This window comes from Triticum aestivum, chromosome 6D (genome assembly GCF_018294505.1).
Source record: "Triticum aestivum cultivar Chinese Spring chromosome 6D, IWGSC CS RefSeq v2.1, whole genome shotgun sequence".
Taxonomy (NCBI): domain Eukaryota; kingdom Viridiplantae; phylum Streptophyta; class Magnoliopsida; order Poales; family Poaceae; genus Triticum; species Triticum aestivum.
Window position 1 is genome coordinate 94,990,704 of NC_057811.1, and position 71,791 is coordinate 95,062,494.

At 45.6% G+C, this 71,791-nt stretch overlaps 3 protein-coding genes across 5 annotated transcripts; all 3 read left to right on the forward strand.

The window, feature by feature from the left end:
- Positions 1-15,384: 15,384 nt before the first annotated feature.
- LOC123143803 (GATA transcription factor 17) lies at positions 15,385-18,831 on the forward strand. Of its 2 annotated transcripts, none has more exons than XM_044562797.1 (7): positions 15,385-15,923; positions 16,022-16,108; positions 16,200-16,309; positions 16,400-16,513; positions 17,277-17,382; positions 17,755-17,820; positions 18,383-18,831. In XM_044562797.1, exons 1-7 carry the CDS (start codon positions 15,489-15,491, stop codon positions 18,491-18,493), a joined length of 1,029 nt encoding a protein of 342 aa, XP_044418732.1. In that variant the 5' UTR covers positions 15,385-15,488; the 3' UTR covers positions 18,494-18,831. The 2 variants fall into 2 exon arrangements, with proteins under 2 accessions (XP_044418732.1, XP_044418733.1); XM_044562798.1 differs by having other exon boundaries at positions 18,386-18,831.
- A 16,555-nt stretch (positions 18,832-35,386) lies between these two features.
- LOC123143805 (protein At-4/1) lies at positions 35,387-38,397 on the forward strand. The gene is made up of 8 exons (XM_044562802.1): positions 35,387-35,578; positions 36,281-36,386; positions 36,545-36,600; positions 36,994-37,071; positions 37,142-37,215; positions 37,338-37,471; positions 37,561-37,656; positions 37,804-38,397. The coding sequence occupies exons 1-8, from the start codon at positions 35,492-35,494 to the stop codon at positions 37,953-37,955; spliced, it is 783 nt and encodes a 260-aa protein (XP_044418737.1). The 5' UTR covers positions 35,387-35,491; the 3' UTR covers positions 37,956-38,397.
- A 186-nt stretch (positions 38,398-38,583) lies between these two features.
- Positions 38,584-44,830, forward strand: LOC123143804 (serrate RNA effector molecule). Of its 2 annotated transcripts, XM_044562800.1 has the most exons (13): positions 38,584-39,638; positions 39,731-39,780; positions 40,686-40,740; positions 40,926-41,000; positions 41,107-41,181; positions 41,268-41,315; positions 41,544-41,612; positions 41,706-41,941; positions 42,020-42,518; positions 42,613-42,661; positions 43,277-43,392; positions 43,497-43,664; positions 44,026-44,830. In XM_044562800.1, the coding sequence occupies exons 1-13, from the start codon at positions 38,953-38,955 to the stop codon at positions 44,084-44,086; spliced, it is 2,187 nt and encodes a 728-aa protein (XP_044418735.1). In that variant the 5' UTR covers positions 38,584-38,952; the 3' UTR covers positions 44,087-44,830. The 2 variants fall into 2 exon arrangements, with proteins under 2 accessions (XP_044418735.1, XP_044418734.1); XM_044562799.1 differs by having other exon boundaries at positions 38,601-39,638; positions 41,706-42,518; positions 44,026-44,827.
- The last annotated feature ends 26,961 nt before the right edge of the window (positions 44,831-71,791 follow it).

A 71,791-nucleotide genomic window follows, 5' to 3' on the forward strand; every position in this document is an offset into this window, starting at 1 on the left:
GACAGCATCAGACAACATATACAACAAGAATTTAAAAGGTTTAAGGGTTACCTCTGACTCGGAGCTATCGCTTAACTGCATTAGCTCCGAAGCAGTGGGTCTGCTGCCCTTCTTGCGAGGGGCGGCTTTCTTGGCGGCCTTTTTCGCCTTCCTGGCCTTCTTGGCCGCCTCATGGTCATACTTGACCCGCCAGAATTTATCATCAGCCTGAGAAATACAGTAATGAATTCCTAAAATGGTTCAGAGCAAGGTGACATACCAAAGAAGTTGAAAGGTTAAAGTCAGTGGCTTACCGCTGGGGCTGGATTGGTCTTGCAGAACGGGGCTAGCCCGGTTCTTCCACAGTCTGCCAGGCTCTCGTTTAACAGAGCCTTGGTCTCTTCTTCAGCAACGTCTTCTGGAAGATCATTGCGACTGTGCCTCTGCGGGTCATCCTTTCGCCCGGTGTATTCACACATTAAGCCGGGGCGGCGGCTCAATGGGATCACCCGCCATGAGATCCAGACCCGGACCAGATCAATTCCGTTCAGACCATTGCCTAGCAGGGCCTTGATCTTGTTGATCGTTGGAAGCAGAGGTTGGCGTTCCGCGGCAGTAAGTTTGTCGGATAACGTTTGAGTCGGCTCCAGGCGTGTTGGGCGAAAGCCGGGCAGTGGATTCTCGTCAGCCGGGGATGTATCTTGGCAGTAGAACCAAGTCATATTCCAGTCCTTAGGGTGGCTCGGCGGCTCTGCGTAAGGGAACAGACAGTCCCTACGTCGCTGGATGGAGATGCCGCCTAACTCTAGAATTGTCCCGTTGGCACACTCATTTTGACGGTTCAAATAAAACAGCTCTCTGAAGAGCAGCAGACTCGGCTCTTCTCCAAGATATACTTCACAAAAAACTTGGAAGTTGCAGATGTTGGATATGGAATTGGGTCCTATATCCTGAGGCCGAAGGTCAAAGAAGTTGAGCACGTCCCGGAAGAATTTTGAGCCGGGCGGTGCGAAGCCCCGGCTCATATGGTCTGCAAAGATCACTACCTCCCCGTCCCTCGGCTGAGGTCTTTCTTCGGACGGGTCAGGGGCACGGTAAGACATCACTTCCTTCTTGGGCAGATATCCGGACTTAACAAAGTTGGCCAGGGTCTCTTCGGTGACGTTGGATTTCATCCAGTTGCAAGTGATGGGAGCCTTGGGAGGCATGGTGACGGTTGGTGGTCTATGAGGAAGAGAAAAGTGTCCGGGTTAATTATAAGCCGGGGATTATCATTCAAAATACAGTGACGGCTTATGAAGGGGACTAATGATATATATTGATATGGTGGGTTATCTAAGCTGTCGGGGCTTTCAGGTTAAGTTGGTCATCTACGGCTTACAGCAGTTAAGTCGGAGGATTTTACAGAGCATGGTTCTCTTTAAACCGGACATGTAAGCCGCCGAGATTCAATGGTTGCGTTTTTACTAAGTGTGGTAAACAGGTTTCACATACTACCGTAACTTTTTTTTGGATCAAAATAGTCGGAGCAGAGAAAATTTTCTAGACCTAAAAAACAGAGGCAGGAGAAGTTCTTGAGGTTGAACACAGTTCTTATGCAGTAAAAAGAGGATTTCTTGCAGATGAAATGAGTTCCGAATGTCTACCGCGGTGGTTTTACGCAAGGATAAAGATCAACCGACTACAGTGGTGACGAGGACTGCCGAGTTTCTGGGCAAAGGTGACGAACACGAAGAACGGGAGGAACCCTACCACAGATCTGTTCTAGCAAGGCAGAGAAGACTCACCGGAGTTGAGGAAGAGCGAAGGTCGCCGCCGTTATCTGGTCCGGGTCAGGGTGATGCAGCGGCCGGGTCGATGAAGATCAGGGGCGCGACGGCGGCGGCGGCGGCAGAAGCTCGGGCAGAGGAACGACAGCGCGAGGAAGAAGAAGGAGAGTGTGAGAAGAGAGTGCCGGGCCGGCCTATTTATAAGGCAGGGTCATGAATGGGCGCGAGATTCAAGGAGACCACGGCGTGGTTATCTCCCCCTCACGGCGCCTCGATTTTCGCAAAGACAGTAAAAGCGAAGATCCGTTGCGGATCTGGCGGAGTAAAAAACGGACTTAATGGAGGATGACGTCACGGAGGATTATCCGGAGTCCAGAGGATGACGTCACTCCGGGTTATGACCTCCACATGAATGGTGAGCCGGAGATTTTCTCTGTCGGCGGAGTTGAAGATTGACATGAGCCGGCTCAAGTCAATCTGGGGCCTAATGTTGAGGATATAGACCTTAGAGTCACCCGCCAGGAGGGGCCGGGTTACTCGTAGGGTCGTTGCCAGAAGCCCGGAGCCAAGTTTCAAGATAATGGGCCAGAGATGGGCTGAGACCCGGATATGGCTTAAAGCCCGTAGTTACAATCATTGTTATAGTAGACTTGTAGTGTAAGGCAAGTATTGATTAGAGTCCGAGCCGGACGCTCTTATGAGCCGGCCGGGACTATAAGGGCTGCTGGGCGTCAGCCTCCCTATATAAAGGGAGGACCCGGCAGCGGTTCAAGGGCGACAACAATCTCATCGAGAGCCGGGCATAGCTGTTTAGCTCCCTGGCGATTGTAACCCTAATCAATAACACCTCGAACTGGACGTAGGCTTTTACCTTCACTGTAAGGGGCCGAACCAGTATAAACCCTCGTGTTTCTTGTCCCGCATAACCCCTTCAAGCTTCCTAGTTGCGATGGCTCCACGACTAAGTCCTAGCTCAAGGACATCTGCCGTGACAATTCCACGACAATCATGATGAAGTAAGCTTCCTTTCTTCAGGATCTTCATCGTACTTACAAATAGGTAACGGGGCAGATCGGCAATGACAGAATGCTATAAGGGTAATAATCTGGGATTAACCCATGAATGAGCATATGAGTACCTCTCGAGTTGAACAAATAAAACACATCGAGAGTAAAGTTCGAAGGTACAATAAGAAGTTTCAAGCAGCCAAGCAATCGCTCAATGCCTAGACAGAAGGTGAAAGGGTTTCAAAGCAACGGAATAATTATTGTGTCCGATGCCAGAATTGATGATCCCATCAGAAGGTGGCTCATGAATTACATATGAGTCCACGCGGGAGGAATAACTTAGGGAACATGGGTGTACAGGAGAGTCAGGTTTCGATCATGTGGAACTGTGGGTTATGGGCCCACCATGTGGGTTAAAAGTAGGAAGGGCGGTCACGTCCTGCACGATCATGTATGTAAGGCATGTCAGAGGGTAGCCTGTCAGTTATGTTGGCAACAACGTTGGTACCAAGGGCGAGGGACGAAGAGAACCCTTTTCCTGCTCGTTGAATGAGGCGGACCATTAGGCAAAGTTCTCGTCCAACGGTGGATACCGGAATGTCATCAACAATAGTAACAAGTTCTTACTGACAGAGTTGTACACCGAGGTGCTTACAAAAGCAGTGACTTATTACTGCTTAGATCATACAAACCTCAAGAAGGTTAATCAAAACAATGGAAAGGAAAATATGATTATCAGGTCAAACAGAACAATGGAAAGGAAAATGTGTTTAAACACGTATTATAGGGTATATCCTTCCCAAGGGCAAGCAGAGCATGATATCCATGACGGGATATAACATAGAAAACCATTTAGGTAAGGGGAGAGGAAGTTCATGACATTACCCAAACAACGGTGTTAGAATAATTCATAAAGAAAATTTTAGCATTGTGCTCCAAATGTTCTTATTTGAAGATTGAAGTACCACAGACATGCTTCGAGATAGCATTGACATGGTCTTCAAGCAAAGGTCAGACTTTGGATACAGGAAGGATCCATCAGGGATAACTTATAGAATAAGTCTTACAATTTCCTCTTGGAAGAATGGCTAAACTTGCTAAAAAAGGAAGAACTATAACAATGGGTCATCCAGCCAGGTGTGCTAGGCATGACATCACCTTACTAGGCCATATAAAGACCAACGTTTATAACTCTTGGAATTATGTTCCAACCATCATATCTGACCGAGATTCAGATCTGATTGGTGTCAAGATACCTCAGACTCAGGATGCCTGAGAAGAAAAAGGTGAGACACAATTGACGAGATGACATTGTAGAATCTCGGGAAATGAACTATGGAAGCAAGTTCCGAAACAAGAGTCCGTCATTAAAACCAAGAAGAGGATGAGGAGGTGTTTGATGGACTCAGTGACAATTCATTGAGATTTCCAAAAAGATGGATGCCCACAATTATGTGAACAAGGAGATAACATTTGTCATATCAAACGATATAATGATGTATGCTCGAGGAGAACATCCACGAGCAAACACTGGTTGGAAGGTGCACCCGAAATATGGGCTTTAGGTAGCATGATCAATGTTACTATGGTGATTTGATAACCAATACACAAAGAATGAAACTATCGACCATTCACTATAAAGCAAATGGGGCTGCTAGAAGTTTCGAATTCACACATCATAGTTCAATTGTCGGTATTCCGGGTAGAAACAACACGGGGACCAAGAAATGAACAGAGATGGCGAGAAGTATTACTATTTCAACAAATGATGGGTGGAGCAATTCTCACAACATCCTTGACATCAAAGATGGTAATACTCCAAGAGCAACAGAAGCTGGATAGCACGGAACTCAAGGTACAACACAAAACATGAACAAGTTTGTCTCAGAGGGAAGGCAATAATGTTGTTGATGATAACACAAATCATCGAGGGGAAAGGAAGATATTTGTCATAATGAGTTCGATTGATATCCTGGAAGAGCTCAGAACATTCAATGAAGATATAATCGATCAGCGACGACATCAAGCCAAACGAATGGTGAAGCGAAAGGTTGTCGGAACCGCAGATAAGATTGCAAGCTCAGAATCAAAATTGCCTTTTGAGACAACAAACATAATGTTGAAGGCTCGATTTAAGTTTAGTGTATTGATGTAATGGTGTTCCGGGGATGAAGGACATAGATAGCATGGTCAAGCTTCAGCATGACGATGATGGTTTAGACAATCGACTGAGAATGACATGATCAAGTACAAAATTGTAAGCAACAAAGATTACTAAGAGTTGTTAGATCGTAGTGAGGTCTTGATTCACTTATCGGTGTCCTCGAGTGATTTACCACTCAGAACCCCGGGAAAAATTGGAATCAGTAAGAATTAATAGTTGATGAACTCATAAGAAGTTATGTAGTTCCGTGATATTCTCGAGATACCGGGGGTAATACTCGAAGGCATATCAGAATAGAGGTTGAAGTGGCATATTTATCCGCAGAAGGCAAGTACTTAAACTTGTCCTAGAATAAGATAAAAATGATCAATCATGGTCGGAACCACGGTTGCAAAGGCCCAACTTAGATACAAGATGAACTTATAACAAGGGGACCATTATTAATACAAGAAACTTCCATGATAGATTCCACATCGGATCCATGGGCATGAACACATGGTTCAAGGTCGACTCCCACTTCTCCAAAGCACAACCTTATGTTGGAAATATGCCCTAGAGGCAATAATAAAATTGTTATTATTATATTTCCTTGTTCATGATAATTGTCTATTGTTCATGCTATAATTGTATTAACTGGAAACCGTAATACATGTGTGAATACATAGACCACAACATGTCCCTAGTAAGCCTCTAGTTGACTAGCTCGTTGATCAATAGATGGTTATGGTTTCCTGACCATGGACATTGGATGTCATTGATAACGGGATCACATCATTAGGAGAATGATGTGATGGACAAGACCCAATCCTAAGCATAGCACAAGATCGTGTAGTTCGTTTGCTAGAGCTTTTCTAATGTCAAGTATCGTTTCCTTAGACCATGAGATTGTGCAACTCCCGGATACCGTAGGAATGCTTTGGGTGTACCAAAGGTCACAACGTAACTGGGTGGCTATAAAGGTGCACTATGGGTATCTCCGAAAGTGTCTGTTGGGTTCGCATGAATCGAGACTGGGATTTGTCACTCCGTATGACGGAGAGGTATCTCTGGGCCCACTCGGTAATGCATCATCATAATGAGCTCAATGTGACCAAGTGTTTGGTCACGGGATCATGCATTACGGTACGAGTAAAGAGACTTGCCAGTAACGAGATTGAACGAGGTATTGGGATACCGACGATCGAATCTCGGGCAAGTAACATACCGATTGATAAAGGGAATTGTATACGGGATTGATTGAATCCTCGACATCGTGGTTCATCCGATGAGATCATCTAGGAGCATGTGGGAGCCAACATGGGTATCCAGATCCCGCTGTTGGTTATTGGCCGGAGAGTCGTCTCGGTCATGTCTACGTGTCTCCCGAACCCGTAGGGTCTACACACTTAAGGTTCGGTGACGCTAGGGTTGTAGAGATATTAGTATGCGGTAACCCGAAAGTTGTTCGGAGTCCCGGATGAGATCCCGGACGTCACGAGGAGTTCCGGAATGGTCCGGAGGTAAAGATTTATATATGGGAAGTCTTATTTTGGTCGCCGGAAAAGTTTCGCGCATTATCGGTATTGTACCGGGAGTGCCAAAAGGGGTCCGGGGGTCCACCTGCCCCGGGGGGGCCACATGGGCTGTAGGGGTGTGTGACTTGGCCTATATGGGCCAAGGGAACCAGCCCCAAGAGGCCCATGCGCCAAGAGATAAGGGAAAGGGAGAGTCCTAAAAGGGGAAGGCACCTCCTAGGTGCCTTGGGGAGGATGGACTCCTCCCTAGCCGCACCCTTCCTTGGAGGAAGGGCCAAGGCTGCGCCCCCCCCCTCTCCCTTGCCCCTATATATATGTGTGGGGGGGAGGGCAGCCATACCCTAAGCCCTGGCGCCTCCCTCTCCCTCCCGTGACACATCTCCCTCCTCCCGCAGCGCTTGGCGAAGCCCTGTTGGTATCCCGCTACTTCCACCACCACGCCGTCGTGTTGCTGGATCTCCATCAACCTCTCCTCCCCCCTTGCTGGATCAAGAAGGAGGAGACGTCGCTGCTCCGTACGTGTGTTGAACGCGGAGGTGCCGTCCGTTCGGCGCTAGGATCATCGGTGATTTGGATCACGACGAGTACGACTCCATCAACCCCGTTCTCTTGAACGCTTCCGCTCGCAATCTACAAGGGTATGTAGATGCACTCCTCTCTCTCGTTGCTAGATGACTCCATAGATTGATCTTGGTGATGCGTAGAAAATTTTGAATTATTGCTACGTTCCCCAACAGCTTACATTCACTTCTCGTTTTGATAAAGGCACTAGTGTTGAAAGTTTTACGTGGTGAAATACCAGATGAGTATGGCCCGTGAAATCTTTCGGGCTCACATAGATTAGGTAAGGCATTGGTTCAACCCATCGAGGCATCTTAGGAACATATACCACAAATTTTTAGGAGTAACTAACACAAGCTCGAAAGTAGAGCATGGTTGCCAAAGCAGAGGATACAATTTACCAAAGGCATTATGTATCAGGGAAAGAACTCACAAGATTTGAATGTGAATGATACCATCGGATAACAACCCAGCAATGGGTTTGGCGGTCCGTAACGGAGCTGACGTGAGTATCGGTACTCAATCAAAGGAAGAAAGAATGCAAAGGCATCAGATTATGGAAATATCTGAATACTTCGATGTTTTAAATTCAAGAAATTATGAATTCCAGATTGCTGTATCAGAATCAGATGCCCTGATCAATTACGAGTAAGTTGAATAGACTTAGAGGCACAATCAGTCAATGTTTGATTGGCGGAAAACTAGCTCATGTCTGGAATGACGTCTGAGCCAGAAAGACAATTCCTAAGGATCAGCTGATGATTGTGAGCAATCACACACATATTGAATGGAGGAACTCAAGATTATAATGACAAAGGATGTCAAAGAATATGGCTAGGCATATGGAATTAACCACAATGCAACAGACAAGAAGAATCCCAAAAGCACCAAGCTCATGTAGAGGATACTTGGAACATCGAATGGCATTTCGAGTATTTTGTGAAACGCATGAACAACTGGGGATGAATGAATCCTCGATAAGTGTGAGGAATTATTCGCAGGTGTATGCACACTGAAAAGAGTTAGCAGTAGGCACAAGGATTCTCAGGATATTGAAAAGTATTCCAGGGTATCTAGTAATAGCAAGAGCAATGTGGAATGAATGTATGGAAGACAAGTGTATGTAGCTATCCATAGGGATTTATCGGTGGTAGGGAATTACAAACACTTGTCACGAAGTCTTGACAGAACATCGGAAAGTATCTTCAGAATCTTCTGGTGCAGCAGACGATCATCGGTAATAAGTTGCTATCCGGGTGAAAGTGATCACGAGATCCTAATGTTAGATTTAGCAAAATTCATTTAACCCGAATAAAAGAGAGACCAGAGTCCCAGAGTATAGACGAGGAATAAAAAGATCCTAATACCACCCAATGGCGACGTGGGCCCGTAAGCCACACAGCCAAGTTAGTAAAACGGTTTTCGGTTTCTAGACTCAACTTCCGCCAAGGAGTTGGAAAGGGAGCTACCTACAGGCAGTCGGCTCTGATACCAACTTGCGACGCCCTCAATTCAATCGTACACTAATCATACATGCAAATGTGTACGATCAAGATCAAGGACTCACGGGAAGATATCACAACACAACTCTAGACACAAATTAACATAATACAAGCTTTATATTACAAGCCAGGGGCCTCGAGGGCTCGAATACATAAGCTCGAATACACAAGAGTCAGCGGAAGCAACATTATCTGAGTACAGACATGAGTTAAACAAGTTTGCCTTAAGAAGGCTAGCACAAAAGCAACATCGATTGAAAAGGCAAGGCCTCCTGCCTGGGAGCCTCCTAACTACTCCTGGTCGTCGGCGGTCTCCATGTAGTAGCAGACATCGGCGGTGACATCTGGCTCCTGGGCTCCGACATCTGGTTGCATCAACCGGAAAGAAGAAGAAAGGGGGAAAAGGGGGAGCAAAGCAACCGTGAGTACTCATCCAAAGTACTCGCAAGCAAGGATCTACACTACATATGCATCGGTATAAATGAAAAGGGTTGTATTTGTGGACTGGACTACAGAATGCTAGAAGAGAAGGGGAAAGCCTAGCCTATCGAAGACTAGCATCTTCTGGAAACCACCATCTTGCAGCAACAAGAGGGAGTAGAATAGCATAAAGTAAAGTAGTAGAAGTGTTATCAACCTCGGCCAGAGATCCTTTCTCGACTCCCTGCGAGAAAGCAATCCCAGAGCCATACTATCCATTTCTCATATCCATGTCTCATCTCAAGTATCCAGTTCTAGTTGTATCGATCGGGATACAACTCCAAGTGTCAGTTATCGTAGGACAGGCTATCAATAGATGTTTCCTTCCCTGCAGGGGTGCACCAACTTACCCACCACGCTCGATTAACTCCGGCCGGACACACTTTCATGGGCCATGCCCGGCCTCGGCCAAACAATACGTCGCAACCCGACCTAGGCTTAATAGAGAGGTCAAGCACGCCGGACTAAACCTATGCCCCCAGGGGTCATGGGCCATCGCCCCGGGAACTCCTGCACGTTGCGAGAGCGACCGGTGAGCAGACCTAGCTACCTCCTTCAAAAAGGCAGGTGCTTACACGGTCCAACCCGGCGCGCGCCGCTCAGTCGCTGACGTCTATTAAGCTTCGGCTGATGTATACGACGCAGAACGCCCATACTATGCCCACGTGATGGTTAGTGCTATCAGGCCAAAGGTCCCCTCAGATCAAATATCCAAATCGTAGTGGATTAGGAACGCGCGGTAACAAGCAGAGACTCACGAAAGATGTGACCCCGTCGCCCCATCTCGAGGACTTGCGGCAAGGGCTAGGAATCCCCGGCCACGCCTCGTAATTATCTCGCGGGCACCCTCCAGGTCAACCCGTCTCCACATCACTCGCGGGTACCCCTCAGGGTCGACCCGCCTTTCCAAGTAACAGTTGTAAAGTCCAAGTATCCTTGTGTCCAAACATCAAGGGGAAAACCCGAGGAATCACCCCCGGTGAATTCCACTCGATGTAATCATCGAGGTGAACGTAAGAGGATCCACCCTCGAGGTTCACACTTGAGGGGTTGCACGACAGAGTCGTATCGGAAGTGGTTAAGGAGGAAATCACCCTCGATGACCATGACTGAATAGCTACACTACAGGGTTAACATCAGAAGTGTTGATGAGGTCTCACCCTCGGCACTCGATAGTAACCCAGTAGTGTCGAGCAACTAAGGGGAAAGTGATGTGCGGTGCCGGGGCCTGGTCTTCGATCCTGTTGATCGAGTCTTCGATGATGAAGCAGGGGCAACTAGGACAAGGTGGGGGTCACTGATGTATCACTAACCAACCTATACTAAGCAGTTAAGGTACAATGAGCAGGTTACAAAAGCAGGCTATGCATCAGAATAGGAGCAAACAATAACAATAGCAAAATCTAATGCAAGCATGAGAGAATGGAATGGGCGATATCGAGATGATCAAAGGGGGGGCTTGCCTGGAAGCTCCGCTGAAAGGGAAGAAGGTTCGTCGTCGACGTAGTCGATCACAGGGGCATCAACTGCGGTCTCGGGGTCTACCGAAGAGAAGAGGGGGGAGAAACAGTAAATACAAGCAAACAGATGCATGACAAGACAATAAGCGGTGCTAGGGGTGTTCTAACGCAGTGCTATACGATACCGACAAAGGGGGGAAACATCCGGGAAAGTTTTCCCGAAGTTTAGCATTTTTGGACAGATGAAACGGAGGGGGACGGTTGCAGGTTCGCTATGCTAGGGACGTGTGACAGACGAACGGAGGGCGTATCCGGATTCGTCTCGTCGTTCTGAGCAACTTTCATGTACAAAGTATTTTCATCCGAGTTACCGATTATTTTATATTAATTTTCAAAGTTTTTAAATGATTTCCTAATTTGTGGACTTAATTTAATTCGAAATTAAATTAATATTTAGATGTTATGGGTACACAGGAAGTGTACCCAACCATATGCATAAGAAACTGACAGGGGGCCAGTTGACTGGGTCAACATACACAGTCAGCAAGTCAAAGGTCAACGTTGACCAGTCAAACAGGTGGGTGGGACCCAGGTGTCATAGGATGTTTTATTAACAGTTGTTTTAATTAGCTAGTTTATCAAAAGGGGCCCACTAGTCAGTGGGATATTAGGTGGGGGGTTAGGTTAGTGCCTAATTAATAGGGCCGGGCCCACCTGCTGGTTTTAACCTGCGCGCGCCGGTGGTGGCGTACAGAGGCGACGGGGACTCGCCGGACTCGCGGCTCCGGTGACCCTCTGGTTAGCCGAGAGCGGTTATAGGGAGAGGGCGACGACGCGAGTCGAGGAGAGGGGCCAGTGGGTGCGGGGGTGGCCGGAGCGACGACTATGGCGACTGACGAGCGATGGTGGCGGCGGAGCTGCGGCAGGGACGCGCGGGCCGGGCTGCAGCGACGCTGGGCATCGCGGGGAGGCGGGGCTAGCGGGGGGGTGCGGAGTAGAGGGTGGCGGGCTGAGGCGAGGCCGCGTGTGGCAAGCAAGGCGCGGGCGGGGCGCGCGGGAGCCAAGCGCAGGCGAGCGGCGGATGCGGCCGTCAGCAGCAAGCCGGAGTGGGTTAGAGGGAGGAGCAGAGCAGCAGCAGTCAAGCAGTTACGGCAGCAAACAGCCGCAGTAGCAAGTAGCAGCGGCAAGGGCAGCAGCAGCAGCAGTCAGCTAGCAGTGGTAGCGAGCGGCGCACGGGCGCATAAACGGAGGCGCGGACGGGCGTAGGGCAGGGCGCGGGCGGCGCACGCAGGGAGGGCGAGCAGGGCGTGGCCCCGATGCAGGCGGAGCGCAGCAAGGGAGCGGCCAGTGCGCGCGTACACGGGAGCTCAGGCTCCGGCCATGGCAGTCTGTGCGCATGGGGAGGGAACGACTACGACGATGGAACGGAGTGGGAAGAAGGGGGATGGGAAGAGGCTCACTGCGGTGACGAGTAGTGGCTCGGGGCAGCCGAAGAAGAAGACCGAGACGATGGGGATGAAGTAGATCGCTCCAGCTCGAATCGCTCCTCGCACACGACGTAGGCGACGGTGGCGCAGCTACCGGACGCCCTTGCGAGGCCCCGGGAACACGGTGGCCGCAGGATCGACGGTCGCGCATCGGCGGCAGTGTCGGGTGACGAAGAAAACAAAGGGGGCGAGCGAAGGAGGGGAGGAGTGGCGATCTAGGGTTCGCCAGGGGGTCGAGGGGATCTTGTAGGTCGCTGGGGATGCGGCGGATGGCTGCCCCGTGGTCGACTCGAGCCATGGACGTCGCACGGGCGTCCACGGGGTGCCTGGTGAACAGAGAGCAAGGGGATGACCGGGGATGGGCTGGGCATGCACTGTGGCCACTAGGGCCCAGTGCAGCAGTAGCAATTCCTCTACCTCTTTTCCTTTTCTAAAACTTTTCTGTTTTAATTCAGTTTAAAAATATTTAGGCATTCTGTAAAAGTGTGTTTCCATCACCATAAATACCTAAGCATTAATTGGCACACTCCGAACATTTTAGTTTTAATATTTGAAAAAAAATTGATGTTTGACAAAAATTCAAAATTGAATTCGAATCATTTTGAACTAACGCGAGATTAGCGACAGTAACGGAGGTGACGTGGCGTCATTAGCGGAGGTTACTGTAGCTTGATTATCCGGGCGTCACAGGAGGGAAGGAAGGAGGCCTACTCCCCTCTTTCCTTCTCTCCCCTAGGGCCGTCTGCCATAGAGGGGTGCACCAGCACCTTGTGAGCTGGTGTGCTCCCTTCTCTTTGCCCATATGGCCCATAGACCTCCCGGGGGTGTCCGGAACCCCTTCCAGTGACCCGATTACTACCCGGTGCACTCCGAAACTCTTCCGGTGTCCGAATATCATCGTCCTATATATCAATCTTTACCCTCGGACCATTCTGGAGCTCCTCGTCATGTCCGTGATCTCATCCGGGACTCCGAACAACATTCAGTCACCAAATCATATAACTCGTATAACACTATATCGTCAACGAACGTTAAGCGTGCGGACCCTACGGGTTCTAGAACTATGTAGACATGACCGAGACACCTCTCTGGTCAATAACCAATAGTGTAATCTGGATGCCCATATTGGTTCCTACATATTCTATGAAGATTTTTATCGGTTGAACCTTATGACAACATACGTTATTCCCTTTGTCCATCGGTATGTTACTTGCCCGAGATTCGATCATCGGTATCTTCATACCTAGTTCAATCTCGTTACTGGCAAGTCTCTTTACTCGTTCCGTAATAAATCATCTCGTAACTAACTCCTTAGTCACTTTGCTTGCAAGCTTCTTGTGATGTGTATTACTGAGAGGGCCCAGAGATACCTCTCCGACACACGGAGTGACAAATCCTAATCTCGATCTATGCCAACTCAACAAACACCTTCGGAGATACCTGTAGAGCATCTTTATGATCACCCAGTTATATTGTGATGTTTGATAGCACACAAGGCATTCCTCCGGTATCCGGGAGTTGCATAATTTCATAGTCGAAGGAATATGTATTTGACATTAAGAAAGCAATAGCAATAAACTAAACGATTAAATGCTAAGCTTACGGATGGGTCTTGTCCATCACATCATTCTCCTAACGATGTGATCCCGTTATCAAATGACAACTCATGTCTATAGTTAGGAAACCTTAACCATCTTTGATCAACGAGCTAGTGTAGTAGAGGCTCACTAGGGACACAATATTGGTTTATGTATTCACATATGTATTTAAGTTTCCGATCAATACAATTATAGCATGAATAATAAACCTTCATCATGAATAAGGAAATATAAAATAACAACTTTATTATTGCCTCTAGGGCATATTTCCTCCACATATGTTATTTCGACGTGATGGAAGTATGTATTTTGTTTCTGGCACACATTTTTGCAGTATGTTGCAATATTTTTTGGGTGTTTGGATTTTTGATGAAACTATTTCTATATGTTGTTTATGTTAGTTTTGTATTGTTATGTATGTTGCAACCTATTTTTCAACAGGACATTGCATCAGATGGAAGTTCATTGCATAGCTTCATTTATTTGTTGCAAGTTTATGTTTGAAAATGTTGCATTTTTTTACTAACTAAATAAAAAATTGTTGCAATGATGTTGCCGAAGCACAAAACAACTAGCCCTGACAACAAATGGTGTACAAGATATCCATGTTGCAACAAGCAGACGAGTTAGACTTCGTGATATTTGATGGTCAGATAGGAGGCCATTCGGTTGCTCCTCCCCCTACAATGACTAGAATGCCTCTTAGTTCATAGCAGCACATTGCCGAACTCTAGCTGTATGTACTATCTATAATAGACTTATTTTTTGTAAATTTTTGTCATGATGATGTAACTCATGACAATAAAAAAAAGATGTGCAGAAGTTACCACTTCGTGAGAAAGCCACGGGCGGGCGAACCAACCCTAGTCGCCATAGCTTGATCTGACCCCTCTCGCCACCGCCAGGGTGCCTAGCGTGGCGTCGGCAGCCACGGAGAGGCTGCTGCTCATGGGGATCCGGTATGGAGCTGCTTGTCTATTACGGGACAAGGTCAGTGCTATCAGGATGTGGTTGTCGACAGGCGATGTTCGGCGACGATGTTAGTGATCCGGCGCGGTGTGACTTGGCTAGGTCACTGGAGAAGAGGGATTTGATGCATGGTCCTAGATGACGACGAGCTCGACGTTAGACCTGGACATGTCGTGCAATGACATGGATGTTTTTCTTCATGTTCTCTTTAGGGACTCTTCAAGTTTGGTTTGGGATAGCGATGCAACGACACTATCCCCGTATAAAAATAATATTCTCTTAGCTTTTCCCGGTTTCGTTGGTGTGTTCGTCATCGACGGTGGGTGTGTGAAGCCGTGTCTCTGGCTGATCTTCCGGGACCCGGTTGGTTTAGGTTTCTAGTGAATTCGTATGGATTCGACCTACATTCATGATCTTCAAAGTTTCTACATGACCTTATCAGCCTTTTCGTCTCCAAGGCGACGGTTAGCTCTGTAGATTGCGGCCGCCGACTTCTCCTAGTGTGCATCGACGACTTTTCAGCCGTTACTTCTACAAGTTCTTGGGGTTTAAAATGTTTTCTCCGCTAAGACGGAAGCTCAGAGGTGGAACCGAGTTTTGCTATGCAGGAGGAAGAAGATTTCGCACCCTCAAGAATTTAAATGTATTTTATCTTCCTTTATTTATGGGTGTGTTTGTAAGGACCCATGATACTTAATATATGACCTTGGGCCTTTTGAAAAAAGATGTGCAGAACTTGGCCACCAGTAAATCATCATTGTATATATTTTTTAGGGACCAATAAATAATACTATTTGGCAGATAAAGCTATTCCAAAAGCATCACCAGAAAAGGAGCAGCAAAAAACGGCGCGGATCGAACGGCCACGATCCCACCTCAAAAGCCCACACGCCACGCGCTCCATCGCGAGTTCGCAACCCATCTTGCGGCTACTACACCCGAACGAGGCCCTGCCTAGGGTTCCACCCCCGTCGTCCGATCCGATCCCGCCCCCCACCATGAGCGGCCACCACGACGCCAGCAAGCCCTACCAGCCCCGCCGGGGCCCGGAGCGCCCCCCGCCGCAGCAGCCGGCGGAGGACGAGGAGGCGGCCGCGGCTGCGGCGGCGATGGCCGAGGTCGAGGCCGCGGCGGGGGCGATGGAGCAGTACGAGCCGCATCTGGAGCACGGGGAGGAGGAGGAGGAAGAGGAGGAGGGGGAGGAAGAGGGGGAGGAGGAGGGAGAGGAAGGGCATGGGTACGCGTACGATTATGTTACCGGGGAGGCCGTCCCAATGGACGAGGAAGGCGCTGCGGCCGCGGCGCACGCCCACCACGGGGCGGCGGGGCCGCACGGCATGGAGGCGGGCGGCGCGCCGCAAGCGCCGTCGAACACGCTCACGCTCTCTTTCCAGGGCGAGGTGTTCGTCTTCGAGTCTGTGTCCGCCGAGAAGGTGCCGCGCCTCTGATCCCTTCCCTGCAAATTTCGCTCTCCTGCTCTGATGTACTTTGATTGGATGGAAATGAATCCTTTGATTTGGTAATTTGTCAGGTGCAAGCGGTTCTCTTATTGCTTGGAGGAAGGGAGCTCGGCCCGGGTATGGGCGTGGGGCCGTCGTCTTCAGCATCATACAGTAAGGTTTAGACCTCTCTTGGTGAGCTGTATCCTTTATCCGTTGAGAAGCTTTCGAATTATGTGGTGCTCATGTCGTGTGTACCCTGTGATATAGAGGTTGAATTCACATCGGATGGCATCGCTGATGAGGTTCCGCGAAAAGCGCAAGGAAAGGAACTTCGATAAGAAGATCCGCTATTCTGTTAGGAAGGAAGTTGCACACAGGTCAGTGCTAGCTTGGTAACATAAAAGTTAGCTCTGCCCTTTGCATGCTGTGTCATGACTCTATACATACTTTTGTTCACCCATTTGCAGGATGCAGCGCCATAAAGGTCAGTTCACATCATCAAAAGCAAAGGCCGAAGAAGCGGCAGCTGCGGCTAATTCAGATTGGGGTGCAGTGGAAGGTCGACCTCTTTCTGCACCTGTGTAAGTCCACAAACTGTTGTACTGATTATATGTAAGCACTTATAAATTTCTTTTATCCGGATTCCATAAGTTGAGAATGACGATATTTGCATATTGTGAATAAATGATTTCGTTGTAAATCAGTACCGAAGTTAGGTTTGGTGTGATGTCCCCATATGCCTGCGCAGGATAGCCAGGAGTTTGCTGTTATGAACAATGCGTGGTTTAGTGTCTAGTGCAGTGTGTTAGTTGCCTGGCTTCTCATTGGCTCTATTTCACTATCTGGATATTCTTGGCTCTATATCACTATCTGGATACTCTTGTGTACAAGGTTGTCCCGTAAGCTGATGATATGATGCTACATAGAACTGAATTCAGTGAATTAAAATGCTAGCTTGAAGACATGCATCTATCATTGTTACCAAGGCTTGCACTCGCTATTTTTTGCTATTCGGTTGTTGCTTACCGAAAATTTTGTTGGTATTAGTTGAAGTACCTGTGATCTTTGGATGACATGAGATGCTTCTTGAACACTTCTATTTGTACACGTCACTGTTTATCTGTAGCAATAGCTTGCTTCAGAATACAATGTGCCCTAGTTATTGCACATCTAAGCGACTCAATCAAGCATAGAAAAGGAAAAGAAAAAAAGAAAGAAAATACCTGCATGAATCTTCGGGTAAAATCATTGGCACAAGACTTAGATGTGCAATACTTAGGGCACATCTAGATGTGCTTTAGCAAAACTGTTTTTGATAATTGTTTCACTATCCAATTCTTTCAGATGCCAGCATTGTGGTATTAGTTCTAACAATACACCTATGATGCGTCGAGGACCGGATGGACCAAGGACTCTGTGCAATGCATGTGGACTCGCGTGGGCAAACAAGGTACTTAAAATTCTTGTGGTATTGTGTTGTATGTTCATTTACCTTGTTGTTTGTACCAACATCCACAGCACTACAGCAGGCTCTGTTGTTGCACAACCTATATATTGTGAAGAGGTCCTGTCTCCTTTAACATCAATAAGTAACAATCTCTTAGTTGTCTACAGTCCAGCTGTAACAATATATCCTTCTGTACCGTCTATTACGTTGGATGCTGGTTCTATGATATTCTGGCAAGATGGTTTTAACTTTATCAGCAACAATGTGCTTACATCAATATAGTTAAAATAGTCACAATGTTAGAGTACCTCATGCCTGACTTTGCATTTACATATTGATATGTTAATGATTCTTCAACGTGTTTCTCCTTCCTAGGGTATGATGAGAGAGGTCAAAGGTCATACACCTTTGAAAGTTGTGCTGCCAGCAACCGATGACGCTGTAAGCACTAATTCTCCCCTTCCATTAGATTAACAGCCTACCTTATCAGATTTGATGTACTCCCTCCGTTCCAGAATATAAGGTGTATTGTTTTCCGTGCAAGTCAACCATTTGAATGTTTGACCAAGATTATAGAATAAAATAACAACATCTGCAATACTTAATAGATAAAATATGAAACTACTTTTCATGATGGATCAAATGATATAAATTTCGTATTCTGGATATTGATATATTTTTCTAAAAACTCGGTCAAATATGCACTCGTTTGACTTTTGAAAAAACAACACCTTATACAGAGGGGGTACATAATTTACTATTTTTGTATATTTTCATAACCTGAAGTCGAAATTGTGTACCATTTTCTGAACTGCTAGAAGCTTCTATTTTAAACTCTTGATGAAACTACAAAAAATATACATGTCCCTATCGAAATTAGAGGGCTAGAATTTTTTCGAAGTACAAACTTCATATGGTTAGGATTTTCAAAGAATAAAGAGTCTCTTTCTCTATTTTGACCGGTTCAGTTATCTCATTTGAATATAATTCTCATACCCTGCAGCAGAATGGAGTTGCTGAAGCACCCACTGCTGAGCAGCAACATCTCGCACTAGAAGCTGCACCAGAAGCACCAGTAGCGCCTGCTCCTGCTGCCAATGGCCATGATTCATAGCCATCAGGTGGTGGATGCTTCAGAGGACGCTGCGTTTGTCATGGAGTTGCATGCTTAGAAGTTATAATCGGCATAATTTGAACTGGAGGCTTGCAATGTGCGCATTGTGGTGTGGATGTACCGATGGTCTGACTCTGTTGCCGCATGTGTATATAGATAATAGACGTTTTTCGACATGGGTTTTTTCTGAGCGTTCATTAGATTTAAATCTTCTAGAAATGACACTGTTAGAGACAGCAACATCCTCTCCTGCATGGCGTATGAGAAAATCTGTTCGACAAATGCTTCGGAATGACATTTTTTCATTAATTTGTTACATGGATATGTGTACCAGATAATTTGCGTTTACTTGGTAGCGACTTGGTTGGCTACATGAAGATGTTTAACTTACCATACAAGAGGGTGGCACATGTTTTGCTATTATTTGATTAAGCTGTGTGCGTGATATATTTTTGTAGAGTACAGTCTGCAAAACTAAACACAAAGCTTTCTCTCGCAGTAGTGTGAAGTTTACTCTTGCGAAGTTTACTGGCATAGAAAGACCTGGGAGAGACCATGGATATGGATCTTTGCGCTCAATGGGAGAGATTTGGTCTAGGGTATTTGGTTTTGATGTTCTCTTGTTTGTCTAGATGGTGGAGGCGTCGGCGCAGTTGAATAAGTGTTCCGTCCTTGTTGTGGTGTTGTTGGTTTCTATGTTGTGGTGGCCTTGTGGGCATGTTGGGGTTCTGAGATCTGATCCTCGGGGTTGTGAGTGTGGCTATCTTTTTGCCTTAGTTTGCATTGACACCAATCTTTTCAATAACATCCTACACCTTATTGCTTTGGATTGTGATTGTTGGTCTCTCTCCCGACCGTAGTTACAAACTTTGTCTGGCTCCCATGTTGTGGAGCAGGTGCAACATTGAGCTAATCTGATTTCCATTGTTATCAAAGGTGTTCTAGTAAACTCTGACTTGTTTGATACTTCCTCTGCTCATTTAGGAACAGAGGGAGTATATGACTTCTGGCATAAATAAATAAGTCTATCTTGGTTTCTAAAGCGGACACGAGTTTTAAATCTTCAATTTACCCATGAAACATGTGGTATAAGGTATTACTAAAAAACACATCATTTGATTCATCACCAAACAAAGTTTGTAAACATATCTAGGTTCAACATCTAATAAAATCTATGTCCACCTTATAAACCTGGACGGAGGGGAACTATGTGACACATGTGGTAAGCAATTCAAATTATTTAAAAAAAAACTTGGATGGAGGGGAACAATGTAATCGTGCCAGTCTAGTCGAAAACATCTCAAATGTGCCCCTTAAAATGTTTTTTAATTGTAATATCACCCTCTCTTATACCTGGCCATGGGATACCCGGCCCAGCCCGAAAAAGCCCGGTCTTGCCTGCGGGCCAGGCCTGGACCTGAGTTTTAGCCCGAAGAACATGTCGGGCCGAGCCTAGGATTGGCTTTTCGCGTTTTAGGAAAGGGGCCCAGCGGGCTTTCTCACTGACGGGCCGGACTGGGCCTAGGCTGGCCGGGCCGGGCTCACGCCTAGGTTTTTCACCTTAGGCTTGGATAGGCCCGCCCCGACAGATGCCCAGGTAGGCCGCAGATTGGGAAAGGACATCCCTTGAGAAATCTATCGGATTTTTCAGATCATCATTTCTGCAACCAATGCTAAAAGCTTGCAAGGTATGTGTTCTGTGCTGCTATATTTCTACGGCCGTATCACTATCAAAATGCATTGATGTCTAACAGTTTGACTTGAGCCATGTAAAATTTTCTAGTTGATCAACATGATACAGTAGAAGCTGGGCCAATAATGGGATGATCTTCTTTTATACTGGGTTGGTTGGAAGAATCTCTCCAGTCTCTAGTGATTTGATGTCTCCTGTGAAGTGGTCAAACTCATTTATTTCCAGTGAAGCTATCTTCCACGTTTTGAACTGAAAGGATCAACTTCACCGTCATTTATTAGCGTTGTTCTCAGGCTGGCTGTTAGTACTTCTATGACAGATTTGCTAGGCAAAGATCCATAATTTTTTTGAAAAAGAGGATAGACCCCTGGGCTCTTCATCTGGATGATGCATGCGACCATCTTATTAATTAATCACAAAGGCCATACAAAGTAAACATCAGCCAGTCAGAAGCCACCATCTAGACAACACCTGTTGCTACTCGTATCCCATTGATGAAGGTGTGCCGAATATCCGGACCTAATACCAAACGGACATCACATCAAACCCTAACATCTAAAGCCGGATGCCCCAACCCAGCCACACACCATAATACCTGTCACAAGTATGCTCTTTGTCCAGATAAGCTCTCGGAGTTCTTTTTGGCTTACTTAAGATACTTGTGCTTTGAACACTAGATTAATTTACTCCCTAAAGTGGTTTTCAGAGGTCCATGTCATCCGCGCCACCGGTTATGCCACTGGTGGCCCCGTCACCCTTCTGCCTCCCATAATTCAAGGTTCTTCCTCCTACCAACTTGTTATCCTCAGCCAAGTGCATTCACATGGTGCACAATCGTTTCATGGGTTTAAACCACTGAGAGAAGGGCCCTGTTCCATGCCACCAAGCACGTGTAGCAACTAGCAAGACTATAGGATCTGTGAGCTCCATCCCCTGGTCGGTGTCGGAGTTCTACTTAATTGAGTTCATGCTAACTTTAATGGAATTGAGGGCAAATGGCGGCGGTTACGTCGTGTAAAGAGGAGTGTGGGAGAAGGAGAGGGGCGTAGCCTTATCCAGAGATTATGAGAAGGGTGATGTGCATGGCCATATGGACAAAAAACCGGTGACGTGAATGCCACCCTTGCAATAAAATGGTATGTGGATGTCGCGGGGGAAGCTGCCCTCAGGAGTTCCAGTATTGGAGGTTCATTGGGAGTAAGTAAGCGAAAATGCCGGGGGTTGTTCAGAGAACAGCGGGGGAGTAAGCTACATTTTTTCCGTATTTGCTTACATGGAACGAACACTTCGCTACAATGTTGGTGTATTATTTACCATGTACTTTCGCGGGACGAACTGAAAAGCGCTTACAACGCGAAGCTCCAACAAGCCAAGAATATGTTGAATTGGTAAAATTCGCGTGCACAGAGGCGGCAACGACTCTGCGCATCAACAGCCACACCCTAGAGATTAACTTGGGGACAAAGGACTACCCTGGAGATCCTAGTGCCACACCGCTGCTCAAATTTTTTACGTGGGAGTAGTAGACAGAGCCAAATGTTATGTATCTTCTGTTTTGTCAAGTTGATTTTGGCGAGCAAGTGGTGCTGCTCTATTGTTCAGATACTCTGAATGAAGGGAGCCACATTACATTTATGTCTGCATCTTTGATTCAAAACATGCAATTCCCGTGTGCTGTTACAAAGACATCTTCAGAACTGTGTGCAGTCATCCTCGTAACCCAGATGTGGTTTCGAGGGTATCACACAGACTATACAAACAGAGTCTACGTCAGGGATAAAAGAAGGGAACATGGCCGAAATGCGTTTTGGAGCCCGGCTTGGTGAGCCTGGAACCTTAAAAAAAAATCGAATGATCGAACTGTCAAACATTTACGAAAATAAATTGGCATAAAACATGGATGTGATTCTTGTACTTATAATTTTTCATGTAATTAGAACAAGGTAGTAACAGTCAATGCTTACTATTAACAACTGTAATTTTATGAGAAAAGTATGTTTTTGGTCCCTCAAGTTCCCACAAAGTATAGACTTGGTCCCTCAAGATTTTTTGGTATACATTTGGTCCCTCAAGTCTCAAAACCGGATAAGTTTGGTCCGAAACCAGATTTTGAGCACGTTGACCGGTTTTGACCGCCACAAAACCGCCTGATGAACAGTAATTTAAAAAGAAACTTCAAAAAAATCTGAAATTTTTTGGGGTCGAATATGCTTACATGCGCAAGATGGGAACAAAATTTCGGGCTCTTTCAGCACTCGAGGAGCTCGTGGCAAAAAAACAAAAATATCTGCCTAATGAATAATAAATTAAAAATATCAAAACAAAATCAAAAATTCTGAATTTTTTTGGGGTCCAATATGCTTACGTGCGCAAGGTGCGACCAAAATTTTGTCATGAAATGACATCGGACGGGCTCTAGTAAAATTTTGTCTTTTTTGAAGTTTTTTTTAATATAGTATTCATCGAGCGGTTTTGTGGCGGTCAAACCCGGTCAACGTGCTCAAAATCTGGTTTAGGACCAAACTTATCCGGTTTTGAGAATTGAGGGACCAAATGTATATCAAAAAATCTTGAGGGACCAAGTCTATACTTTGTGGGAACTTGAGAGACCAAAAACATACTTTTCTCTAATTTTATATGTATTGTTTTAAGGGAAAATTATATTTTCCGTCCGTTAACTTCAAAACTGGTAAAACTTGGTCCCTAAACTTCTCAAACCAGATTAGTTTAGGGGGTGTTTGTTTCCAAAGACTTTTTTGTGTAGGGACTAGAAAAAGTCCCTCTTAGAGACTTTGTTACCAAACAGGAGGGACTTTTTAGGGACTAAACTAGGCATTTGGGACTAAATGAAGAAGACTCTCAAGAAGAGTCTTTTTGGGACTTTTTGGGACTTTTTCAATAATGCCCCTCCATGCACCCATTGGCCCGCCACCCCATGGTGTTGTTTGATTGTTATTTTTCTATATACTAGGGGCAACATGGTCATTTAATAACCTTTAGGAAGGGACTAGGGACTTTTTAGTCTCTGGAAACAAACAGGGAGGGACTTTTTAGGGACTAGGGACTTTTTAGTTGGGATTAGAAAAAGTCCTAGGAGTAGAGAACCAAACACCACCTAGTCCGTTGACTCAACATAAGCAGTTTTCATGTTGACTTGGCATGGTTTTGACAGGTCGGCGCGCTCACGTGGCAATCTTCTTCTTCCTTCCCAGTTTAACTCAGCTGGGCATTTCGTCGAGCAGTGGCGCACGTCCAGAAACAGAAGAAGGAGATAGGCGTGGAGCTATTGTGAGTTTGTGACTCGCGGCAGCGCACGCAGAGGGTGCAGGCGACCGGGGAGCTGCAGCACGGCGAGGCGACGCACGCACACACTCGCGCATCACCGGCCCACAGCAACACACACACCGGCGGCGGTTGCTCTGCCATGCGTCCGTGTGTCCATGGCGTGAGCTCGGAGTCGGTTCAACCACGACGCCGTCGACCGGTTCGAACGCGACGTCATCAGCCCAAGTTACCCAACACGCACGGACGCTCGTGTGAAAGGGAACGCCGACCATGTCACAACGCGGCCTCGCCGGAACTTGTGCGTGACCAACGGCACGACCAACGCCGTCAACGGAGGTGCGTGAAGAGGGCTTGTCCGAGCTCCTCCTCCTGCTCGGGCATCATGTTCAACAGGCCGGCGGCGGCGCGCCGGGCGCAGGCTGCAGCTCGACGGGGGGGGTGTGCGGTGGGTTCACGCCCCACACGGTGCGTAGTCCACGCGGGACATGGAGACGCCCAGCGTGTTGAGCCCCGGCCGGGAGCTTCTCCACGTTCGCCCGCGAGCGGACCGGGTTGCCGGTGTTTCCCGGGAGTGCCAGCACGGAGGAGGAGAAGGCCTCCACCGTCACGTTCTAGTTCTAGGTCCTCTTGCACGGGAACCCATTTAGCCGCAGTGCTGCAGAGTGCACGCATGCATTAGTCGCTAGGACGGAAGAGCCAGCACAGCTATTCATGTGCAGCTCGACGCCACTCCCTGGGCCGCTGAGCTCATCGCGCTGCATCTCCGCTGCATGACCGTCGTGGACGACGCCGTCGCCGTTTCTCATCCAAGCTCGGCACGCCTGGGTTGGATTTTGGGGCCAGTTTCGAAAAGAAAAGGAGATGTGGACTGTGACATGGCGGTCAAACCCAGACGACGTGTCAAGTTTTGGTTAAAACCGTGTCCACGTAATACCACCCAAAACGATACGAAGGGACTGAACTAATCCGGTTTAAGAAGTTGAGGGACCAAGGTTTGTCGGTTTTAAAGTTGAGGGACTATTTCTGTACTTTCAAGAAAGTTTAGGGACAAAAAATATACTTCTCTCTTGTTTTAATGGCCTCTGAACCGTGTCATTTGGTCTGGATTTTGATATATTCCTCGTTCCATTACTGATATGTATATTTGTGCTTGTGGGATTTTGATATATTCCTTGTTTCATTACCAATATGTATATTTGTGTTTGTGCTTTTGGTGATCTAAACGCTTTTATGCTTTTATATTTTTTATGGAGGGAGTAGGGGTTAGACCACTACAAGTGCAATGATTTCAATTCGTGCTCACCTTGCTGAGGACCAGGCCAAAGCCCATCCCTTGTAGGACGCAGCTTCAGTGACTTCATGAAGCTAAGGGCGTGTTCGGATCTCCTCCCACTTCTAACTCCAGGAACTTCATGGATCGTTTTCACCCGAACGCTTGGGCTCCAAGAAGCTGGATTCTTGAAGCTAAGCCCAATTGTAGTGCAAAAACATGGAGCGAGCTTGGCCCAGCTCCACCGATTGCAGAAGTTGGAGTTCACGCAATTCACATCCACAGTCACCGCTAAAGATACCGGTTCGCTTCCCCATCCCTCGAAAAACATAACTCATTGCTACATGACCAATCTCCCTCGCCTCGCTGCCCCCCTCTCCCTCTCGAATCGGGGCACTGGCTGGCCCTAATTGGGCTGCCTTGAGCCGGCCCAATCTGCCCTGAATGGGCCACAGGTTTCCCAGCTGGACTGCAGCGCTGGAGAAACTGTGGATGCACCCGAACGGATCTGGGATCGCTACCTGGAGTGAGAAGCGACGAAGAGAAGTTGGCTACGTGAAGTTTTGTGAAACTAGAGCGAATCCGAACACGCCCTAAGTCTCACCGTAACTTAGCCCCCTCTATCAGCCATCCATTAAAAATCCGACGGACCAGATTGATCCATATTTTGAATAAAGTTTTTAAAAATGTTCAGAAAAGTTTGAAATTTTTCCAATAAATTGTAAATGTTTCGTTTAGTATTCTGTGAAAATTTCAATCCATTTGTATGTATAGTTTGCGAATACACATTTTTTATTTATTTTAGCTTAAAAAGCTATTTAATCACAAACCATACATCCAAATGGGTTGAGACTTTCCCAGAATACAAAACGAAACATTTATGATTTATTGGATTTTTTTTAATTTTTTCTGAACACTTTAAATTTTGCCGAAGATTCGTTGAGAATTTCTCTAAGATTGCAGGAATATCATTAACAGGAAGATTATCCATTATCACATGAGTAGATTCCTCCGCTTGAGCTGCATTCATCATGTTCACCTTTGCAGACTTTGGATTATGCTTGACCACTGCATTGCTGGAAGATCTGACAAGAGGAGGAGGCGGAAGATGCCTTTGGTTGAAGCACTTGTTAGCATAGTGACCTTTCTGCTGACATTTGTTGCAAGTCACCTCTGAGAGTGGACGGTGATAAGGAGCATTAGACTTTGGAGCTTGATTCTGAGACTTGTTCTGATAGCCAGAGTTGGAAGAGTTGGAAGAACCATGGCCACCTTTGTTCTTCTGCTGGTAAGGCTGACGAAACGGAGGAGGAGGAGGCAACCAGAACTTCTGTTGCTTAGCTGTCACAAGTGAGGAAGAAGAAGACTGAACTGCGTCTCTGACTCTCTTCTTAGAAGCCTCACACTTGAGCTGAGCAGCCTCTTGCTTCAGTGCCATATTGTAGAATTGATCAAACTGAGTAGGCTCAAAAGTACGAGAGCTAACTGCAGATCCTCTCTAAGGCCACCTCTGAAGTGATAGATCATGCTCTTTTCATCAGGAACGTCTTGTTTAGCGAAGCGAGCAAGTTTCTGAAACTGGATGTTGTATTGATACACAGACATGTTGCCTTGCTTGAGATTGCGGAAATCCTCACGCTTGCTCTCAACAACACTTTGTGGAATGTGGTGCGCTTTGAAGTCCCGACAGAAGTCAGTCCAAGTGATCACACGACCTCCTCTGGAATCTTTGTATTGTTGAAACCAATCAGCAGCTTGGTCCTTGAGTTGGAAAGAAGCGAACTTGACATAGTCCTCAGGCCTGACATTGCTACATTCAAAATTCTTGTTGATATCCACGAGCCAATCATCGGCATCCGTGGCCTAGGCACAGTAGCTGAAAGACTTGGGCTGATTTGCGAGAAACTGGTTGAGTGTAGCGAAATGAGGCTGATTGTTGCCTTGACCTTGATTGCCTTGATTGCCTTGCCCTTGGGTGCGTTCTTGCAAGAGTTGCAGAATCATCTGAGCATTGGCGTTGGTGGCTGCCATGATAGCTTGCCATGCCTCCGGAGGCGGAGGTGGTGGCGGAGGGTTCGCCTGACTCCCTTCATTGCGTTCCGGATTCTGACGCGTTGGCGGAGCCATCCTGAAGAGGGTGACATCCGTTAGCATCTTGATAGACAAAAAGATAAGTAGAATCAACGGATAGAAATTGCAACATCTAGTCTTCACAATAAACATTCGAACGAAGATGAACGAATGAATTCCGTAGTAAATCATCACACTTCCATAAGTTGAGAAGCCACTTGAAAAAGATATGGAATCAACATATGACTTCGAAGCAACTCGAATATCACAATTCAAAACAAAACAAAGTATTGGCTTGCAGAATAAGCTGGAACAAACATATGATAGAGATTTCGTCCGAAGTTTTCGTGGTGGGGCCCACACGGGCTCAATCGTATAGCACCATCATGTACAAGGCTGTGCACATGACATACGAAGCGTCCCCGAGTCGGCATAGCCAAGGACTCTTTAAGACACTACGAGACCACTGTAAAACCAACCGTGTACAGGCGGACCACTAGACGTCGAACCCCAATCTCATATCATGCGTCTGTCGGAAAGATATCCTAAGGCTACTTGAATTCCCACTTATAAACTCCCGAAACTTTCTGGTTATGCAATCTGGTGTTGGGGATACAGGGGACACAAAATATATCACCCAAACTAGCAATCCCTAGATCCAGCTGTATCCATCCGTCAACACATAACCAAGAAACCTTCGGAAATCGTTTACCTCGACCTTCGAAAAACATCCGTTATACAATTTATGGCAATACTCCCGAACTCCCGCCCCAGTACTGGGTGGCATCGAGGTGATCTCACCAACAACTGCATAAAAGAGATTTCGATGTCGGCGAAACTCAGGTATTCCAGAACTGCAACGATAAAATTGTGACGACAACACCTCAGAGCTCAACTCCCCGGGACACTGCCACAACCCCTAAATGTCAGGAGGCACCAAGAACAATGTTCTCGTCACAAAACCATCGGAACGATTCCAAGATACCCGCGTGATCCTAAATTTTTTTAAGTGAAATTTGAGGAGAGAATAGACAAAACTTCTACGTCAGGAGACCTCACCAGAGCGACGAAGGGACTGAGGAGTAAAAAGAATCCTACTCTCCGATATATATAATCCTAAGACTCAAAACATTTTGTTCTAGACTCAACAACGCCAGCGATTCAATCAAGCAAGGGGCTCCTAAGTCGGGGATGGCTCTGATTACCAACTTGTAACGCCCACGATGCGGCTATATCTCCCACGTGTCGAGGCACGACTTAGAGGCATAACCGCATAGTGGTTTTGTCGCAAGAAGGGTCATCTTCACACAATCCCATGTAATGAACAAGAGTGGGATAAAGAGTTGGCTTACAATCGCCACTTCACACAATACATAAATATAATTCATACATCATCCAAAATACAAACATATAGACCGACTACGGTCAAGATCCAAATGAAAATAAGATAACCCCAAATGCTAGATCCCCGATCGTCCCAACTGGGCTCCACTACTACTCATCAGGAAAAGACACATAGTAACGACCACGTTCCCCGTCGAACTCCCACTTGAGATCGACCCCATCATCTGCACTGGCATCGTCGGCACCTGCAACTGTTTTGGTAGAATCTGTGAGTCACGGGGACTCAGCAATCTCACACCCGCGAGATCAAGACTATTTAAGCTTATAGGAAAGGATGGTGCAAAGAGGTAGAGCTGCAGCGGCAATAAGCATATATGGTGGCTAACATACGCAGAAGAGAGCGAGAAGAGAAGCAACGGAACGGTCGTCAACTAGCAATGACCAAGAAGTGATCCTGAACTCCTACTTACGTCATACATAACTCAAACCGTGTTCACTTCCCGGACTCCGCCGAGAAGAGACCATCACGGCTACACACACAGTTGATGTATTTTAACTGGGTCAAGTGACAAGTTCTCTACAACCGGACGTTAACAAATTCCCATCTGCCTCATAACCGCGGGCACGGCTTTCGAAAGATATTACCCTGCAGGGGTGTCCCAACTTAGCCCATCATAAGCTCTCACGGTCAACGAAGGATAAACCTTCTCCCGGAAAGACCCGATCAGTCTCGGAATCCCGGTTTACAAGACATTTCGACAATGGTAAAACAAGACAAGCAAAGCCGCCCGAATGTGGCGACAAATCCCGATAGGAGCTGCACATATCTCGTTCTCAGGGCACACCGGATAAGTCAAGCTACGAGTAAAACCAGACCTCGAGTTTCCCCGAGGTGGCCCCGCAGGCTGCTCGGTTCGGACCAACACTCGAAGGAGCACTGGCCCGGGGGGGTTAAAATAAGATGACCCTCGGGCTCGCGAAAACCCGGGGGAAAAGGCTTAGGTCGCAAATGGTAAAACCAAGGTTGGGCCTTGCTGGAGGAGTTTTATTCAAGGCGAACTGTCAAGGGGGTCCCATAAATCACCCAATCGCGTAAGGAACGCAAACTCAAGGAACATAATCCCGGTATAACAGAAACTAGGGCGGCAAGAGTGGAACAAAACACCAGGCATAAGGCCGAGCCTTCCACCCTTTACCAAAAATATATAGGTGCATTAATTAAATAAGAGATATTGTGATATCTCAACATATCCATGTTCCGACATGGAACCAACTTCAACTTCACCTGCAACTAGCAACGCTATAAGAAGGGCTGAGCAAAAGCGGTAACATAGCCAAACAACGGTTTGCTAGGAGAAGGATGGTTAGGAGCTGACATGGCAAAATGGGAGACATGATATAGCAAGTGATAAGTAGCGCAACATGGCAATAGAGCGAACAACTAGCAAAGCAAAGATAGAAGTGATTTCGAGGGGTGGTCATCTTGCCTGCAAGGTTCTCAGAGTTGTCGAAAGCTTGATCCTCGTAAGCGTACTCAACAGGTTCCTCGTTCACGAACTCGTCTCCCGGCTCTACCCAAGACAAGAACATGAAACAACGGAACCACAATCAATCACGAGAAATGCACAAGCAACATGATGCAAAACATGTATGATATGCAAGATATGATATGCGATGCATATGCGTGATCCGGAAGGAAAATGAAGAACAAGGCAATAACTTGGCAAACCAAGCATGCCACTAGAAAGATGAGATGATTTCGTTCGAAATCGATATAAAGATCACCGCAATCGGATGCACGGTTTGCAAATGGCAAGCAAAACAAGAATGACACGAATCTGCGATTAACAGCATGATAGCACTTAAAATGCAACAAGCAACAATGCTACAGCACTCCAACATAGCAACAAAGCATATGGCAGTAATCTACAGGAGATTGTTGACAAAAGATGAACACTGAGCTACGGCTAGTTCACAACATAACAAGCTCAAACAAGCATGGCAAAAGTGCAAAAGATAACAGGTTCACTGACTTGGTGAAATTACTGGACATGGCAGAAAACAGCATCAGGTAGCAATGTTCAGAGCACAAAATCAACATGCTACAGAAACTTAAAATAGCAAAACAAGGCATGGAAGTATTCTACTAAATTCATATAACTAAAGTCCCTTACTGACCATAAGCCAAAAAGGACCAGAAGATATGATGGAAACCTTGTAAACATAGCAAGTTTCGTTATCAGGTTTCAGACTTAGCAGAAAACAGAGCATGGCAGAAATAATAATATGAAGGCATGTTGGTGAGCTTGATGCACTCACCAAAAAGCAATGCATGACAAACAAAAGCATACCTACAGCAAGATGGCATGTTTATGAAGCTAACCATGGCAAGAATAATTACATAGCATGTATGGATCAACTACAATAAGCTTGGCAAAAATGAATATCATGTTAAGAATCTGCCAGAAATATTTTATAGCAAAAGTAGAGCAAGATTGAGTCATGCTATGGCACTCCATAATTGCAAACAAGGGCAGGAATGGATCAATTACAACAATATCTACAAAACATCTTTACTGAACATCTCCTAAATATGCATGGATCTCTCTGTAGCATCAAGTTTACATGGCAACAAAATAACAGCAGACAAGGACTTATTTCTCTAAGTCCCTGAAATCAGAAACATTACGGGGCCTAGTTTGCATGCTTGTGCTAGTCACCACAGAGATCACAAAAATACATGGCATACACCACTGGAAAGATGACATGGCATACAACAAAACACGTGTAGAGCTCATGCCCATAAGATGCACAGATTAAATGTTACAAAAATGACAACTCTCCAAGTTCTGATAAGAACCAGAAGATAACAGCAACTAGCCCTCTTACAACAGAGATTTGGGCATCAAGATGGCCTCTAATGAACATGGTGCAATTGAACAAAATGTAGAGCATCACGAGGCAAACAATTTGATATATTACATGCGCGAAACGAAGCTATATACAGAGAGTTATGCACTGTTGAACATGGGCATATGAAGTGAAAATTGCAAACACTTAGGAAAATTTGGGGGGCTCCCGGGGTCAACCTGGCGTTGACCGGATCTGGATCGGCCGAAGAGCTCGGGCTAGGGCTCGGGGCCTTATTCGCCGGCGACGGGAGGGAGAGGGCGGAGGTGAGGCCGGCGGCCGGAGGGGTGGCCGGAGGAGGCGCGGGCGACGAGGGCGGCGGTGCCGAACGGCGGCGGGGCACCGCGGGCGACGAGGCGCACGGCGCACGGCGGCGGCGGAGCGGCGCGGTGAGGAGGCGGGCGCGGGGCGACGGGGCCCGAGCGGCGGCGCGGGAGGAAGCGGGCCTGGAGGGCCCGCGGCGGTGGCGGCATACGGGCCGGCCACGTGGCAGCGCGCCACTGGCTGGGCGCGGCGGCGGGATCCGTCCGGCGCGGAGTGGACGCGTCCGGCCGCGGAGAGGGAATTTTTTTAGGGTTTGATCTGCGTTTGTTTTCAGGAGGGCTCACATATAAATAGGTAGAGGGAGCTAGGAGGCTCCAAATGAGGTGCGGTTTTCGCCCACACGATCGTGATCGAACGACCTAGAGCATGGAAGAGAGTTTGGTGGGTTTTGGGCTGGTTTTTAGGGGGGGTTTGCTGCACACACAAATGGACTTTGCGGATGCCCGGTTAACCGTTGGAGTACCAAACGACCTCCAAATGGAACGAAACTTGACCGGTGGTCTCCCGGTGGTATACTAAGGCCACTTGACAAGCCTCGGTCCATTCCGAGAATGTTTGACACCCGCATACGAAAGGAAACAAAAGGGGTGCGCCGGAGGAGATAGGAGCGCCGGATTGCAAAACGGACAACGGGGAAAATGCTCGGATGCATGAGACGAACACGTATGCAAATGCAATGCACATGATGACATGGTATGAGATGCATGACATGAACAAAATACAAAACGACAAACAAAACCCGACCACGGAGGGAATATCATAGCACATAGCCGAAAATGGCAAGAGTCGGAGTTACAAATATGGAAAGTTACATCGGGGTGTTACACGCACCAAGGTGTGGTTTGGCGCATCGCGGTTCCCTACACGACGATGAGCGACACCATCTGGGTATAAATGACGGTGTAGAAGACCATGCAGAGCCAGACAGGGAAGGTCCGCAGATGATCTTCACTTGCTCCACCTGCGTCGCCGTGCACAGCTTTCACTTGTCACGCGTTTGGCTGCACGTGGCGAGCTTGGAGTTGATGTCTTCGCTTGTGAGCGCTGCTCTTCTGCATCACCCTCAAGAGCAATAGCACAATATTAACTAGAGGGCTATTGCCCCCCCCCCCCCCCCCCCCGCCAAATTTATTTCTTTGCATGAACACGTAATATTTAACATTATTTGGGCCAAATTTAACATAATACACTAGATTAACACTCAACCACTCACAGTGTCGAGGTTAACCACGCTAGTAGGCCATGGTGCGCATTATAAGGGTATCACATAGACGAAACAAAATATAGCAATTTACGTTAGTGGTAAAAAAGGGAACATGTTGGAAATTCGAATTTGAGTCCGACTGTGCTTACTCTCAACGACTGGAATTTTATATGCATTGTTGTGAGATAAACGAATCCAAGGATGATACAAAGAATAGATTTTCCAATGGATTGAACCATGAAATTCGGTCTAGATTTCAATATATTCCTCGTTTCATTGCTGATATGTATATTTGTGCTAGACCACCATGACCACAATGACTCCAACTCTTGCTCACCATTACCGGTGCCTACACCATCTAAGTTGTTGCAACAAGGTAACATGAAAGGTACATATTTCATAACTCCAGATGAGAATGATGCATGACTTGTTGATTCAAATACATCATGTGTTGTTGAGATAGACATTGTTTTGATCACATCACCTATAGTCGACGTATATTTCGATAGACGCTTTGTTAGGGTACCGCGACTAGCCGAAAAGCCCGGATGGGAAGCAAGAAGCAAAGTTACCCAAGTCCAGGCCCTCGCTCTAGAGGTAAAACCCTACTCCCGCATTGCATTAATTAGATTGTACAATGGTGATCTCAGGGATGGTAGATTTACCAAAGGGCGAAGGTAATGTGTCTATCGTCTAGCCCAGACCCGACTTATATATAAAGGATGCTAGGGTCACAAAATCCTAGTCGATCTAAAGGGGGTTTGAGGGTTCCAACGTCGGGTTGGCCTCCTTTTCTTGCATGACAAGGATGTCGGTTTCCTCCTTCTAGGGGGCCCAAAGGCCGGTCTAAAGTCCGAGGTGGTACGCCGATCTGGGAGTCTTGGGCCAAAATATCCCGGGGAGGAATCTACCGAACAGGCAACAACCAACCTTTAATTTTGTTTTCTTGAAGTGGATTTTCCAGCCCTCGATTGTATTATATTTAGGATATTCGTGTACAGGGATACCCTGGCTATGTGGAATGATCTGTTGGATATTTGTGGTCAAGTTATTCTGACTGAAGAACCAAACAAAGTTAAGTGGTTGATCACAACCTTGGGTACTTTCTTTGGTTAAATCGCTTTATCATTACATCATTGCTAGACATGTTGTTCCCCCTACAAGTTGTTGTGGAGGATGAAAATGGCTTTAAAAGTTAAAGCCTTTTCCAGGCTTGTTACTAAAAACAGGGTTTTGACCAAAGATAAACTGAGTAACAAAGAGTGGACATGAATAGGAAGTGTGAGTGCTGCGATAGTGAAGAGAGTAATGATCACTTCTTCTTTTCTTGCTCACTAGCTAGGTTTTTACGGAATGTTATTGGGGCTGCTTTGGGAAATTCCAAAAACCCCAAAATCCGACTATAATCTCTTTAGGTGTTGCTGGATTTTTATGGACTACCTAGCTATAATCTCTTGATGTATGACAGAATTGGTTGTCTAGATATATTGGCAAGGATATGGCTATAATCTCTTTAGGTGTTGCTGGACTTTTAGGACTATTTGGAAAACATGAAACAAATCTTGCTTTCAAGTATACTTCTTAATGTCCCCACTAAGCTTATACTACTATAGAAAGGAGGATTGCAAAAAAAAAAAATGCGCATGGTCTAGAAGACTTGCTAAATTGACGAGTGAAATCTTCAAGAAAGAGCATATGCTAGGGGTATACGGTCAACAGGATATGTGTCTACCCGTGAAAGTGATTTTGGGCTTTACTACTTTGTTCCACTGCTTTCTCCTGCATGGTATGTACGTAATATACAGTCTCTGCTCTAGGTTGAGTTAAGCGGTGTGTGCCTATGCTTCTATAGCTTGTAGTTACTGGGTGTGAAAGGGCAATGTATCTCCCCTAGTTAAGTTTCTTTTTCTTTTAGTTTTTCACCCTGGATGCATGCTACTGTAGGCTTTGGGGGTGTATATATGGCCGATGCTGTTTCTTCTTGTACAAGACTATTTTCTTAAATGAAAATGGGGTCCTGGAGGCTCCTTTGATTGAAAAAATTACACCACATGAAAACCTCTTTAATGGCAGGACTAAATAAACAACATCAGAATAAAGGAGGATTCCAAGGTCATTACCCACTCGAATATTATACTGTATGATGGATTCTTTTTACCAATATAATAGTTTTTAGAGAATGTCACTCTTTATTGATCACAGAAATTCACTACAAAGAGTTTCTCGAATAAGTTACACTGCACTGGATAAAATCATCAGAAGAAGCACACAATTGAGGACAACGTTTTGGTGCTGGGAAGCATCTGCTCCTGATGATGAACAATAAATCAAAAGAAATAGCAAAAAATCAAATAAATTTCGATTTCTTTGACATGAAAGACGCACAAGTTTTCTAGGGTATGTAAAAGTTTGTGACGGTATGACATCGTAGGGGCTCGAGACAGAAAAAAACAGAGTTTTGAGAAAGGTTTAGAATTTTTTGTTTTAGAACAATGATTTTGTTTTTTGTTTCCCGAGCTCCTCCTATGTCCATTGTCATGAAACTTTGCACGCCCACAGAAAACTTGTTCATCTTGGACGAATAAGAATTTCAGTTTTCTTTTGCTATTTATTTTAATTTACTGTTCATCCGGGAGACTCGTGTCCAGCTATGTATTTTGGCACATAATTGCGCTAATGTATGAGCCGCGACAATCGACAATCAATTTGACACCACAAAAGAAATCCATTTACCCCTAAAAGAAATCCATTTGGGCCTGTTTATAATTAGAAAAAATCGTCAGAGGGGTTAGTATAAGGCTTAGGCCTGGTTAATTTTCATTTTCGCCGCCGCGTCCCACCACCACCACGACCAGAGCAAGAGCAACGCGGGGAGCCCAGGACAGGTGACGCCCGACGATGGCGGCGGCTGCGGCGGCGGCGACGACGGCGGCGGGGGACGGGGAGCTGGAGTCGCTGCTCCGGAACTTCCACCGCTTCTCCCAGGTCAGTAGCCCCGCACCGCGGCATCCCACCCTACCACCGTCCCGCTCCCGCTGGTTCGCGCCTCGCTCGCACCCCGTCCGTCTCGGAGTTTAGGTTTGGATCAACGCCACGTTCAGGTGCCGAAGAGCTCGAGCCGTCGCAGCAATCTCCGAACCTTCCGGGGGAGCGCCAACACAGATACGCTCAGGTGTTAGATGAAATGCCTACGAGACGGAGAACGCCGCCGAATAGATTGTCTCCGACGGCATTGGCGGAATCGAGAGCATTTTGCGTCTTTGTTGGTAGCAGCTTCCCTTCCCGTATGATTGCATTTTTGGCCAATGCTGCGGATTGTGGTAGCTGATTGGTTATGCCGAGGAGCCTCTCGTCCCATTGACATGGAGAGATGCTGCTGTGCGGGGAAATTTTCACAGTAGTTCAACTCCAGCGCTCGATTCTCCGTCGAACCCACTGCAAATTATTCGTCGATTGAGATGCTATTTCAATTCCTACGTCCCCAGTAAACCAAAATATATGTAGCGTAGTCTGTGGGGGCAGAAGAGAGTGATTTTGTAATTTCTGCTGCTTCCAGAACTCAAGTGTTGCCACCGATTTCTAATGTAACAGTTTTCATTGCCTAAGAAAAAATAAATCTGTATCCAAGTATTCATTTCCTGTGATGTGTTGATCTTCTGTTGTTTACTGGCTCTTTGTTCTGAACAGGGGTATAAAGATGCACTAGCTGAGGCCCAGGCTTTAAGAGTGAGCTGCAGTTCTGAATCCAAGAAGCGCGAAGCTCTTGAGTCGCATATAACAGATCTCAAGAAAGGTTTAACTGAAATTCAGCATTCTTCCACAGTGCAGTCCAGCTTTATTTTATTTTATTTTATTGCTTTCCTGTTAATGTAAATCATGTAATAGGTGATAATTTCCATTGCTTGCTGAGGTTGGAAGAAGCATTTTAAGTTTTTTCTTTCTGTTGCGCAGATAATGAGCGGTTAAGGAGGCTGTACACTGAAACTTTATTCAAGTTCACCAACCAGGTAGGTTGCTACTTACTGTAATGCTATGTGCAGTTACAATTCTACGCTAGGCTGGTGAATTTATAATACTAAGATTATGAAATAACTAAATTAGTTTTCATTGTCGGTCGTCAACTACTGTGGATGTAGATGAAATCAGTTAAGTTAATGGTCTTAGCTCGAGACTGTCTGCTGTCCTTTACACTTGTGAGATTGACTTCATGTGTTGACATTCTGGTCCATTCTATATTAACTTCTGAATTGTACAATTTGATCTGATTGTTTTTCTGTTTGCGGCTTGAAAGCTGACAATATATGAAGTTTAATGATAGGGCAAGGTGCTAGGGTTTAATATGCAACATAATCATGCCCATCAAACTATGGACTATTTCTGATATGCTTGATGTTATTCAGATAAAATATCACACAGAAGCTCAAAGTCTGAAGGAAGAATTAGGAAAAGCAAATAGCAGATTGCTATCCATGGAAGAGGTAATTAACTGCTTTCCAAGCATCCAGTTAATCCATAAAGTCAATCTAACACTAGTTTATATTCAAACAGGAGCATAAGAGGGAGGTCGAGCAACTTAAGCATGACAATGAAATGAACTGCAATGCCCTGGAGAGCAAACTCAGGTAAAGAGAAAGGCCTTTTATGGGACGTGACATATTACTGTAGGGAGAAGCTGGGGATTCAGATCAAATTATCCTGTTGATTGTTTTATGAAAACTGAAGAGCTAACTTCCGCTACAACCAGCTGTGCTCTTGTTCAGCAAGCTGCCGATGAGGCTGCGATAAAACAACTCAAGTTGGACCTGGGTGCTCATAAAGCTCACATCGACATGCTAGGTAGCAAGTTGGAGCAGGTCACTGCTGAAGTACATATGAAGTGTAATGCTCTAAACTTGCTTCCATGCTGATTCCTTGGATCATCACCTCTTATCTCTGATAATGTAAACACCCCCTTGCTCGTGTTACAGATAAAAACGATATCCAGGATTTGCACGATGTGATCATGGTGGAACAGGAGGAGAAAGACGACACGCAAAGGAAGCTTAAAACTGCAGAAAATGAGTGTAAGTTTAATCTGGACCGGTGGGCCAAATAAACAAGTGCTTTTGCGAACCATGTAGATTTCAAACAGTTTTGGGTTGTTCGTTCAGTCTGTTGTGCCAGTTGACCACTTGTTGACAGGGATTTCATCTTCCTTTTTTCTGATCCAGTGAGGATTCTGAAGATGAAGCAGGCAGAGCAGCAAAGGGACTCCGTCTCGGTCCAGCATGTGGAGTCGCTGAAGCAGAAGGTCATGAAGCTCCGGAAGGAGAACGAGTCGCTGAAGCGGAGGCTGGCGAGCTCCGAGCTCGATTGCTCATGAGAGCCGGCACCCCCCTACCCATCAGGTTCCAAACCCTTCGTCGCTATCGAACCCATCGTAGTTTCCCTCCCCAATCCCCACCTCCAATGTACATTCACACGCACCATCTCAACCATCACAGTGATTTTCCCGTGTTGAGATGAGAAACAGTACCATATGGTCATACAATCAGGGGTCACACAGTAAGACCACTGATTACCGGATGAAATGTATGCTCTGGAATGAGCTAGGCGCTATGGCACGTTCAGTTCCACACTTTGATGTTCTTCTTATCCCGAAGCATGCAGAGGAGAGGAGAGCTCCGCATGTATGTATAGTCCATACTGTATGTAACATTCATGGCATTCACTGTCAGGCTTCTTGCCCTACATGTTATGAGAACTGGTAGAGACTGGGGAGTGTTCTGTTCAGAGATTGATAAATGGAAGTGACAAATACAGTACACAAAAGTGAGTATGCATGCTGGAGTACAGTGCGATCCCTCCATTGACTCCAGCCGATCTCCTCCTGCCTCTTGCTGCGTTCCGTGGGTCAGCGTTATGGCATCCGATATCGCAAATCGTTTTTCTGGCAGCGTTTGGTGGCTTGCATTGCATCCACTGCTTTTTTTTAGAGCACCATTGCATTCCCTGGTGTCTGCTTCAGCATGATTGGTTCGTTTTGCCCTGTGCTCTGGAAGCATCGAGCGAGCAGGCCCATTGCGATTTCCGCCACCGGGCCCAGCCCAGGCCCGTTAGCCCGACGCGGCCCGCACGAAATCCACCCCAGACGCTACAGCCTGGCACCCCTCCGCGGGGCACGGCGTGGTGTGCTGTGACGCTGTGTGCGTGATCACCCCTGCCGTTTCTGCAGCTTTTTCCCTCCCCCGCTCTCTCTCACCCACTTCTTCTTCTTCCCCACGCCTCCCCTCCGCCTGCTAAACCTCGGCCGCCGCGCCGTCCGGCCGTACCGGTCACAGCCCGAACCCCCGGAGGCGTCTCCCCGTGCTCCCGCGCCAATGTGGCCTACGTGGGACGTCCCGCGCTCTCCTGGAGACCAGCCCGTCCGCCCGCTCCTCGCCGCGCCGCCCGGCGATCGCCACGCGCGGCCCGGGCCCGCGCGCTCGTGGGCCGACGAAGCCGACGCCGCCGACGACGACCCCCCGCTCCCGCCGCCCCCGCCGCTCGGCTCCTCCCGCCCCGTGCGCCTCGTCGACGCCCTCGCCTCCCGCTCCGAGGACCCCGCGCAGGCCCAGGCGCAGGCGCTCCCTCCCCCTCCCCCGCTCGGCTCCTCCCGCCCCGAGCGCGTCGCCGGCTACCGCATGGACGCCGACTCGCCGCGCAGCGATGGGAGGAGCTCCAGCCCCGGAGGCGGCCAGGGCGCGCGGCGCCGCTCGCGCTCGCCACGCCAACGCGGGAAGCCGTCGCCGGAGCGCGTGCACGTGCCGCTCCCGCCACCTCCCCCCGTCGGCTCCTCCCGCCCCGTGCGCGTCACCTACCGCTTGGAGAGCGACTCGTCGCGCTCCTCCAGGAGCTCCAGCCCCGCAGAAATCATGGGCCCGCCGCGGCGGAGGTCGCCTTCGCGATCAAACGACGGGAAGAGGCGGCGCAGCTCCCCGCCGAGGAGGTCGCCGTCTCCCGACCCGCCCAAGCGGCCTCGAAGGGACGATGGGGCTGGCCGACGCAGCCCACCGCGCGGCGGGAGGTGAGGCTTCGGGACTTGGGCCCTTCCGCGCCGTGCCGTTCTAAGCTAATCTATGTGTGTTTCTGGTCGTGCCTGGCCGGCGCTTGGTGTAGGTACGAGCGCGGCGGAGACGGTGGCAAGCTCGCCGGGCATCGCGCTCCAGGTGAGCCGACTTTGATGAGCTTTCACGTTTTAGTCACATGCATTTCGAACCTGATTCGCTCTGTCTCTGTCTGTGACAAGTTCGCGTGATCGGCGAAACAGAGTTTTGAGGGTTCTCGGCCTGTGGAGTGTGTGGGGTGTTTTGAGATAGTGAAGCGATAGCTTGGCCTGATCGAGACTGAGCTGTCAGACCTTGCTGATCCACCTTCACCTCGAAACATGTGGGTTTGATTTGAGGTCAATGGAAAAACCTGTTTGCCATCTGTCATTCTTGTGCTCAAAGACTTGTACGTAACTATCATGTGTGATTTGGCTGTCAGTTGAGCTGCTCGCTCTTGGAGCACTCACCTATGGCCTTCGATCCCAAGCACGTGACCTGAAAGGGTTGTGGGGGTTTAAGCTTTTCTCGTGTTTGATAATCAGTATGTAGGCCATGTGATGGTGTTGTACAGTTTGTTAGCTCTGCCCTCAATCACGTGCACTATGCACACTATGGTGTTGTACAGTTTGTACACTATGCACAGTATCTATTTTATAACTGAAGCTATTCCTCAAAAAAGAATTTACAGCTAAAGCTTGACTTGTGGGCTTCCTAGCTTGAGCAACTGCCCCCATCAATCAAGTGTATGATAGTTAGTTCCTAAGCGTTTGAGAAGTTGGAGTCAACATCACTAATTTTGTTAGTGCACTTTAGGAAAAAGAAAATGGGAGACCTGTGGTGTCAACATGATATGTTCTGTTACTTCTGGGTTTACCTCTTGTCTCGAACATCTGGAATTCTTAGTATCAAGCATGTGAATTGATCTGTTCTATTACCAGCCTGCTTATGCAGAAGGAAACAACAGCTAGTGTTAGCAGACAAGCTTCATGCGTGTTCACGTCATGTATTACTTGCTGTTATTTCAGATGGGCCTAACTCTGGCTATGGTGCTTCCAGTAAGGTTCAAGATATAACCCAAAGGTAAAGAAATTGTTGCCTTATAACCGATAGGTTTGATCTGCTTAGTATGTTATAATGTTAGTTCCTAAGTTCTCAAGCCATCTGTATATTGTTTATCTTTCTCTTTCTCTTGAGTTACTTCTGTTTCCATTTTGAATCCTATACTTGCGCTGCATGTGATTGTATATGATTCTGAATATTTTCAGAAAAGGATTAATGACGTACAAACAGTTTATCCTAGCTCTTGAAGATGATGTTTCACCAGCTGAAGCTGAGAGCAGGTAATCAACAGAATCGAACAGAAGTTTACTTTGAGCTACTGGTACTAGACCCACTTTCAGTTCAGAACCACCTAATTGATTGATTAAACCTTCCATGGTTGACAAGGTACCATGAATACAAGACAGCATACATTACTACACAGAAACATGCATATTTTGATCTCCATAAGGGTGATACTAGGTATGTTAAAATGTTTTCATCTAGAGGCGTTAGCTTACGCTCTCAAGGAACTAATGGTTTTTTCTTTCGTTTGACTGTAATTGCAGGTTGAAAGAGAAGTACCACCCGACAAGCTTATTATCTGTTATTGAAAGGTGAAACGTTTGCTACCTCTCTTTCTGAAAATAGTTTGCTTACTGTCACAAATTTTGGTACCCCGATCTGTGTTGAGTACCACCAAAAATGATTGTAACACTTCATGACTAGATGAAACAGTTGTATGTGTTATTTTTATGTATGCTTTCTACTTATTTTTAGTTGAGCTTTTCTTGTTGGTAGTTGAGTTTTGCTGATCATTGGCATGTCTTATTTTGTTAACTCAGGAGGAATGAGTTTTGTAAGGCTGCAGCGAAGAGTTTAATTCTTGATTTGCGAAGTGGAACTTTGGACCTGTGAGATGCATCTCTAATCCTATCTAATTTTGTCTTATATATATATTGCACAATTTTGCCAGTTTTGCTGATATCCTTATTGTCTTGGTCCAGTGGTCCTGGAATGACTGCTGATGGATCAAGCAAATCAGGGAATGTCAACTATGGAAGCTCTGGGAATGGTGAAGATTATGGTAACAAGAGAAGAAAGAATGGAAGAGGTCCCCCAAAAGAACCTGGACCACTTTCAACTGCTCCGAAAGCTCATCCGGTCAGTTCGAAGTATCGACGAGTTCAAGCTGACATAGATCAAACTCTAGCTTTAGTGCGAAAGCTTGACACTGAAAAGGGTATTGTTGGAAACATTCTGTCAATTGGTGGTGATCATGGCAAGCCAGATGATGACAGATCACATGTTGGATCCGCAGGGCCTTTAGTCATTATCCGGGGCTTAACTACTGTCAAGGGCCTTGAAGGTGTTGAGCTCCTTGACACTCTCCTTACCTACTTATGGCGTGTCCATGGTGTTGATTACTATGGCATGTCTGAGAGGAGAAACGCAAATGGTTTTCGTCATGTGAGAGCTGACAACAAAATTGCCGATGGGTTTAACATCAGTGCTGCTGATTGGGAGAAAAAACTGGATTCCTTCTGGCACGAAAGACTGGTGAATGGTGATGATCCTCTAGTTGTATTGACAGCCAAGGACAAAATTGATGCAGCAACTGTTGAAGCTCTGGCACCTTATGTCAAGAAAATTATGGATGAGAATTATGGCTATAAGTATGGGTGTGGAGCCATGGGGTGTGCAAAAGTTTTCCATGCTCCTGAGTTCGTTCACAAGCATCTAAAGCTCAAGCATCCTGACTTGGTCTCTGTGTTAACTTTGAATGTCCAAGATGATATCTATTTCCAAAATTACATGAAGTATGTTTCAGTATAATCAGATTAAACTAAAGCTAAAACAAATTTCAAACGTGTTAAAAGGTGATGTTTCTCATGTAATTTCTTTTTGGTGCAGTGATCCAAATGCCCCAGGTGGAAAGCCAGTTATGCAGCAATCTGAACAAGTAAGAATCTTCGCATCATTTAGTTATTCAGTGGCTTGGTACATTTAGCTATCTATTCAGACTTTCTTGGAATACATACAACAAATTAGGACAGGTGCCGTTCGTAGATACTCCCTCCATTCCAAAATTTCTAGGTTTATCCTAAGTCAAACTTCCTTAAGTTTGGTCAAGTTTATACAAAAAATTACCAGTTTGACTTAGGACAAACCTAAAACTTCAAATATCTTGGAACGGAGGAAGTAAGAAATAAAGTAGCTACTTATTCCTGCATACCGTTTTGTTGTCAAAATAACAAAAGGTCGATGTAAAAGAGAAGATTGCCTCCCATATCCTGTTACCTGAAGTTTACTTGTAACCAGTTTTTACCAGAAAATGTTAACAATTAGTTATTCGTATGGTTTATGAAGTTTACATATTACTTCCTGCAAACTTTTGATTTCTTGTATCTTGTGATAGTATTCAGGTTTCATCACAACCCCGGTAACCTTTTTGCTTGTGTTTTGCATTGCCATTTTCGCCTTCATTGAAATTACATGCAAAGCAGCAGTCATGTTTATTGAAATGATAAAGCTGCAGTGTTACAATTTTTGTTTATACCCCATGTCCTATATGCAGGACAGCGGCAGAATGAGAAGAATACCAGATGAAGGCGCTTTTGATAAGCAGGGTTCAGATGCCCCACTTATCCCTGACGCCCCTCCAACAGTACTAGTCCCTCTGCCTGGTGCTGGGTAGGTTATGTTATGCTGATTAACTATTAATTCACTTATTTTCTTTTTATGAAAAGGCGTATGAAGTGCAGGCAGAGTACTAACATTGGCTGCCCTTGTTTTAGCCCATTGGGACCATTTGTTCCTATAACACCAGATATGGCCGTTCAAATGATGCGAGAGCAAAGACCTCCAAGACCGAATGGTGCTCAGCGTAAGAAGAAACCTTTGATGCCTGAACCAATGATGCCCATGTATCCGCATTTTCCGCTTGATCCTCGTCCTTTGCGAAGGTCAGTGATACTCCTCTAGTTTTCTGTACTTTCTCAAGGATTAGATAAGCAAGATTCCAAAATCTTTATTGAGGTGCTTTCTGTTACATGTAACGTCTCTTTTGTTGCTATGCTGAATTTTATCTTCAGCCCTTGTATATTTTCATACTTAACAACCGACCATTCTTCATTTAACAGAATTTGTACTCTGTACTAGTTTGGCCTCATGCATTTTTATCGAGGCTGAGGAATCATCCTCACCCTGTTGTATTTCTCACTCGTGGAGGCAATTTCTTCTGTAAAAATAATATTGAATCTATTTCCACGCTGCACTTATCCGTTCCATGAGTATCGCATAACCTGTTTTCGGTCCTGCTTGCAGGTACAATGATCTTGATGCTCCTGAGGAAGAAGTCACTGCCATTGACTACAGAAGCGTGTAGGGCGTCTCCATTTACCCACTCTAATCCGCTGATGACCCACATAGCGAATGTGCTCCAGCAAATTACTCGCTGTTGCCGTGGCAATGGCAACGACAGACAGGGACTGGGATTTTGTGAAGTCCTGGCGGACGTATGATGCCTCGTCATTTTCTGCAACACCCCCGCTCAAAATAGCAAGAATTTTATGAGATTTGTCACCGTGCTTGTTGGAATGCACCGAATCAGAAGCTGGAAAATCAGTATGATCCATCCGACCGCTCGTATTCACAGTTGGAGTACGGAGAACTTCTATGTTTGTTTGTACTTTGTAGGCATGTGTTTGTGGTTTGTGCTGCCTCTTTGTTGATGTGGTCGTTTGCTCGGACGAGAAGGTGATGCCTACACAGCGTCTCACCTTTACATTCTCGGCTCAAACAGCCAAACGACACCGTGTGGTCAAAGTATTTGCCTCTACAAACAGCCAGGCTCCCTCCGTAAGAAAAGCATCTTGCAGTCAAATATGAAGAAGAAAAAGGATGTCACCGTGTACTCAATCATTTTCTTCCTCTTTTCCGTCGTAGCAGCTTTTCTTTGAATTGGTTGTGTTCTAGGCTGGACTCCACGCTTTTCATTTTTGGATCATAAACTGGACTCTATGCTTGTAGCACGGCACTAGTAAACCGCATTTTCACTAGGATTTTGATAATCTTTCTCAGCCGCTCCTGTGCCACTACCGCATTGTTGGCTATCATGATTTGAGTCTAGTCTAGAATCCAATAAATACACACCTAACCAATTATTTGACTTTATCGTGAAGTTTCTCTATTAACATTTGATTTTCATAATGAATGTGATGCAATGACAATTTTGATGCCAAACTTTTACTTACTCCATCCATTCCATAATATAGTGCATGTACATTTTTTGAAAAGTCAAATTTAGCAAACTTTGACCAAGTTTATGGAGAAAATTATCTGTATCTACAATACTAAGCATATATAATATGAAAATGTAACTCACGATGTGTCCAGTGATATGCGTTTGGTATTTTAAATGTAAATATTTCTCTCTCTAAATATGGTCAAAGTTTGCAACGTTTAATTTGTGAAAAAAATCTATACACACTACATTATGAAATGGAGGGAGTACAAGTTTTCTGTTGCTCTCTGCGTGTGGACAATGTCCATCATTTTCTAGTTGATATTGAGCTAATGTATTGTTTACTTTTTTTTTGCGGGGAAGGGACTATGTCTCATTGATGTTACTAGGTGCATAGAAAACATGAAATTTATGAAGTGAATAACTTCCTTGGCCATCTTATGACCAACATAAATAAATATTGAAATGAAACAATCTTTTAGAAACACATTTTGAATACTATTAGGATAAAGTTAGTGATAAAACTGAACAAACACATTTTTTTGGGAGTAGACAAGGTGTGCGAGTATTCATTGGGTAATTGTAATATTGACGTATCCGAACACATGCCACCTTTTTTTATGATAATACGAGTCTCATTCACATAACGAAAAATAAAGTACAAACCACCACTACTAGGGAAAAGCCTATACACAGAATCTTACCAACAGCGCGCATTAGAACAAGGCGCTGCTGCTACGTAGCAGTAGCGCGTACCGACGAAACGCGTTGCTGAAATAAATGAAGCAGTAGCGTGCTTGTGATAAGCCGCGCTACTGCTATAATTGCCACGACCCCACCGCCAAGCTAGTTATAGCAGCAGCGCTTTAATACAAAGAGCGCTACTTGATGTCGCTTGAAGTTACGTCGTTATTTCCCCAAAGAGGAAGGGACGATGCAGCACAACGGCGGTAGGTATTTTTCTTAGATATGAAACCAAGGTTATCAAACTAGTAGGAGAACCAAGCAACACAACGTAAACAGCCCCTGCACACAAATAACAACACCTCGCAACCCGACGTGTTAAAGGGGTTGTCAATCCCTTTTCGGGTAACGGCGCCAGAAACGGTGCGTGGACGGGAGAAAGTTGTAATAGATTGATAAATAGATCACAAATAAAATAAAGTGTAGCAAAGTATTTTCGGATTTTTGGTTTAATAGATCTAAAAATAAAAGTCAAATAAAATAGATCGCGAAGACAAATAATATGAGAAAGAGACCCGTGGGCCGTAGATTTCACTAGTGGCTTCTCTCGAGAAAAATAGCAAACGATGGGTGAACAAACTACTGTTGGGCAATTGATAGAACTTCAAATACTCATGACAATATCCAGGCAATGATCATTACATAGGCACACGTCCAAGATTAGTAGACCGACTCCTGCCTGCATCTGCTACTATTACTCCACACATTGACCGCTATCCAGCATGCATCTAGTGTATTAAGTTCATGGAAAAACGAAGTAATGCAATAAGAACGATCATATAATGTAGACAAGATCTATCTATGTAGAGATAGACCCCATCGTTTTATCCTTAGTAGCAACGATACATACGTGTCGTTTCCCTTTCTGTCACTGGGATCAAGCACCATAAGATCGAACCCACTACAAGCACCTCTTCACATTGCAAGACAAATAGATCAAGTTGGCCAAACAAAACCCAAATATCGGAGAAAAAATACGAGGCTATAAGCAATCATGCATAAAAGAGATCAAATAAACTCAAATACTTTCATTGATATAAAAAGATAGATCTGATCATAAACTCAAAGTTCATCGATCCCAACAAACACACCACAAAAAGAGTTACATCATATGGATCTCCAAGAGACCATTGTATTGGGAATCAAGAGAGAGGGAGGAAGCCATCTAGCTACTAACTACGGACCCGAAGGTCTACAAAGAACTACTCACGCATCATCGGAGAGGCACCAATAGAGGTGGTGAACCCCATCCGAGATGGTGTCTAGATTGGATCTGGTGGTTCTGGACTCTGCGGCGTCTGGATCAATATTTCGTCGACTCCCCTAGGATTTCTGAAATATTGGGGTATTTATAGAGCAAAGAGGCGGTCTGGGGGGCACCCGAGATGGGCACAACCCACCAGGGCACGCCTGGGCCTCCTGGCGCGCCCTGGTGGGTTGTGCTCTCCTCGGAGCACCCCCAGGCGTAGCCAGGGCCCATTATGTTCCTTCTGGTCCAAAAAAATCTCCGTAAAGTTTCGTTGTGTTTGGACTCCGTCTGATATTGATTTCCTGCAATGTAAAAAACATGCAGAAAGCAACAACTAGCACTTGGCACTATGTCAATAGGTTAGTACCAAAAAATAATATAAATTGACTATAAAATGATTATAAAACATCCAAGATTGATAATATAACAGCATGAAACAATCAAAAATTATAGATACGTTGGAGACTTATCACTACTGCTACTGATCATAGCAGTAGCGCCTTCTGGCAATGCCCGCTACTGCTAAGATTACTCCAAAAATTTAGTCCCACCTCGCTCTGTGAACAGGGTTTTTACCACCTTAAATTTGTTACTTCTCAAACTATCACAACCACTTGGTCTTCATTGAACTTTATGTGTAGAATTTGTGGCAGCAATATGAGTCTTTTCTAGTTCCTAAATCGGTGAGGACTCATATTGACAATTCAGATTGTACACAAAAAGATCATTGATGATCAATGTATTTTTGATGTATATTTTTACATGCTTACACATAGTAGTAGCGCATTTTATCAGAGGGCACTACTGCTAGGGCGTTTAGCAGTAGCGCATTCCCCTATAGTGTGCTACTGCTAAGCCATTCTATCTTCCCCAACCGGCCGCCCCCTCACTCTCCTCTCTCCACTCACACTCACACTCACTCGATCTCCCCCCTCAACCCCCTCGCGCCGGTCCTTCCCTGCCGGCCACCGTCGCCTACCCCTCCTCCCTCTACGCCGCCGTCACCTCCTCCTCCTCCCTGGACTCGGTAATCCTTCGTCGGACGCCCTCCTCCCCGCCCCCTCCTCCTCCATCCTCCCTCCACTCCTCCGTTTGCCGCCGGACAGCCCCTCCTCGCTCCGCCTTCCTCCTCCGTCCTCCTCCCTCCTCCCTCCTCCAGTCGCCCCTCCTTCTCCCCCTCCCTCCTCCATCCACAACCCCTCCTTCCTGCTACATTTTGATTTAGTAGGCTAGTTCATATGCAACATTTTGATTTGGTTGATATGATTTAGTTGATTTAGTAGGCTAGTGATACGTCTCCAACGTATCTATAATTTTTTATTGTTCCATGCTATTATATTATCCATCTTGGATGTTTTATATGCATTTATATGCTGTTTTATATGATTTTTGGGACTACCCTATTAACCCGAGCCCAGTGCCAGTTTCTGGTTTTTTCATTGTTTTTGAGTTTTACAGAAAAAGAATACCAAATGGAGTCCAATTGACGTGCCAATTTTTGATGACTTTTATGGACCAAAAGAAACCCCCGGAGTAAAAGAGTTGGGCCAGAAGAGTCCCGAGCCATCCACGAGGGTGGAGGGCGCGCCCTACCCCCCTGGGCGTGCCCCCTATCTCGTGGATGACTCGGAGACCCCCTGACGTGAGACCGACGCCAAAAATTCCTATAAATACAGAAACCCCCAGAAAAAAAACCTAGATCGGGAGTTCCGCCGCCGCAAGCCTCTATAGCCACCAAAAAACCAATCGGGACCCTGTTTCGGCACCCTGCCGGAGGGGGGATCCATCACCGATGGCCATTTCATCATCCCGGCGCTCTCCATGACGAGGAGGGAGTAGTTCACCCTCGGGGCTGAGGGTATGTACCAGTAGCTATGTGTTTGATCTCTCTCTCTCTCTCGTGTTCTTGATTTGGCACGATCTTGATGTACCACGAGCTTTGCTATTATGGTTGTATCTTATGATGTTTCTCCCCCTCTACTCTCTTGTAATGGATTGAGTTTTCCCTTCGAAGTTATCTTATCGAATTGAGTCTTTGAGGATTTGAGAACACTTGATGTATGTCTTGCGTGGGATACCCGTGGTGACAATGGGGTATTCTATTGATTCACTTGATGTATGTTTTGGTGATCAACTTGCGGGTCCTGTGACCTTGGGAATCTATGCATAGGGGTTGGCACACGTTTTCGTCTTGACTCTCCGGTAGAAACTTTGGGGCACTCTTTGAAGTTCTTTGTGTTGGTTGAATAGATGAATCTGAGATTGTGTGATGCATATCGTATAATCATACCCGTGGATACTTTAGGTGACATTGGAGTATCTAGGTGACATTAGGGTTTTGGTTGATAAGTGTCTTAAGGTGTTATTTTACTACGAACTCTAGGGCTGTTTGTGACACTTATAGGAATAGCCCAGTGGATTGATCGGAAATAATAACTTTGAGGTGGTTTCGTACCCTACAATAATCTCTTCGTTTGTTCTCCGCTATTAGTGACTTTGGAGTGACTCTTTGTTGCATGTTGAGGGATACTTATATGATCCAATTATATTATCCTTGTTGAGAGAACTTGCACTAGTGAAAGTATGAACCCTAGGCTTTGTTTCCTAGCATTGCAATACCGTTTACGCTCACTTTTACCACTTGCTACCTTGCTGTTTTTATATTTTCATATTACAAATACCCATATCTACCATCCATATTGCACTTGTATCACCATCTCTTCGCCGAACTAGTGTATCTATACAACTTACCATTGTATTAGGTGTGTTGGGGACACAAGAGACTCTTTGTTATTTGGTTGCAGGGTTGTTTGAGAGAGACCATCTTCATCCTACGCCTCCCACGGATTGATAAACCTTAGGTCATCCACTTGAGGGAAATTTGCTACTGTCCTACAAACCTTTGCACTTGGAGGCCCAACAACGTCTACAAGAAGAAGGTTGTGTAGTAGACATCAAGCTCTTTTCTGGCGTCGTTGCAGGGAGGTTAGTGCTTGAAGGTATATCTTTAGATCTTGCAATTGAATCTTTTTGTTTCTTGTTTTATCACTAGTTTAGTCTATAAAAGAAAACTACAAAAAAATGGAATTGAGGTTGCCTCATATGCTTCATCTTTTTAATGTCTTCCGTGAAAAATAAGGATTCCGAAAATTGTGCTCAAGTGTTAGAAGAAGAATGCATTAAAATGTTTGGCACTAAATATTTGAATGATGAGCATGATTGCAATGTTGTTAGTATGAATTCCTTGAATATCCATGATGCTAATGATATGCAAAGCCACAAGCTTGGGGAGGCTATGTTTAATGAAGATATTTTTAGTCCCCCAAGTTTTGATGAGAATATTTATTATGATGAAAGCATGCCTCCTATTTATGATGATTATAATTATGAAAGTGGATTTGGAGAGGTCATGACTTTATTTAGTGATGAAAGCACTATTTCGAAAGAGGTTCCAATTGATTATGAGAACAAACTTGCTATCTATGATGATTATTGTGATGACTTGTATGCTATTAAGAATAATGATAACCATGAAACTTGTCATCATGATTTTAGTTTTCAATTGGATTATGCCTCACATGATAATTATTTTGTTGAGTTTGCTCCCACTATTATTCATGAGAAGAAATTCGCTTATGTGGAGAGTAATAAAAATTATATGCTTGGGGATCATGAAAAGAATGCTTTATGTGATGGTTATATTGTTGAATTCATTCATGATGATACTGAAAATTATTATGAGGGAGGAATATATGCTTGTAGGAGTTGCAATAATATCAAGTTTCCTCTCTATGTGCTTAAAATCTTGAAGTTATGCTTGCTTTGCCTTCCTATGCTAGTTAATTATCGTTCCCATAAGTTGTTTGCTCACAAAATCCCTATACATAGGAAGTGGGTTAGAATTAAATGTGCTAGTTATATTCTTCATGATGCTCTATTTATGTTTCAATTCTTATCTTTTATGCGAGCATCCTTGAAATCATCATGTCTAGCTAAAAGGAATTAAAGAAAAGCGCTTGTTGGGAGACAACCCAATATTTACCCCTACTGTTTTTATGCGTTCACATGATTAAGCTACTGTAGTAATTATGTTTTATAGCTTTTGTTTCAATAAAGTGCCAAGTAGAACCTTTGGGAAGACTTGGGTGAAAGTTAATGTGATCTTGCTGTAAAAAACAGAAACTTTGCGCTCACGAGATTAGCTGACATTTTTTTACAGAAGAGTGTTTTTGAGTTTATTCTTTTTGCAGAAGATTAATAGACAAATTCCTCACGTCCACCAATTTGTTTCAGAATTTTTGGAGTGACAGAAGTATTCGAGAGCTACAGATTACTACAGACTGTTCTGTTTTTGACAGATTTTGTTTTCTATGTGTTGTTTACTTATTTCGATGAATCTATGACTAGTATCGGAGGTATGAACCATAGAGAAGTTGGAATACAGTACATATAACACCAATATGAATAGAGAATGAGTTCACAACAGTACCTAAGTGGTGATTTATTTTCTTATACTAACGGAGCTTACGAGTTTTCTGTTGAGTTTTGTGTTGTGAAGTTTTCAAGTTTTGGGTAAAGATTCGAGGGACTATGGAATATGGAGTGACAAGAGCCTAAGCTTGGGGATGCCCAAGGCACCCCAAGGTAATATTCAAGGACAACCAAGAGCCTAAGCTTGGGGATGCCCCGGAAGGCATCCCCTCTTTCGTCTTCGTTCATCGGTAACTTTAGTTGGAGCTATATTTTTATTCACCACATGATATGTGTTTTGCTTGGAGCGTCATTTTATTTTATTTGTTTTGCTTGCTGTTTGAATAATATACCAAGATCTGAAATTCTTAAATGTTAGAGAGTCTTCACATAGTTACATAATTATTCGACTACTCATTAATCTTCACTTATATCTTTCTGAGTAGTTTGTCATTTGCTTTAGTGCTTCACTTATATCTTTTTAGAGCATGACGGTGGTTTTATTTTGAAGAAATAGATGAACTCTCATGATTCAATTATATTATTTTGAGAGTCTTAAACAGCATGGTAATTTGCTTGGGTTATAAATTTAGTCCTAATATGATAGGCATCCAAGATGGATATAATAAAAACTTTCATATAAAGTGCACTGAATACTATGAGAAGTTTGATTCTTTATGATTGTTTTGAGATATGAAGATGGTGATATTAGAGTCATGCTAGTGGAGTAGTTGTGAATTTGAGAGATACTTGTGTTAAAGTCTGTGATTCCCGTAGCATGCACGTACGGTGAACCGTTATGTGATGAAGTCAGAGCATGATTTATTTTTTGATTGTCTTCCTTATGAGTGGCGGTCGGGGACGAGCGATGGTCTTTTCCTACCAATCTATCCCCCTAGGAGCATGTGCGTAGTACTTCGTTTCGATAACTAATAGATTTTTGCAATAAGTATATAAGTTCTTTATGACTAATGTTGAGTTCATGGATTATACACACTCTCACCCTTCCACCATTGCTAGCCTCTCTAGTACCGCGCAACGTTCGCCGGTACCATACACCCACCATATACCTTCCTCAAAACAGCCACCATACCTACCTATTATGGAATTTCCATAGCCATTCCGAGATATATTGCCATGCAACTTTCCACCGTTCCGTTTATTATGACACGCTTCATCATTGTCATATTGCTTTGCATGATCATGTAGTTGACATCGTATTCGTGGCAAAGCCACCTTCATAATTCTTTCATACATGTCACTCTTGAATCATTACATATCCCAGTATACCGCCGGAGGCATTCACATAGAGTCATATTTTTGTTCTAAGTATTGAGCTGTAATTCTTGAGTTGTAAGTAAATAAAAGTGTGATGATCTTCATTATTAGAGCATTGTCCCATGTGAGGAAAGGATGGTGGCGACTATGATTCCCCCACAAGTCGGGATGAGACTCCGGACGAAAAAAAAGAGGCCATAAAAAAACGAGAAAGGCCCAAATAAAAAAATGAGAGAAAAAGAGAGAAGGGGCAATGCTACTATCCTTTTACCACACTTGTGCTTCAAAGTAGCACCATGATCTTCATGATAGAGAGTCTTCTATGTTGTCACTTTCATATACTAGTGGGAATCTTTCATTATAGAACTTGGCTTGCATATTCCAATGATGGGCTTCCTCAAAATGCCCTAGGTCTTCGTGAGCAAGCGAGTTGGATGCACACCAACTTAGTTTCTTTTTGAACTTTCATACACTTATAGCTCTAGTGCATCCGTTGCATGGCAATCCCTACTCACTCACATTGATATCTATTGATGGGCAACTTCACAGCTTGTTGATTCGCCTAGTTGATGTGAGAATATCTTCTCCCTTTTTTTTCTTCTCCACAACCACCATTCTATTCCACCTATAGTGCTATGTCCATGGCTCACGCTCATGTATTGCGTGAAGATTGAAAAAGTTTGAGAACATCAAAAGTATGAAACAATTGTTTGGCTTGTCATCGGGGTTATGCATGATTTAAATATTTTGTGTGATGAAGATAGAGCATAGCCATACTATACACTACAAAAAAATACACTTCCGTGATGATACGTGTTTGTCACAGTAGGTCGCGTTTTTTGTCATGCATGTACATCCATGACAAATTTATGACAGAACAAGATAGTCATACCTGTGCTGTCGTAGAAGTGTTCCATGACATTACCAAAATTATCATCATGGAAGTGTCCACTTCCATGACGATAAATCGCGCGTCACAGAAGTGCTTTCGTCAAGGGTGACCGACACGTGGCATCCACCGTAACGGAACGCCGTTAAGCTATCGGGTCGGGTTTTGGATCCGATAACCCGTTAACAGCCCCGACCAATGGGGATTTTCCACGTGTAAAATCATCATTGGCTGGAGGAAACACGTGTCGGCTCATCGTTGGGACAGATGTCATCCACTCATTGGACAGAAGGCGCCTATGATACGTCGACACGTGGCACGGCCCAACAGAGGCCCATTCCTGTGAAAAGGCCGGCCCGTTTGACTTGGTCAAAAGGTGGCGGGCCGGCCCATGGAAAGCCTGTTAACGGCCTGTTCGCATATAGCCCATTTACAGCCCGCTAACCCAAGGCCCGTTACGCCCTATCCGAATTAGGCCCAGTAGCGTCATCTGGGCCATCCAATATGATTCCAGCCCGTTTTCACTTCTGGCCCATGTATGGCCCATGACGTCTTTCGGCCCATATGAGGCCCTATGTAACTCTTGGCCTATTAACGGCCCGTGGTGAAACTGGCCCGTAATGAACAGTGTATCACTTTACACCCATTAACGGCCCGTGGTGAAACTGGCCCGTAATGAACAGTGTATCACTTTATACCCATTAACGGCCCGTTATTCCGTTGGGCCGTTTCCAGCCCATGTTATCTTTCGGCCTTCTCAGAGCCCATTTATTCTTGGGCTCATTTCCAGCATTCGTTTACTTACGGCCCGTTACTGTCATTTTCTGCTTGTGGGCCAAATTCAGCCCGTGGTTACAGTCGGCCCGTTTGTGGTCCGTTAATACGTTGGGCCGTTTTCATAGCGTCATCAAATACGGCCTATTAACGATGGCCCGTTATGGTCGGCCCATGAACGGACGATTCCAACTCTAGCCCGTTTACGGCCATAATGCGGTCTGTTTGGCCCATGTTTGGCCAATCGATCATACGGCCCGTATAAGGCCCATTGATGATACGGCCCGCAGAAGGCCCATTGTTTCTACGGCCCGTAGAAGGCCCATTGTTTCTACGGCCCGTAGAAGGCCCACTGTTTCTACGGCCAGTAGGAGGCCCAGTGTCACTACAGTAAATATTAGCCCATGGTTATTGTGGCCTAGTTTTAAAAAATAGGTTATTGCAGCCACTAGCTAACCGCGGAAAAAGAACTGCAATGACTACAAGCAAACAAATAAACAAGACAACAAGGAAATAAATAAGCAAGCAACTAACGCTAGGCTATCACGGCTATTACACATATTACATCCACTGGGCATCAAAGTTCGCCACCAGTGCAAATATAGGGAACAAAGCAGCATATCATATACACTGGTTGTCAAAGTTGGCGACCAGCGCAAATAAACGCCGCAGCAAAACAAATCCAGAACTGAAACCACTTCAGAAGATCTCAAGAAACAATATCCTGGGTACCCATAATGCTGGCAAGATGCTTAGCAAGCTTATTAACTTTCTCTTGTTTGGCGCTTAAATCCTCCAGCGCTTGCTGTTGCACCAGAAAATATGCATCTGAATTCTGCAGGGACTTCCTCAGTCCTTCAGCTTCCTGTCGCAGCACATCTGATCGATGTCTTTCAACTTGAAGTTGAGACTCAAGAAGACGAACTGATTCAGGCAGCGAGTTCGAAGAGCTTGTGCCAGCAGTAGTGGCCAGTAACTCGAACACTACATCAAGACAGGACTTTTGGGTTCCCTCACTGTCGTCAAGATAGTTTTTATCAGCTTTCTTGGAGACCAACAGGGATGTCTCACTATCTTGAACCTTATCTGCATTACTTCCTTTACCATTGGATAACGCGGTACTGTTCTCCAATATTTTGTCCGCATTCTAAAAGAGAAACAAGCAGACACATCACATGTTTACCATGTTGTATATGAAACTCATTTTGGTAAATGAGTTCAGTAGTAAAGTGGACAGGATAACAGCATGAAACAAACATATATCTATGTACCATGGTCACTTTATGGTCTATATCATTCTAGTTTTTGTTGCCAAATCAAGATAGAGACACAGTTCAAATAATATTTGTTCAAGACAAAGCAGAATAGACAGAATATAAGTGTGGGTAACTATAGAGCAATAACAACACTTGTAATGTGCATGACATGAGAACATAACTGTTTATTCAATTGAAACTGAAATCAACATAGAGCAGGTTACAACAGCAAACCAGTTAAAGAAACAGGTTTAAAACATACCTGTTGCGCCATTGGAGTTTCAATTCCATCCTTCAAATTTGAAAATAGTTGGTATGAGTAAATACAGTAATGCAAGAGCAAAGGAGTATGAACCATAGCTACAGAACCTGACCTGAGAACAAATCTTCTTCTCCTTTAAGCGTTGAGTTGGGATTCGGAGTGGTGGTCCTCGTGCTTTGGGCACTGCAGTTCCCTTACTAACTGCTCGTGTTTGGGTGCTCTGTGGTGGAGACGGTGCTGTGTCAACTGGAACTGGGTTACTATCTGCCGGGGTTGGGGTTAGAAGGGGTGTAGCTGGTTCTCTGTCCAACTGGGTAGGGGTACAATCTGCGAGAGTCTGGGTTATGTGTGGTGGATCTGGTCCTTGGGCAAGTACAACCGTGGTTCTATCTGCATCAACTGGTAGCACTATCTTTTCTGAAGACCGTGTTGTTACTCCCTTAGATACTGCCATCACGCTCTCCAATTCAAATGGCTGATAAACAAGAAAAGTAATTGAAAGTATAGACATTGTATGATAGACAGGTGCAATGGATAGTGGGGAATAAAAGAGGGCATGAAATAATTCATATTTATGTTGTCTAACCAAACAGGATAGCATGACACAATTTCACATATATGATGGCTAACTAAACAGGATAGCATGACACAATTTCACATTATGATGGCTAACTAAAAAAGATGGAAAGACATAGTTCAAAATATGAGACTATGTAAACAGGATGACATGACATAACTATATAATGTGTTTATTAAATAGGTTGGCATGCCATAATTCACATACATTCACGGATAGAATGCCATAATTCAAAATATGATGACTGTAAACACTAAACAGGATGAGATGATATAACTATATGATGTCTTTATTAAATGGGTTGCCATGCCATAATTCAGATAGATGATGTGTATGTACTATGTAAACATGATGGCATGATATAATTCAAATATATGATTTATATAGTAAGCAAGTAAGCAGATGGCAATCCATATATGATGTAAAAACTAAGCAATGCAAGACAACATGCATGACATGGGTAATATAACCCTGCCAAGTTTGAGCATAGACCTCAGGGGGGAAATAGGACTGGTCATCAGTCTCTGAATCCTCCTCTGAGGAGCTCTCTGTAACCAGCAAGATGTCTGCTTCAGCAGGTAGCATTGTCTGCTCTGAATACCTTGTTTTCACTCCAGATACTTCCATCACCGCTTCAAATGGCTGATGCACAGGAAGAGTAGTTGAATATACAAACGTTGTCGACAAATGGAACACGTAATACAAAAAAATGATAGCATGATATAATTCACATACATGATGATTGGCTAAACAGCATGGCATTGCATAATTCACATATATAATGCCTTTGCAACAAGATAGCATTGTATAATTCACATATATAATGTCTTGCAACAAGATGGCAATGCATAATTCACATATATGGTAATTAGACACTGAACAGGTGGCATTCACACAAAGCATGTCTAAACTAATCAAATGACATAGCAATGCGAGACACCATACGCACGATATGAGCAACATAACCCTGCCAAGTTAGAGCATACACCTCGGGGGGGGGAATAGGACTGGTCATCTGTCTCTGAATCCTCCTCTGAGGAGCTATCCGTAACCAGCGAGATATGCGCTTCGTCAGATAGCATAGTCTGCTCTGAAGACCTTGTTTTCACTCCAGAATTTGCCATCACCGTGTCAAATGGCTGATGCACACGAAGAGCAGTTGAATGTACTAACATTGTTGACAAATGTAATATGTAACGAAAAAAAGGATGGCCTGATATAATTTACATATAAGATGACTGGCTAAGCAGGATGGCATTGCAAAATTCACATATATGATGCCTGGCTAAACAAGATGGCGTTGCATAATTCACATAAACGATGAATAAACTAAACAGATGGCATTCGCACAAAGGATGTCTAAACTAAGCAGATGACATATTTGATGTATAAAGTAAGCAATGCAAGACACCATATGCATGATATAACCAACATCAGCATGCCAAGTTAGAGCGAAGACCTCAGGGGGTAAATAGGAGTTGTCTTCTCCTTCTGAATCCCCCTCAGAACAGATATCTTCCTCTCGATTACAATCCGAAATGCGTGGAGGGGGGCTGCCTTTGCGCCTACCATGGAGCGACGTCTGCATGAAATTTTATTGCCACGCAAGGCTCGTCTCTTTTGCTCTACATGTTCAGTTCCATTGTTTACAATAACTGTCATGCATAGGAATAAAACATAGTGAGATTATGTAAGGAGTGCATGCAGAAATCCAGAGTGATGGTAGCAACCTGTGGATAGACCCAAAACCAATAATAGCAGGCAGATAATGGCTTCAGTTAAAAAATACAGATAATGGCTTCTTTACTGTTTGTTTCCCACCCAACATGAAACTCATAGTAGACACCGGAGATTAACCAGATAGTAGATAGATACTATTGATAGCGGCCCCGATATGTACCCCACAACCATTTAAAAACTCAAGTTTGACCATTAGTTTGGAGCTGACTCAGAGTCTAATCGGTGAACAGGACGATAAAGTAGCATGTAATATTAAGCGATGCATAACGTAAGCAGACACGAAAGAGTGCGACCTCTCTTGCGGACCCGTGTAGTCCTCGAGGTCATCTGCTCGGTTGATGATGGTAATGCAGTTTTCATGGCTGCCAGCGGCGGGGAAGAAGATCTGAGGCGGCGAAAGACAGTCTGGAGGCCGGATCCCTGCTGTGCTGGACCCTTCTGTCGTTGGAGCAGCTGAGCTGGGGTGGACGACGGCGCAGCAGGAGCGGGACAAACCACGCAAGGTTTTCTTTGACAACTATCTGTAAGAGAAGTAATTCTGTAAGGGCTCGTTTGAATTGGAGGATTCCAACAATGCAGGGATAGGAAATAGACAGGAATAGGATAGGAATGCACGTGCAAAACAGAGAATTTAAAAACACAGGATTTCTGCCAATCTGGGTGTTTGATTCACAACAATTGGAAGATCACAGGATGCAAAGAAGCATGGTGAGATTAAGTCAAACCACAAGAAAATGTACGGTTATAATGCTATTATGCTACTATCTCTTAGTCTTGTGCTTCATGAATAGGAATTTGAAAAGGAGGACAAGTGAAAATTAAAATTCCTACGTTTTTTCTTTCAAGGAGACACTAAAGGAACAAATCCGTGTGCTCAGTGGACAATATATATAACATGTAGAGTAAAAAAGAGATGCAACAAGTGTACAACCTCTTTGGCGAAGCCATGTCGATCTCAGCGTGATTGGGTTGGCCGGTGAGGATGCTCCGGCTGACTTTGCTGTCGGAGGAGGGGAAGAAGATCTTAGGCGTCTGGAGATGGAGCCCGAGGTACTGCTCCGCTGTGATGGAGGGTTTCGTCGTTGGAGCAGCTCCGGTGAGTTGTACGACGCCGAGGCTGAAGCAGGACAAGAGAGACAACGAACAACGTTAACCTGAGTGGAATTCTAATAGCATCTCCAATACATGACGTAAAATACATAACCACAAAGTGCTAGATGTAAAATACATCAGCCGCTCATCTCTGAACTTAACTGTCGAAACTGAACTTAACTGTCGAAACTGAACTTAACTGTCGAAACTGAATTTGCTGTCGAAACTGAATTTTGCTGTCGAAACTGAACGCACTAGCAAGGTGAGGCTACACGTCGGTCGACTGACTTTTTCATCTCTGGTCAGTCGATTTTGCAGCCGTTGGATACGAAATCAAGGGCCTGCGGTTCATCTTCAACCTCCACCCCCCTGAGCCGCCAGCCACCACCGGCCAAACAGCAGCCCCCCGCCGCCCGCGGCCGGCGGTGCGCCGCCCCGCCCGCCCCGAAAACACTCCCCACCGCCGGTCCGCCGCCGCCCCGGCCATCCCTCTAGGCCCCCCGTGCCGAGCTTTTTCTCCGGCGATCCCCACGCCACCGCCCCGCCAACGCCCGCCACCGCCGGCGACCACCGCCCCCATCCTGAACCCTAAGATAGATAGTGGGGTACCTCTCCGGCGAGCCCCCCTCCCCGCTGCGGCTGGTTCTTCCTTCACCCCGGCGAGCCCCCCCCACCCCCTGAAAATCGACTGACCCAAAAGTCGATTCAGTCGACTGAAGTGTAGCTAAATCGGAGCAGCATCGCAAGCAAGAGCAAGAGCGAGAGCAGCAGCGCGAGCAAGAGCAATAGCAAGAGCAGACCAGGCAGGGGACCGAGAGCAAGAGCAGAGCAGCAGCGCGAGCGAGAGCTAAAGCAGCAGCAGCTCCTACTGATGTGGACGTCGCCGCCGAGGGAGCGACGCCGTGGAGGAAGTGGCCGGCGACGCCGCCGTGGATGGAGCCGCGCCGTGTCGGCTCGGGACCGAGCGCCGGCAGCACCGTGAGATCGAATCAAGAAGAAAATGCGGCGATTAGTGTACAACCTCTTTGGTGGCGCCGATTAGGCCGCAGCTTCATCCGAGGAAACGGTGATGATGATGCTCTTCCGGTGGTGCAGGTGAAGACGGCGGTGTGGGAATGGAGGTGGCGCGAAAGACGAGGGGAACGTCGGGGCAGCTCCTTGGAGGTGGAGGACGGGGTGGCTGAACCGGCGGGACGATGAGATCGACGACGGATCCTCATCCGGTACGGTGGATGAGGGACGTCGAGGTGTTGCTGTGGACGACGTCGTCGGGGAAGAGGCTCCGGCTGGGTGGCGGACGGAGCAGGGTGTGGGGTTTCGTCGCGGGTTTTCGCGGCCTCGGTGTACGAATGGGTGGGCGGATGGGATGGCAGTGGGGAACCATGGCTTAGAGACGCGCTTGTCCGAAATGTGGGGTAAGTTACGAAAGTACCCCCACCGATTTGAGGCGGTTCTTTCGGTTCAGGGGTACCACGGGCATTTCGCGTGTCGGGATTTCACAGGAGGTGGGAGTTTTCGCGCGCGTTGTAATTTCGGAATAGCAAGGCGCGGGTTGAGATGGAGGGAGTTGTCGGAGCACAACGAGACAAAGATATATCTTAAATATTTCGGGCTAACAAGGCGCGGGTTGAAATTTCCGGACAAGCCTAACGTGTACTGTACCAAATCAATGCGCACTACAAATGTCATTCAAAACTTTGAATTCATGTTATGTTCAATTAAAATATTTCGCTACGTGTATAATGCATGCAACCTACTACTCAAATGAACGTTTTAGTGCATTCCAAACGTATATACTACCGCTTCAATATGAACTAAATTTGAATTCGTTTCTCTATTTGAATAAGATCTACAGTAATGATTGTTGTGAAGTCAAAGCATTTGAATTCGTTTCTCTGTTTTAATAAGATCTACAATCATCATTATTGTCAAGTTAAACCATCGTTTGTGTATTATCTTCACAGCACACCACATGATTAGTCTCGAGTTACATATGAACTATGTGTACTATATGAACTCGAACTAGATTTTTTGAATCCACTTTATTTTGATTTCAAATCACATTACATTTCTAGCTCTAGCTAGATCTTCATAATCTAAACCATGTCTCATATGTATAATGTGTTTATCACATTATGTATGGTGCCCCGCCCCCTACGCCTACAAGTATTTAGATGTGAGTTGCAAACACCACACATTACCACAAATTCAAATAAAATGTGAGAATGTTCGATATATAGTATTGTTTAGATTGTTCGATATTTAGTTGTAAGCTGCAAACGCCACACATTATCACAAATTCAAATAAAATGTGAGATTGTTTGATGTATAGTATGGTTTAGATTGTTCGGCATTTAGCTGTGAGTTGCAAACGCCATGCATTATCACATTATGGTATAACATGTGCACAGCACGTGTATCACCGCTATATTCATGCATGCAATGTTTAAAACACTATGATCTCCTATTCAAATATATGAATCCGCTTTCATATCAAATTATGATCTTTGTTAGTCTCTTACACCCACACAATCCTCTAACCTTTGTAGCTACCACTAACTTTCTCTCGTGCATGCACACGCCCTCCTCGCCCTCCCCCTCCCTCGGCATTCTATCCACCGGGCACATTCATTTTTTTCTTTAGGTCGTTCTCCCAGAGTCTCCACAACTCCTTTCCGACACACACCGATCGATAAACCTCTCCAGCGATGCCTGCCTACAACATACACACACACCTTCAATCTCCTCCTTTATGTGTCCTTGCCTCGTGTCTCTCATACGGTCAGACACACGTGTAAACTCTCGCCCCTCTTTTCATCGATCTCACAACCGCACACTCCTCCCCCTATCTAGCTAGTAGTTGGGCCTCTCGCACCACCTCCTAGCTCCATTCTCTCTGTCTATCCGTCTCGCTGGGCCTTATTTGCCTCTAACAAATGGACGTACACCGACCGATCTCTCGCTATACATATAGCTAGCTAGGTCCTTATAACTCGTTTTTACCCACACGTCAATCGATCTACCTCATTAGTTGTGTCTCTCCCTTCCTCCGACAAACAACAATTGATCTACCGATCTAGTTAGGTTTGCTTACCAAACACATGGTTCCCCTTCATCATCCATGGATGCGTCCCGACAGATCTATCACGCACAGGCACACACAGAAACACATCCCCACTCTTATTGATAACATTGCAGTTCCACCCTCAGTTTGTCTAGTAGGCCTCTCCCACCATCTTCGAGAAGCAACTCCATCACCCATCCAGCACTCTACCCCTCTCCCTCCCTCTCCCTCCCTCTCTCTCTCCTCTCTCTCTCTGTCCCATCATATTTCCCGTCCTTCAGTTATGTATGGATGTCGACCGATCTCCCTCAAGACATAGCTGGGTCTCTCCTTCTCAACACATATACGAGTCGTTCTACCTCTATAGTTAGGCCTCTGCCTACCCCTCCCCCCACCCCCTCCCCCCCACACACACCGATACATCGAGCGCTCTAGTCATGTCTCCCTGCCACACACAAACTTGACATGTGCCCTCTAACGTTCCGGTAGGCCAGTCGCCCTATATCTTTGACTTGCACACACACACAATTTCGATGGCTCTCTTCATCGATCTCGCACCCACCCACTTGATCCTCTCTTCGACTCTATCGATAGCTATGACCCCTCCCTCTCTTCTCGTGGATTGCCCGACCCTCTATGTATGATATGGATAGGCCTCCATTTCACACACATTGCATGCAAAATTTTGTTTGAGATGTCATCGACACATATTCCCACAAATAATTCACGAAATCAACCCCCACCCCACCCCCACCCCAAAACAAAAAACACTCACGAACGCGGTTTGTATCTCTCACACACACCCACGTAGGTGGGGGACGTGCACGAAGAGAAGAGGTGCATGCACGGCGCACGTACTCCCGTCTCTTTCCCAACCACACCCGCGCGGGTACACGGTGGAGCTCATTTCTGTACGAAAAAGGCAGCCCACGTGGTAATTTGGCACGTGTACTGGTTGTCCACTTGGTGGAGGGAGGATCGTCTACCACGGGTGAACAAACAAATTGCGACTTGACGTGTTATGTTAAAAAAAGAGGCAAACCATGTGGGGCCTACCTTAGAGGCAAGGCTCTATACACTGGAGTACTTTTGATGTGTCCCGTCAACTCGCAGAACGAGGAGAAGCTTGCTTAGTACGCCGTCTCCCCCGCCCACGGGCGCGGTGGCTCGCAGGATGAGGTGAAGCTTGCTCCGCCTTACGCCCGCTCCCTCGCCCATGCGCGCGGTGGCTCGCAGGACGAGGAGAAAAATTTACTACTCCCTCCGTTTACTCCTCGTCCCTACTACCTTGGTTATAGAGATTATATCATATTGTTTGGAATATATATGTCCTTTAGTAGATTTCAATATGAACTACTAGTACATACTCCAAACACTGATGTATATAGACGTATTTTAGAGTGTAGATTCACTCATTTTGCTCCGTATGTAGCACTCTCCCTCGCCCCTCGACCCTCGCCCACGTGGTGGACGTGCAGCAATTCATTCGGTCTCATATAGCCAGAACGATATATACTGCACTACCATTATTGCTCGACTTCCCGAAGAGGCGAAGAGCCAATCGCAAGGTTAATATTTTGGAGATGCCAAGCGCAAGGTTATAGGAGAACGAGTAGTAGGTGCCGCGTCATTTATAAATAAAGTTTTTTTTCTTCAGTGGCACGTACGCAATATGATAGGTTCATATGGAGAGAAAAGGAAACCGCTCCACTATATACATAGTCAGGACGGGCCAGCCTACACGGTTGCTTGCTGGGGTTGCTCTCTTCACACTCTCTCGCACAAAACGACTGTGGCCACATCTCTAACATCCCGGCGGATCACGTCCGCTTGGGGAAGGGGTGGATGCTTAGTGTAGATGCGGTGGCCGTCGCCGACGGCGAAAACCCACTGTCGGCACGTCCCGATCAGGGGTCCCCGCCGTTCTCTCTCACAAAGCCGGTGAGGTTGCCTTCGTCCCTTGCTCACTGCCGCGACGTGGGCAGTTGCCGCCTCCCGCCGCCCTCCTCAAGGTTGAGCTACGTCCCTCAGGTACAACTCCCTTTACAGCCGGCTTGCACCACTGCTCCAGCTGCCCACATCACTCCCTGTGGATATTTCTCTACTTCTTTGCCCCGCACATACCTCTACTGGCTTCTACGTACTGTATTTGTGATGAGTTTATGTCTCATCAACTAGTCCCAGTAATCTTATTCTAATCACGCTTCTTCAATTTCTTTGCCACAGGGATGCTCATCTCGATTTTGGTGAAACTGCACAAAATGATCCGATGGTCAAAAGGTTGCAAACTTCATTTATTAGGAAGCTCGAACGTTGCCAGCAAATTGAAGCCTGGTCAGGGTTCACGGTTCAAGGGCTAGGGACTGCATGGATCGTTTTTTTCTTTAGCTGCCTCTGTTCCAAAATAAGTGTCAACTTTAGTAGTAGTACAACTTTGTACTAAAGTTTGCACAAAGTTGAGACACTTATTTTGGAACGGAGGGAGTACATATTTGCTATGATCTGTCAATCATTGAGATGCAATAGCATGCATGTTAGTCTCCTTTGTATTTGATGAAATGTTGCAACGGGCAACCTTGGACGCAAGATACATGTAACAGAAGCTGGAAGCTTCATAGCATTGTACAAATTTATCTCGCTGATAAATTACAGTACGTACTATACTAGTACTTCCTCCGTTCCTAAATATAAGTCTTTGTAGAGATTTCACCATGAACCACATGCGGATGTATATAGATGCATTTTAAGTGTAGATTCATTCATTTTGTTCCGTATGTAGTGGAATCTCTACAAAGACTTATCTACTAGTAATAGCTAGCCCCCACTACTAGGAATTCTCTATCCTCTCCTTGAGCCACATCATCAAAATTGATGTAGCCGTTAGATGAAGTAAATCAGTCCATAATAGCCGTCTGATCTAGACGTTGAGAGGCTCCGCACTAAGCCACATGCAAGCATGCAGAAATACCGTGGCACATGCATGTGAGTGGGTTTTAAATCACATCAACATGTCTGCATGCAAGCATGCACCGGTAGCATGCATGTAAGTGAGCTTTTAAGTCCCATTAACATGTCAAAAAGAAAAATATAATCCCATTATGCAGTAGGAGTTGGCTGATCTTTTTTCCTTACGTGGGATGATCTAAATGATGATGGGAGTTTATTTAGTTTGGCTACCACATTTGTCATGCGGTTATAGAGTTTTTTTTAGTTCTATGAAATCGATAATTTTGCGCAGAGAGATATACCGCTGTTCCGCGGCAACGCGCGGGGACTCATCTAGTAATATTTAGGAACGGAGGGAGTACTATGTAAAGAGTTAGGTGTCGCACGGTGATAGTGTGAGGTGGGCCATGTAATCACTGAGCCTGCGTGTTTTCACTGCTCTTGCACGCCTCCGCTGTAAGAATGGAGAAAATTGTAATCTAGTAGTAGTACCTCCTTTCGCCGAAAGCGTGGGACATCCAGCAGTCCTACCACCTCAGTAATAAAGACCAATGAGCCGTCAAATCACATAGACCCAGCAGTAAGTTGGACGGACGAAGCAACCATCACTCTTGCGCCAGTGAGAGGTCGCGTCCGCTCTGCCCGGGCATGAATGCGGCACCGATTCTTTGGAGCGGCGCTGACCGTTTCGGGCGGGAAGCGCGCGCGGGCGATGGAGGGGCTTTGGGTGGGCCAGGCTGGTCAGGAGCGGGCGTGGCAGCTGTCCGCATGTCCCTACCGGACACGCCCGGAAACGAGAGGATGCACCGACTCTCGCGGCTAAAATCGTACACTACACAACATCTCTCTGTAGGAGTAGGTCGATCTGTCGCTCTCTCTAACACACACATGCTGTTAAACACACACACACACACACACACACGCACCTTGGTCCCGTTGCACCTTCTAACGTGACTTATTACACCTAGACGGAGGGAGTAGTAAGTATACGAGATACGGTGGCACACTGACTTAAGTCGAATACAAGTGCCCAAAATTTGTGTGCATGTTATAATAAGGATTCACTTAAAATAGTACGTGAGCGAACAGAGGGATCAATTGGACAGTGTTCCCGAGCAGTAGCGAGATGTGTGAGGTAAGATACACCGCTGGCGCTTTTAATTTTTCTTATTAATTTGTTTGTTTCACCCTCTGACTGGTGGGACCCAACGTACTACGTGGAGAGAGGTAAGGTGACTAAGGCTGCATTATTTCTGCACCACTGTGGATAGTCTTACCACCAAAGCCACATGACACGATTATGATTGAAATCCCAATGACTCCCACACACACAAAAAAAACACGGCATGCTTGTCACACGAATGCAGGAATGTATAAAAGGTTATTTCCCTCTCGTTGAACATAACGGGAGGGTTGTGTAGCTGGTTAGCCTGTTCGCTCATCAAACTTGAGGTCTCGGGTTCGATAACTACACTTGAGCATAATTTGTGCCAGGAGGATTCTTTGACTGGTCAAAATGTTTTCTAGGGTTTGCACGCTTCACACTCTCTCTCCAGTATATATATACACGCTGGAGCCTCAGCGCTTGTAGTTGCTCTCTTCACACTCTCTCGCCCTCTCCCGCTGGAGCCTCAGCGCTTGTAGTTGCTCTCTTCACACTCTCTCGCCCTCTCCAGATCTAAACAAGACTTCGTTGGCCTCTCTCTCCCCTCACTGCTGCTCAAAGAGCCGGCAGGATCCGTCCGCCGGGAAGGGAAGGAGGCTTAACGCTGTCGCCGTCGGCGAGGGACTACCGGCGCAGCTGTTCACTTTCACCCAGCGGCGGCGCGGGAGGGCCTCCGACCCCTTCTTCTTCGCCGTCGTCCCGTCGCCCACCGAACCACGCCCCAAGAACCTTAAGGTATAATTTACATACTCCACATGCATTGCTCTAGCTGCATGTATACCATGAATCTAGGACGTGGTTCAAAGAGGAAAGGAGTGGGGGAAAGTAGTGGGAAAAGTTGTGAATCTAGGACGTGGTTCAAAGAGGAAATGAAGGGGGAAAGTTGTATAGCATGAATCTAGTACGTGGTTCAAAGAGGAAAGGAATGGGGGAAAGTAGTGGGGAAAGTTGTATCGCATAAATCTAGGATGTGGTTCAAAGAGGAAAGGAAGGGGCGAAAGTACTAGTTCAAAAAGGAAAGGAAGGGACACAGCTGTAGACTTTGAGTAGGACTAGATTTGCTGCGCTCACATAGGGAAAGGTGTCTAAAGATAACAAAACTGGGACCAACACAAATATGATCCTTGGTTGTTTGTTCTTTGTTGCAACAGACTGTGCATGACCACAGTACATCGGTAGATGCACATGGTGCTGGTGCGTCCACTGTCCCATGCAACTCATTAGCTGTTGTTAATCTAAGGCCATGTTTGGTTAAAAACTCCCTAGTTCCTACCTGCTTGGTTCCAGGGACTAAACATGGACTAGAGGTTATTAAATGACATGCTAAAAGACCATGTTACCCCTAGTAATGAACTAATAGAGACAAGGTGCGATGCGTGGCAGGGGCAACTGTTGGAAAAAGTCCCAAAAAGACTTCCTCAGGGTCTTCTTTCTTTAGTCCCAAATGCCCACTTTTAGTCCCTAAAAGTCCCTCCTGTTTGGTTTAGATGGGACTGACACGGAGTTTTTTTAGTCCCTACACCAAAATGTCCCTGTAAACAAACACCCTCTAATAATGCCGCTGGAAAATTGATGCAATGCCACAGTTAAAAGCAAATTACATGTTTAACGAATTTTATTGTTAATATAATCTCTATGTTAATATTAATCAATGCCACCGTTTGAGAAATGCTACTGTCTTGCTTTCTTTCCCATTTAGATAAGGTAGATGCTTCTTTTTGTTGGCTTCTGTGTCATCCACCGTTATTGACCACTAATTGTTTCCTTTGCACCTCTGTGTAAACATGGTTATCTACTTCACCTCGTTGCCATTGTGACCTTTTGTTGCACTGCACAAAACACTTTTGTTTTAAGAGTGTTTTGTGCAGTTCAACCAAAATGTCACACCGACAACGTTGCTTGATTGCTTGATCTTAGTGGAACTGCACAAGAGGAGATCTTACTTCCTATCTGTTAAGGCGAATTTGGTTCAGATCTTCTTCTTGTGAGTTGTTTGAATTCCGCATCATGAGAGGTTAGTACTAGCCTTCTGTCACATGATTCTGCAGTGTGCTTTCTTATGTTGTGCTACTTGTATGATAATGTTGCTTGATTTTAGTGAACTGCACAAATGGAGACAAGACTTCCAATCTGTATGTGCACCGTAATATCCCATTGAGGTAAGATAAGGATATTTCACAACTGTTGGCCTGTATTTTGCCACTTTCATCAGAAAATTAAGTTTAGTACTATACTTGTGCTCCCTAATTGACATGCCAAATCTTACATTGAAGGCGAAGCTTGTCTGTTATTGAACCAAGTGATGAAGGGGAAGAACAAGCGGAAGAAAAACAAAAATCAACTCCCGGTGTTGTAATGAAGCACTAGAACTGTGATGACACAAGTAATGATATAGTTTTGCATCTTAATTTATTGCTATGGCTGGAACGAGCAATTGTTTTGCCACTGATTTGATGCCACTCTTAATGTAATATGTAATTATCTCTACTTGTGCAAACAGGGATCTTCTTTGAAGATACCATATATTTTAGTGGAACTGCACAAGAAGATGTTGGAAACATTAAACTAATCGAGGAGTATATAGTAAGCATGGCCACCACCGTAGATAGCAACAGATGGTTCCGGAGAAGTGCTTCATCTGTGTGCTCTACACAATAAGCCTCCCGACAAAGGTTGGTACTCGCCCACTGATTTCATCCATATGATTGAGCTTTGTCATCTCTATTGGTGTTGTGCTACTGTTTAGATACTGTCATGAAAAAGTGGTATTGTCCTTGAGAAGTGCTTCATCTGTGCTGTTTTAAATATTTCCTTTCCTTTTTTTCGAGCAAACAGGGATGCTAGCATTTAGTAGTCCTCTTGTCTTTGCACAACAGGATCATCTTCCTCTGAAGAAGAATATGGAATACGTGAAGTGACTAGTTCCGATTATGCCAGGATGAAGAAGCCCTGTCTATCTTCTCATCAGAAGGAGCAGTTGAAGGATGGTTACATTACTCCCCACAAGACCAAACTAACTTCAGCTCAGAAGGACTGACAAATCTCCATTTTTTTGCTGTGATGCGCGAGTACAATGTTGTTCTAGGATTCTTTCTGGTGAGTTCCATTTTTCTAAAAGTGTGCTCTACATGGACCATGTATGTGCCTGTTGAAACTGTCAATTCATAGTACAGTTTGCTTTATACTAATCACTTTTTTGTATTTGTGCAAACAGGGGTGCTCAGCTTGATTTCAATGGGAACTGCACAAAATGTTCATGAATACATCGAATCATTCATTTCCACCACAAGAAAGGAGGTGCCGATAAGTTCAAGGCGTGGCAACATATAAGGGCGAAATCATACAAGCTACGCACGAATTTGGTTGATTTTGGTGGAACTACACAAAAAGAACAGCTGGTTTATTTAGCACAAGGTGCCATGTCAATGTCCGAACTGATGGCAAACCCTGCCCATTCCACAATCGTAGGCATTTGATATTTTGGAATGAGACAACCTTGTCAAATTTTGCTCATTGATTTTAGCAAGACATGCGTTTGATATTTTTGAATGGGACGCCCTTTGCTGTCAACAGCATCGATCAATTTTTTCTTTATTCTTTAGTTGTGAAGTAAATATTGCCTCTGACATGTGAGTCGCTGAGATGCATAATCATCGATTGTTTTGAATGTTCTCTATGAATTGCCAGGCCTGTGTGTTTGATTGCATTGTACAGAAACACTAAAAAGCTGCTCAAACTCTTTGTACTCCTTCTGTTCCTTTTTACTTCGCACATTGTGAAAGTGCATACTTTTTTGTATAAGATTGGTCAAAGTAGAGATACTTTGACTGCGGACAAAACTTGTATGCACGACTAGAAAGGACCGGAGGGAGTACATGTGAAACTGTTGCAAACGAGGTGATCACCCTGGGAATAATGCTAGTACGTATTGTTTTGCATGTTCATCCAATGCCAGTGATACAGGAATTCGAACTAATCGAAATAAATTCATTCATACACGGTCGGATTTCATATAAACATGCCAGATTTCATTACATTTCATACATTCTTCAACTAAAAAGGGGTGCGCTGGAGGTATAATTAATTAACCGAAGCTACCCACCTGTGTCCCGTTGAGCCGAACAGAAGCTTCAGTGACTTAACTGCAGGTGCAGTTGCGTAACTGACATGTGGCCTGTTGGGCCCACGTGTCAGTCAGCCAACTGCGCCAACAATTAAGTAGAAGCAGCGTTCTTCTCCAGCGCAGCTCTCCGACTCCACGTCGCCACCAAGAAGCTAACCGGTCGTCAATGGTCAACCCGCCTAGCTTGGCTTCAACCGGAGGGTAGCAGCGGTGGCCTTACTTGGACCCGAGCGGCGGCGACCTACCGTGTTCTACTCTTCCTCGTTTTCTGTGTGGCGCGGCCTCGTTGGCAGCGGGGCGGGGCCTCGGCGGAGCCGGCGATGTCCTCTGTCTCGTTGCCGGCGGGCGGCGCCTCAGCGGAGCGGTGGAAATCCTCCCCCACGTTGCCGGCAGGGTGGGGCCTCGGCTGAGCCGGCGATGTCCTCTGCCTCGTTGTTGGCGGGCCGGGGCTTCGGTGGACCGGCGGTGTCCTCTGCCTCGTTGTTGGTGCCGCGGGGCCTCGGCGGAGCAGGGCCTCGTCGACGCCAGCGGAGCGGGGACTCGTCGGAGCCGGCATTGTCCTCTGCCTCGTCCTCGGTCTCGCCAAATAGCGCCTCGTCCGCTTCATTGCCCTCTTTGCTAGCCTCTTTGTAGGCGGCCGCAGCCTCCGCCACCCGCATGCGGTACCGCCAGCGCTCGAGGCGGCCCTTGCGGGCGGAGCGGTATGAGTCGAGCAGCGCCTCCTGCTCCGCCCGCTCCGCGGTGATCTGCTCCTCCGCCTGCAGGTGCTCCTGGAGGAGATGGTGGTTGTAGGCGGCGTCGGCCTGCGCCTCCCGGAACTGCTCCTCACACATCTGCCTGAAGGAAATATGCCCTAGAGGCAATAATAAAGTTATTATTTATTTCCTTATATCATGATAAATGTTTATTATTCATGCTAGAATTGTATTAACCGGAAACATAATACATGTGTGAATACATAGACAAACAGAGTGTCACTAGTATGCCTCTACTTGACTAGCTCATTGATCAAAGATGGTTATGTTTCCTAGCCATAGACATGAGTTGTCATTTGATTAACGGGATCACAACATTAGGAGAATGATGTGATTGACTTGACCCATTCCGTTAGCTTAGCACTCGATCGTTTAGTATGTTGCTATTGCTTTCTTCATGACTTATACATGTTCCTATGAATATGAGATTATGCAACTCCCGTTTACCGGAGAAACACTTTGT

Coding starts and splice junctions, on each gene's coding strand:
- LOC123143803 (XM_044562797.1), top strand. CDS start 15,489: ATGAGCGGCCACCACGACGCCAGCAAGCCCTACCAGCCCCGCCGGGGC. Junction 16,514..17,276: donor CGACCTCTTTCTGCACCTGT/GTAAGTCCACAA, acceptor CAATTCTTTCAG/ATGCCAGCATTGTGGTATTA. Junction 17,821..18,382: donor TGCCAGCAACCGATGACGCT/GTAAGCACTAAT, acceptor CATACCCTGCAG/CAGAATGGAGTTGCTGAAGC.
- LOC123143805 (XM_044562802.1), top strand. CDS start 35,492: ATGGCGGCGGCTGCGGCGGCGGCGACGACGGCGGCGGGGGACGGGGAG. Junction 36,387..36,544: donor TATAACAGATCTCAAGAAAG/GTTTAACTGAAA, acceptor TCTGTTGCGCAG/ATAATGAGCGGTTAAGGAGG. Junction 37,216..37,337: donor GCCCTGGAGAGCAAACTCAG/GTAAAGAGAAAG, acceptor CGCTACAACCAG/CTGTGCTCTTGTTCAGCAAG.
- LOC123143804 (XM_044562799.1), top strand. CDS start 38,953: ATGTGGCCTACGTGGGACGTCCCGCGCTCTCCTGGAGACCAGCCCGTC. Junction 41,613..41,705: donor CGAAGTGGAACTTTGGACCT/GTGAGATGCATC, acceptor GTCTTGGTCCAG/TGGTCCTGGAATGACTGCTG. Junction 42,519..42,612: donor TATTTCCAAAATTACATGAA/GTATGTTTCAGT, acceptor TTTTTGGTGCAG/TGATCCAAATGCCCCAGGTG.